Source organism: Erinaceus europaeus, chromosome 9 (genome assembly GCF_950295315.1).
Source record: "Erinaceus europaeus chromosome 9, mEriEur2.1, whole genome shotgun sequence".
NCBI classification, from domain to species: domain Eukaryota; kingdom Metazoa; phylum Chordata; class Mammalia; order Eulipotyphla; family Erinaceidae; genus Erinaceus; species Erinaceus europaeus.
The window spans coordinates 60,032,564-60,104,081 of record NC_080170.1 but is presented as its reverse complement, the minus strand read 5'-3'; the positions used below and the strand labels follow the sequence as shown (position 1 = coordinate 60,104,081).

The 71,518-nt window shown below is 46.5% G+C and overlaps 1 protein-coding gene and 1 long non-coding RNA gene across 4 annotated transcripts in view; one reads left to right on the top strand and one right to left on the bottom strand.

Moving 5' to 3' along the window:
* Positions 1-28,171: 28,171 nt before the first annotated feature.
* LOC132540413 (uncharacterized) lies at positions 28,172-65,139 on the bottom strand. Of its 2 annotated transcripts, XR_009551602.1 has the most exons (5): positions 64,593-65,139; positions 64,249-64,357; positions 62,685-62,788; positions 47,610-47,735; positions 28,172-28,752 (listed from the first exon to the last, which is right to left on the bottom strand). It is a non-coding gene; the product is annotated as an uncharacterized LOC132540413 (long non-coding RNA). The 2 variants fall into 2 exon arrangements; XR_009551601.1 differs by lacking the exon at positions 64,593-65,139 and having other exon boundaries at positions 64,249-64,565.
* Positions 65,140-70,473: 5,334 nt separating this feature from the next.
* HAND1 (heart and neural crest derivatives expressed 1) overlaps positions 70,474-71,518 on the top strand; it is a 3,145-nt gene continuing 2,100 nt past the window's right edge. Inside the window, exon 1 of one of the 2 annotated variants that reach the window (XM_060198030.1) lies at positions 70,474-71,344. In XM_060198030.1, the coding sequence (XP_060054013.1) occupies positions 70,802-71,344 (543 nt within the window). In that variant the 5' untranslated portion in view covers positions 70,474-70,801. The remainder of the gene's footprint in view (positions 71,345-71,518) is intronic. The other variant, XM_060198029.1, reaches the window with a different exon arrangement.

The following is a 71,518-nucleotide window of genomic DNA, read 5'->3' as shown; positions in this document are numbered from 1 at the left end:
AAGAAAAACATAACAGGGAGTCAGGCAGTAGCACAGCGGGTTAAGCGCACGTGGCACAAGGTGCAAGGACTGGCATAAGGATCCCAGTTAGAGCCCTAGGCAACCCACCTGCAGGGAAGTCACTTCACAAGTGGTGAAGCAGGTCTGCAGGTGTCTATCTTTTTCTCCATCTCTCTGTCTTCCCCTCCTCTCTTCATTTCTCTCTGTCCTATTCGACATCATCAACAACAATAATAACTACAAGGGCAACAAAAGGAAATAAATAAATAAATGTAAAAAAAAAAAAAAAGAAAAACATAACAAACAGTAGCATAAGAAAGAAAGGGAATAGGAATGGAATTATACTGTTGTAAGGTTTTACCTTGTATGTGAAGGTGTGTAATACTAAGTTGAATAAATACTTTGATAAGTAAAAGATATATGTTATAATCCCTAAAGCAGCCACATTAAAAAAATTACTCAGGAGTCTCACTAAGAAGTCATTAGCACAGGGCCAGGTTGTGGCACACCTGGTTGAGCACACATGTTACAATTTATAAGGACCTGGATTCAAGCCCCTGGTCCCCACTTGCAGGGGGAAAGCTTGGCAAGTGGTGAAGCAGTGTTGCAGTTGTCTCTTTCTCTCTCCCTCTCTATATCCCCTTTCCTTCTCAATTTCTGGCCATCTTTAGCCACTAAATAAAGATAATAAAAAAAATTAATACACAATTAGAAAAATAAATAAAAGGGCTATTAAAGTTGGTTAGAGTTCATCAGAAATGTAAGCACTTGTGGGTCGGTCGGTAGCACAGCAGGTTAAGTGCCCGTGGTGCAAAGTACAAGGACAGGGATGAGGATCCTGGTTCGAGCCCCCGGCTACCCACCTACAGGGGAGTCGCTTCACAGGTGGTGGAGCAGGTCTGCAGGTGTCTGTCTTTTTCTCCCCCCTCTGTCTTCCTCAACTCTCTCCATTTCTCTCTGTCCTATCCAACAATGAACGACATCAACAATAACAATAATAACCACAGCAAGGCTACAACAACAAGGGCAACAAAAGGAGGAAAAACGGCCTCTAGGAGCAATAACCCTGGAGGCAAAATAAAATATAAGAAATATAAGCACTTATTTATGAAAATATATTGAAGAATGAAAATCAAGCCACAGAATGGGAAAAATATCCACCATGTACATGTTTATGGACATACATCCAGAATATATAAATATAAGTATGTTTTCATATATGCAACTCAACGATAAAAAAGACAACCCATTTTTTTTCTTATTGCCACCAGGGTTATTGCTGGGGCTTAGTGCCTGTACTGCAGTAATTTTTTCCCTTATTTTAACTTTAATTTTTTTTAAATTTTAGGACAGAGAGAAATTGAGAGGGGAGGAGATGGCAGAGAGGAAAAGAGAGACCTGCAGTACCTGCTTCACTGTTTATGAAGCTTCCCCCATGCTGATGGGGAGTGGGGGCTTGAACCCTGGTCTTTGAGCATGGTAATGTGTGTGCTAATCCAAGTGCACATCACCCAGCCCCAAGACAACCCAATTTTAAAAAATATTTATTTATTCCCTTTTGTTGCCTTTGTTGTAGTTATTGTTGCTATTATTGATATCATCATTGTTGGATAGGACAGAGAGAAATGGAGATAGGAGGAGAAGACAGAGAGAGGGAGAGAAAGACAGACACCTGCAGACCTGCTTCACCACCTGTGAAACGATTCCCCTGCAGGTGGGTAGCTGGGGGCTTGAACCGGGATCCTTACACTGGTCCTTGTGCTTTGCACCACATGCTCTTAACCCGATGCACTACCGCCTGACTCCCAACAACCCAATTTTATAAAGGGTAAAAGAGGGACCAAGAACTAGCTCATCCAATGAACTAATGTGATAAAATGCACACTTTCTTACCCTCAGATCTGGGTTCACTATGCAGCCACCATACGGGAGCTCCTGGCATAAGGAAGGCTTCTCTCTCTCCCTCTGTCTCTCACCTCCTATCTGGAAGAAAGAAAGAAATAAGTGGTACAACCCAGTGAAGTCTTAGTTCCAAACATAAATAAACATATAAAATAAAAATAAAAAATTGTTAAAAAGTAAGTCTTCACTTGCAAGGGGAAGCTCCATGAGTGGTGGAACAGTGTCAGTCAGAGTTCAGGGCACCAGTATGTCGGGCTAGCTTCACAGTGGGAGACAGATGACTAGGGACTCATGGCTGAGCGGAGAAGCAGTATTTCTTTATTCACGAGCAAACAGTTCAAAAAACTAATCTAATCTAATCACAACCCAGTTCTGTGCTGCCTCTCTCTCCTCTGGTGGAAGAGGCCGGAACCAAGGAAGTATGTATGATAGGGGGCGGGGAGAAGCAAGAAGCGCAAAAAGGCAAGGACTAAACCAAAATCTCCCGGAGGCAGGTGGAGTGAGACCAAACCAGTGTAACAGAATGACCATGTAAACAGACCACAATGTCAAGCAATGTAACAGAAGGGATCCCAGAAGCAGAACTAGAAGCATACCAACAGAACAGTGCTACAGGTGTTTCTCTTCTCTGTTTCTTAGCCTCTATCAAAAAACAGAAAATAAAGAAAGGGGAGAGTGACCACCAAATGGTAGATTTGTGCAAGTACTGAGTGGTAATCCCACAGAAAAAATAAACAAACAAGTAAATAAATAAATAAGTAAGTAAATAAGTAAAAAAAAAAAAAGGACAGAAGGGTCCATAATGTTGTTATGATGGAGATGACTAGTGACAGTGGTGAGAGAGATTAGTTAGAGGTCTAGGCCCATCATGTCTGTGTGGGAACCCCAGGGCTTCCTGACGAGGGCTCCAGGTGATGGGGTGGTCTGGTAGTGACCAAGAAGTCATCATTAAAGTATGCCAGTCTCTTGCTCCTATTCAGCTTTTGTAGTGCTTACTTCGTCTGACAAGGTTAGCTCTAGAGTGGTTGAGGGACATGTAATAGAAGGTAGGTGAGAAGGTTATCTAGGTCTAAGTAGAAACTATTTCATTAGGTACTTTATGGTGTCTTCTTAGGTCTTTATGCTTGCTTGCTACATTTACTGACTCACTGCAAACTACTGTGCACTTTTGCTTTAAGGTATATGTTTCCCCCAACTCCTGGATATATGTATTTATGTCCCATCTCATGGAACCTGACCTATACCTAGGTTTTGAGGTTTGTTAAGAAGTGTACCACCCGAAATTAATTTAAGGAGTCCTATGAGCTAGGAAAGGTCTCACCAGAGTGATGAAGCTAGTGGATTCACATTCCATGCCTGACATCTCTGGATGCAGTCCTAAGTGAAATTATGCCTAGCTGGTACTGGTTGCATTGACTAGGATGGGATCAGCAGGTGCTGATAACTTGGTTAAAGAACAGGAAAGCCATCAGGGGAGGGAATGGGATATAAAGTTCTACTGGCAGAAATTGTGTGGAATTGTAACCCTTTTATCCTATGTATAATCTTGTCAGTGTTTCCATTTTATAAATAAAAACAAAAGGACAAAAGATTTTAACAGGTTCTACAAAAATGGTATAGAAAAACCCAAAAGGAAAAAAGCACATAAAAAGGTGTTTGACATCATTTAACATAATAGAAATGTAAATTAAAGTCAATTTGAGACACTACATATGAGAATGACTGATATTAAAAATGCAGAAAACATCAACTGTGGCTGAGAATATGGAGCAATGAAACTGTCCTTATATTCTGGGTGGTGTAAAATAGTAAACCACTCTGGAAAACATTTTGGTGGTGGTGTTAGAAGATAACATATGACATATGCATGACACAGTAAGAAAATAACATGTACACAAACACATGTATGTACAGAGAGACACAAGACTTGCACATGAATACTTAGACCAGCTTTACTTATAACAGTTTAAACTAGAACTAGCCCACTATCCATAATTAAGTGAGTAGGGACAATTTCTCACAATGGGATACTATTTGCCAGTATAAAGAGTGAATTAGCAGCCAGAGAGATGGTACAGTGGATAGGAAGTGACCTCTCAAACTTAAGGTCCTGAATTTAATCCTAAACATTGCCATGTACCAGAGTGATACTCTGTTTCTTTTCTTTTTTCTTTTTTCTTTTTTTTAAAGATTTTATTTATTTATGAGAAAGATAGGAGTAGAGAGAAAGAACCAGACATCACTCTGGCACATGTGCTGCCGGGGATCAAACTTGGGACCTCATGCTTGAGAGTCCAAAGCTTTACCACTGTGCCACCTCCTGAACCACTCTTTTTTTTTTTTTCTTTTTTAAAATTATCTTTATTTATTGGATAGAGACAATCAGAAATCGAGAGGGTAGGGGGAGATAGAGAGGAAGAAAGAAAAAGAGACTCCTGCAGCAGCCCTGCTTCACCATTCGCAAAGCTTTCCCCCTACAGGTGGGGACCAGGAGCTCGAACATGGGTCCTTGCACATTGTAACATGTGCACTCAAGCAGGTGGGCCACCACCTGGCCCCCTGATGCTCTGTTTCTCTTTCACTTTCTTTCTCTCTCCCTCTCATTAACAAATAAGTAAATAAAGTTTTAAAAGAACGAATTATGAGGGGTCGGGTGGTAGCGCAGTGGGTTAGCGCACGTGGCGCAAAGCGCAAGGACCCGCGTAAGGGTCCTGGTTCGAGTCCCCAGCTCCCCACTTAGGGGAGTCGCTTCACAAGCAGTGAAGCAGATCTGCAGGTGTCTATCTTTCTCTCCCTCACTCTGTCTTCCCCTTCTCTCTCCATTTCTCTCTGTCCTACCCAACAACGACATCAGTAACAACAATAATAACTACAACAATAAAAAACAAGGTCAACAAAAGGGAAAATAAATAGTAATAAAAAATTCAAAAAAGAATGAATTATGAATACATACAATGACATAAATAAATCTGGAAAATACACTAAGTGAAAGAAGCCAGTCAAAAATCTATGTGTGATCCCATTCATCTGACATTCTAAAATAGGAGAAAATAACTCATGATAACAAAAAATGAAAAAAAAATCCTTTTTTGGGGGGGGTTTGGTTGGAAAGCAGAAAGGGGGAACTTTTTGGATGATGAAAATTTTTGATATCTTTCCTGAAAGGCTAAGATTCCAACCCTGCCAGTCTCAGGCTACTGGTTACTGCTCACTAGAATTCCTCTACTTACATGCCAGGAGGGAAAGTCCAGGCCCAGGGCTGCTGATTCAGTAACATGAAAGCACCAATAAAATCAGAGCAAGTGCCTGCAGCCCCCAACCTGCCATCATTTACCCCCTGCCAGACTCGGGTGGGGCAGGACAGGGAAGGGGCCAGGTGGGCGCCCATGTGGTTTTCATAGAAGGGCCATTCCAGCACAGCCTGAAATATTAAGGTGGTGCTGCTGGTGCCATTAAATTTAAGGATCTGTCATTTTATGATGAATTTTCACTTTTTAAAGGGTTTCCAGTAAGTTGTAAGCATTTGCTCCAGAATGAAATCCACCCCTAGCCCCCATTTAACACCTGGGAGGAGCAAGACCAGAAAGAGGAGGAAGCCGGAGGGTGGGGGTAGGGGAAAGCTGCTCAAACTCTAGCCAGGGCTGATGAGGGAGGCAACTGCTTCCCCCCAGGAAACTGGCCTGCTCTTTATGCCCCAACATCCCCCCCCTTTCCCAGGGCAGCCAACATAAAGGGCACTGCATGTGGTAGGGCTCTTTAAATACATGCCTATCTGTAGAAAGTGATGAGAAAAACCTTTACAGGATTTTTTTTTGAGGTATTTAAACTTTACTTTTTACTTTTTATTTTATTGGGTTTTGTTTGTTTCTTTACCAGAACACTGCTGAACTCTGACTTCTGGTGGTTCCAGGTTTGAACTTAGAACTTATGGTGCCTCAGGCATAAAAGTCTTTTTGTATAATCACTATGCTACCTCCCCAGTTAAATTAAATTTTTAATTAAAAAACTAATAGTTTTAATTATCTTTATTTATTTATTGCTAGAGATAGACAGAAATTGAGAAGAGGGAGATAAAGAAGGAGAGATACAGACACCTGCAGCCCTGCTTCACCACTTGCCAAGCTTTCCTCCTGCAGGTGGGGACCAGGGGCTCGAACCTGGGTCCTTGTGCACTGTAACATGTGTGCTCAACCAGTTGTGCCATCACCTGGCCCCCTCATTTTTTTTTAAATCTAGATATACTAAATAGTGAATCTGAGGCAGAGCTCTTTTCCATCTAAACTTTATGGGCATCTTCAATGATAGGAATCCAATTACAAAGAAGGCTAAAAGCAAAAATAAACTAAGGATACCACATCAAATTAAAAAGCTTCTGCACAAAAGAAACCACTACCCAAACAAAGAGACTCATTACAGATTGGGAGAAGATCTTTATATGCCATCATCAGACAAGAGGCTAATAACCAAAATACATAAAAAGCTCACCTAACTTAGCAACAAGAAAACAAATGACCCCATCCAAAAATGGGGAGATGATATAAACAGAATATTCACCACAGAAGAGATCAAAAAAAGCCAACAGATATACGAAAAAATGCTCCAAGTCATTGTCAGAGAAATACAAATAAAGACAACAATCAGATACCACTTCACTCCTGTGAGAATGTCATACATTAGAAAAAATAGCAGCAACAAATGCTGGAAAGGTTGTGGGACAAAGGAACCCTCCTGCACTGCTGGTGGTAATGTAAATTGGAACTCTGAGAAGGCTAGAAGTGGACCTACTCTATAACCTTGCAATTCCCCTGGGAAGGGGTATATCTCAGGAACCAATCACACTCATTCAAAAACATCTCTGTATACCTATGTTCATAGCAGCACAACTTGTCATAGCCAAAACTTGGAAGCAACCCAGGTGTCCAACAACAAATGTGTGGCTGAGAAAGTACTACTCAGCTATTAAAAATGGTGATTTCACCCCATCTTGGATGGAGCTTGAAGGAATCATGTTAAGTGAGATAAACCAGAAATAGAAAGATGAATATGGGATGGTCTCACTCACAGATAGAAGTTGAAAAATACTACCATGATGCTAGCCTGTCTTTCCTAGGCAGATGACCTCACCAATGTGTCCTGGAACCTCACCTCCTCAGAGACCTACTCCACTAGGGAAAGGTAGAGACAGGATGGGGGTATGGATCGACCTGTCAATGCCCATGTCCAGTGGAGAAGCAATTACAGAAGTCAGACCTCCAACTTTCTGTGCCCCTTAGAGATCTTTGGTCCATACTCTCAGAAGGATAAAGAATAGGGAACCTTCCAATGGAGGAGATAGGATATGGCATGCTGGTGGTGGGAATTATATGAACTGTACCCCTCTTATCCCATAATCTTGTTGATCATTATTAAATCACCAGTAATACATTTTAAGAAGAATAAATTGAAAAATAAGAAATCACAAAGCAAAACTTGGACTGAGTTTCGTGTGTTGCACCAAAATAAAGAACTCTGAGGTGGGAGAGAGGGGTCAGGTCCTGGAACATGATGTCAGAGGACCTAGAGGGGGTTGAATTGTTATGTGGAAAACTGAGAAATGTTATACATGTACAAACCACTGTATTTTATTTTTGTTACTGTATTTTATCATTGACTGTAAACCATTAATCCTCCCAATTTAAAAAAAATAGTGAATCCAAGTGGCTTTAGTAATGCAGAAATAGAGGGAAAAAAAGTTGTTGCTAAACAAAAGCAGACAATACAGAACAATCTCCTAGTAGTGGCCACAGAGCTTGTCTGTGCTGGGAGCTCCCCAATGACCCCCAGAGGGCGTGGGAGCATTGCTAGGTGAGAATAAAACTCAGGATTGATATCTAGGATTCTGCAGGTATAAAGCACCATGGATTCCCATCAGTGGGGCATTTGGAGTTCCCTCCCCAGGCCACACCCAGCTGTAGAGCTCTTTTTCAGCCAGCAGCTTGCTTCTCAAATAGGTCCCACTATCCAAAAAAGATCTGCCTGCTCTCCAAATTCTTTCAGAGAAAGGGAAGAAATAAAAATAGTAGGGAGTTGGTGGCAGCACTGTGGGTCAAGCGCACATGGCGCCAAGTACAAGGACCAGTGTAAGGATCCCAGGTGAAACAGGTATGTAGGTGTCTATCTTTCTCTCCCCCTCTGTCTTTCCCTCCTCTCTCCATTTCTCTCTGTCCTATCCAACAATGATGACATCAATAACAACAATAATAATAACTACAACAACAATAAAACAAAAAGGGCAACAAAAGGGAAAAAATAGAACATAATAATAAATAAAAATAGTAGAGGTGGTCTGGGAGATGGAGCAGCGGATAAGGCATTGGACTCTCAAGCATGAGATCCTGAGTTCAGTCCCCCCGGAGTACATGTATGAGAGTAATGTCTTGTTCTCTAACATTTCTCATAAATAATTAAATAAACTCTTTAAAAAGAGAGAGAGAAAGAAAATAGTAGAAGAATCTCTGAATATGGGGACCAGAAGTTCACCCCAAGTGTAATGGGAATGTTATTCTGGAATATGAAAACACAGAAGAAATACACGGAACCAAAGTTTTAATAATATGCAAATTCTTATCATAAGCAATTGGGTGCTGCCTGTTTGAGGTTCGGTGGCACATTTTCTTTTTTTTTAAATGTTTTTTTATTACTTATTTTCCCTTTTGTTGCCCTTGTTGTTTTATTGTTATTGTAGTTATTGTTGTTGTTGATGTCGTCGTTGTCTCAACTTTGTCTCAGCAGTATGTATGGGGGAAAATCATTACTGAAGTAATAATCAGGGCTGGGGAGATAGTATAATGTTTCTACAGAAAATTTTCATGCCTGAAGCTCCAAAGCCCCAGGTTCAGTCCCCCATACCATCATAAGCCAGAGCTGAGCAGTGCTCTGGTAAAAAATAATGTTTCCTTCTCAATGGTCTATGACTGAGGAGGCTATGAACATCATGTTCATTGGTTTCTGTGGAATCCATATGATTACATAATATGGGACTTGCTATTTCTATAATTCATGTTCCTATTTTTAAATGGTCTCTGTAACCATCTGGGAGAAACTGAATTGACAGTGGGTAACACGGAAGTTAGTATCAAAGAGGTGTATTGGAAGGGAGGAATTTCTTTTTTCAACTCTAGGGAGAAACCCAGGGCCTCACACAAGTACCATATTACTAAGCTGCCTCCCTATCACAATTTTCACACATACTTTTAATTATTTATCATACACACACACACACACATATATATATACATATATATATATTGCCTCCAGGGTTATTGCTGGGGCTCAGTGCCTGCACTATGAATCCACTGCTCCTGGAGGCCATTCCCCCCCCTTTGTTGCCCTTGTTGTTGTAGCCTTGCTGCGGTTATTATTGTTGTTATTGTTGTTGTTCGTTGTTGTATAGGACAGAGAGAAATGGAGAGAGGAGGGGAAGACAGAGGGGGGGAGAGAAAGATAGACACCTGCAGACCTGCTTCACCGCCTGTGAAGCAACTCCCCTGCTGGTGGGGAGCTGGGCGCTCGAACTGGGATCCTTACGCCGGTCCTTGCACTTTGTGCCACATGCGCTTAACCCTCTGTGCTACTGCCTGACCTCCATTTATTTATTTATTTATTTATTTATTTTTGAAAGAGAGGGAAAGAGAACATGCAGTGCTAGATATCAAACTCAGGATCTCATGTCTGAGAGTACAAGGCTTTATCTGTTATGCCACCTCCTGGTCCACACATCAGTTATTCTTAGAAATAAGAAAGCAGGGAGATAGAGATCACAAAGCAACAGTCCCCCATCCAAAGGGTTGAGTCCAGGGTTTCATGCATGATAAAGTGTGCACTTTACCTGCTGAACCATTTCCCAAGCTTGGGAAGGCTAATTTTTATTTTATTTTAAAATTGTGTTTATATACACAATAGAAATCTATTTCTCATTGTTCCAGAGGTTGGAAGTTCAAGATTAAGGTCCTTGGAGAGTTAGTGTATGGTGAGAACCCACTTTCAAATTCATGGTTCTTCTCACCATGTCCTCATATGGTGGAAGCAGCTTCACTGCTCCAGACTGACTTTTTCAGAGAGAGATTGAGATAAAGAGGGAAAGACATTCCAGCACTGAAGCTTCCTCCAATGTGGTTAGGGCTGGACTTGAATCTGGGTCATGTGCATGGCAGGTGTATTTTGCTAGCCTGGGAAGCTTGCTTTAATCAGTTCCGCTAATAAATTATTTAATGTTTCAATACATCTTTGCTTCCCTCCCTGAATTTGTAACCCTTGTGAGTGTGCATAATAAATATACAAATAAGGGGACTGGGTGGCAGTGCAGTAGGTTAAGCACACATGGCGCAAAGCGCAAGGACCAGCATAAGGATCCCAGTTTGAGCCCCCAGCACCCCACCTGTAGGGGGCTTGCTTCACAGGCAGTGAAGCAGGTCTGCAGGTGTCTTTCTCTCCTCCTCTCTGTCTCCCCTCCTCTCTCGATTTCTCTCTGTCCTAACCACCACCAACAACAGCTATAACAACAATAACAAACACAACAAGGACAACAAAATGGGAAAAATAACCTCTAGGAGTAGTGGATTCGTAGTGCTGGCACCAAGCCCAACCGATAACCCTGGAGGAAAAAAAATTCAAATTAAAGATTTCCTGTTAAAGATTTAAACTGAAGCATCCTTTCAAGCAATGAGTACTTTCTTGTTCAAGTATAAGCTTCCACATGCATGTGCACGCGCACGAGTGCGAGCACACACACACACACACACACACACACACACACACACACACACCACATCTAGAATGGCTGGAACATGCTAGCCCAGTGTCGGTGGTAGGGGACACCAGGGTCTCTCCAGTCACAGAACTCTTGTTCTGAGGCCACAACTCCATCTGTTACCAGTGGAGATAAATCACTTTGCTGTGTCCCTTGGAGTCTGACATGGGTTCAAACACCTTCCTGATGGGGTGGCCACCAGGTTCATAGCTAAAGACTCAGGGTGCTAGCAGACTGACTTACCTGCCCCTTGCTCTCCACATCTGCTTCTGTCTGGAGTGTGTCTGTGAGACTATGCTGGAGAGCACAAATGGATGACAAGAGGCAACATGTACCCAGCACGTCAATGGTCCAGAAAGAGACTTGGCTGAGTCAAGGCCACAGCCCAGACAGATCGTATCCTTTGATCTGCCTGGGTCCTAGTCCACTGTGACAGGACGGTGGCACAGGGACATGGAAGTCTTGGGCTCCACCTCTTCCACTGTAGGTGTGAGTGCACCTTCTTGGGGAACCTGAAGCCTCATCTGGAAGGGAGGCTGACCAGGCTCAGGGGTGGTGGGCGCTAGGGCACACAGGTAAGCCAGTCCTACCTAAAAGGCATAGGCACCCCTTGGGGGAGGGAGCCAGTGCCATGACACACACAGCTCCCCCCATCACCCCTGTAACTGTCAGTGACTGCCCTCCACCCCCACCCCCATACTCGGCAATGCAGCAGGCAAGGACTCAGCTGATTTAAGAGCACACTCAGGATGCAGAATGTAAACCATTTCTCACTAGGAATTTGTAAACAGCCCATAAAGCAAAGGCTGTTGCTGCTCACGTGGTCCCACTGCCCAGAAAACTGAAGCATTGATCTGGGCTCCCAGCAGGCCCCTAAACCCAGATGATGGAGGGGCTGTGGGAGCCCTAATCTCCCACTGACATTTGGGGTGGTGTGTTTGGAGCCTGAGGCTGAGTTATCTACAGGAACCTTTGCAATATGTGCTTCAGGGACTATAGTTCAGATACTTGGCAGTGGGGTCTCAGGAGCCCCTCCAGAAGATAAAGGGATGGGGGTCCTCTGACACGTGGTACCTGGCAGGAAGGGAATCAAAGGAGGTGCAGGACTCCAGCGCCCAGGTTGCCCCAGGACCATCTTCTTTCTGGGTTCCCACCCTGACCAGGACTGCCTCTCAGTTTAAATCACTACTTTATTTTTCCCTCCAGTCTTTGCTTCATTCCAAACTATAGCCATAAAATCACGTTTGGTATCTTTAAGGTTTGTTTGTGTTGTTTTTTCTTTTCTTTTCTGTCTGGCATAATAGTTCTGCAAAGACTTTCATACCTGAGGCACCTAATGTTTCAGGTTCAATCCCTAGCACCACCAGAACCCAGAGCTGAGCAGTGCTCTTGATAAAAATAATTACTCTTAAAGAAACATTTTTTAAATTTTTTATTTATAAAGAGAAAACTGACAAAAACCATAGGATAAGAGGGGTACAACTTTTTAAAAATATTTTTAATATTACTTATTTCTTTTTGTTGCCCTTGTTGTTTTATTGTTTTAGTTATTATTGTTGTTGTTATTGATGTTGTTGTTGTTAGATAGGACAAAGAGAAATGAAGAGAGGAGGGGAAGACAGAGAGGCAGAGAGAAAGATAGACACCTGCAGACCTGCTTTACCACCTGTCTTTGCGCTTTGTGCCACCTGTGCTTAACCCACTGTGCTACTGCCCGACTCCCGAGGGGTACAACTTTTTAATCATTTTCTTTCTTACCATCAGGGCTATTGCTGGGACTCAGTGCCTACACAGCGTCACTGACACTTTTTTCTTTTACAGAGGGTGAGGGGAGAGAGAGAGAGAGAGAGAGAGAGAGAGAGAGAGAGAGAACCTTTAACACTGCTCCAGCATTTGCGAAGGTCTTCCTCTGTAGGTAGGAACATGAGGTTTGAATCCTGAGTCCTTGCACATGGTGATGTGTGTACTCCAATGAGTGAGCCACAACATGGCTCCTATTTAAATTTTTAAAGATTTGTTTATTTATTTAACAACAGAGATCACATCACTCCAGCACATGTAGTACTGGGGATCAAACTCATGACTTCATGCATGTGGGTCCTGTGCTCTACCAATTTCATCCTCTTATTTCAGATATACAGAAACAAAACGATAGGAAGAGACACCACAAGACTGAAGCTTCCCTCAGCGCTGTGGTATTCCTATATGGTACAGGGGTTTGGGCCCTGGCTGCATGCATGGCAAGGCAGGTATCTTATTGGGTGAACTGTCTTTCACCTTCTCACCCGTGGGCTTCTCAAGACTCTCTGGGCCTTCTTTGCTGACCACGCACACAATGCCTGAGTGCGATGGGCAGGAGTGGTGCTGGCAGCCAGACCAGGTTGTTGAGACAGGCTGGCTGTGGGGGGGCTCTGGGGTTTCAAGGGTAAAGTCCACACCTGGGCCCCATCCCAGAATGGCTGGGTAATGTGTGCACTCTACTGGTATGCCACTGCCTGGCCCCATTCTTTCTTTACTTTTATGTCTAGGCCTTCTTTGCCATCTTTCCTTCACTCCAACACCCCACACTCCATGTCAATAACCTAGTACGCAGTCTTCCCATCAGGAGTCAGGTGTGCCAGTGAAGGGTTACAGAGTTTCTTTCTAAAGTTATGAAAATGTCCTAAGTTGACTATGGTTCAAATATTCAACCCCATGGGCACTTGAAACTAGCACACAAATAAATGGGACTATGTAAGTTGAAAAGCTTCTACACATTGAAAGAAAATTCCACAAGGACAAAAGGCAACCCAATGGGTCTGGTGAGAGCATAATAGTTATGCAAAAGGACATTAATGCCCGAGGCTCCAATGGTCACAGGTACAGTCCCCAGCACCACCATAGCCAGAACTGAGCAATGGTTTGGAAAAGACAGACAGAAAAACAAATAACCCCAGCAAGTGGGAGAAAACATTTATTTGCACATCATACATCTGACAAGCGATTAATAACAATAAAGAAGTCATCTGGAAAAAATTGTCAGTTAGATTAAAAAAGAAAGAAAGAAAGAAAGAAAGAAAGCAAGCAAGCAAGCAAGCATCTGGCTCAATAGCAACAACAAAGTAGCCTAATTAAAATAGGTAGATTTGAACAATCTTCCAAAGAAGAGATATACATGGTCCATAGACATATGAAGAAAAAAAAAAAAGCTCCACTTCATTAGAGAAATGCATATTAAAACCACACTGACTTTCCATCTTACACCTGTGAGAATGGCCCACATCAACAATTTAGGAGATGTCAAATGTTGACAAAAATGTGGAGAAAAAGAAACCCTGAAGAAATGTAAATTGGCGCAGGCCCTACAGAAAACAGTATGGAGAATCACTAAAAAAAAAAAAGGGCTGGGGAAACAGCATAATGGTTCAGCAAAAGACTTTGATGCTTGGAGCACCAAAGGTCCCAGGTGGGAAGAGAGTGGGAAGAGGGGGAAGAGAGGGAAGAGGGGGAAGAGGGGAGAGAGGGGGAAAAGGGGAAAGAGGGGAAGGGGGGAGAGGATGATTCACATTCAGAGACTTAACCTCTCCACCACAGCCTTCAGCCATGCCAGGGGAAGGTTTCTAGTAATCTTAGCTTCTATCCATAATCATGAAAACCTGAACATTTTAACATTATTTATTTTCAATTGTTAAATTGGTCTTGTATCTCTCAGCCAGATATTACATGGCCATAGTACCACCATGAGCCAGATCTGAACAGTGGTCTGGTCTGTCTGTCTTTCTCTCTGTATTTCTTTCAAAAATAAAGTAAATAAAATGTTAAAATAAATAAATAAATCCTTAAAAAAATAAAAATAAAATAGTGGGTCAGGCGGTAGCGCAGTGGGTTAAGTGCACATGGTACCAAGTGCAAGGACCAGCATAAGGATTCTGGTTCGAACCCCGGCTCCCCACCTGCAAGGGCGTTGCTTCACAAGTGGTGAAGCAGGTCTGCAGGTGTCTTTCTCTCCCCTTCTTTGTCTTCCCCTCCTCTCTCCATTTCTCTCTGTCCGATCCAACAAAAACGACATCAATAATAGTAATTACAACAATAAAACAACATGGGCAACAAAAAGGAATAAATAAATTTTTTTTTAAAAAAAAAAAAAAGGCCTCCAAGAGTAGTGGATTCGTAGTGCAGGCACCAAGTCCCATAACCCTGGAGGCAAAAAGAAAGAAAAAGAAAGAAAGAAAGAAAGAAAGGAAGGAAGGAAGAGAGAGAGAAAGAAAGAAAGAAAGGAAAAAATAAAAATAGGGAGTTGAGCGGTAGTGTAGCAGGTTAAGTGCACGTGGCACAAAGTGCAAGGACCGGCATAAGGATCCCGCAGGGGCTACACGAGGGGGGCGACTGCTGCACTTCCGGTCTCTGCAGAGCCAGGCCTGGAACCCGTGTCCTTGAGTCCCCATGGCTGCTTCCAAAGCGGCAGCAGGTAGGTGCTGTTATCCAGGCAGTGGGGTGGCTTCCGCCACCACAACTGGGACTTGACTGGGGCCTTTGGGCCGGCGGGGAGGGGCCCCCCCGGGCGCCTCGCGGAAGGTAGTGCCCCTCTTTGTCTCTCTGTCTCTGTTCCTCTCGTTCCTCCAGCTCTTGGCTCCCACAGTGCGTCCTAGAGCCGGGCTTTTACCTGGACGGTGCCTCTGTGCCCGGGCACGTCCTCCCGGGGGCCCCAAAGGCCGCAGCATTGCCCAGGTGGTGAGCAAACTCTGCTGTGGGAAGCCTGGGCGCCACATCCCGGGGTCACATGGCGCAAAGCGCAAGAACCCGCGGAAGCATCCCGGTTCGAGCCCCTGGTTCCCAACTTGCAAGGGACTCAAGCCAGGGTTGTACCCATTACAAAGCAAGCACATCATCTGGGTGAGCTATCTTGCCAGACCTCTAAGGCTCTGTGAGAACCATTGATATGATGGTTATGGGAAGTGGGGTGAGGAAGGCACAGAACTTTGGTGATGGGTGAAGTGTGGAACTCTACCCCTGTATATTTTATAATCTTATAAACCATTTTAAATTACTAATAAAAATAGAAAGCAATGTAAAATTGATTGTGGTAATACTCCCATAATGGGTAAATTATATGGTGCATAATTTAATATATAATTATATAATATATAATTGCATCATCATTTTCTTTCTTTCCTCTCTCCTTGTCTCTCTTGCGTGCGCACCCCCCATGCATCCTCTAGTATGCATGCTTTTACTTTTCCTGGATAAAAGCTCAAAATTTCCTGAAAAAATATATATATTGCATCATTAAAACTGCTATGGGGAGTTTGGTGGTAGCGCAGCGGGTTAAGTGCAGGTGGCGCAAAGCACAAGGACCAGCAGAAGGATCCCGGTTCGAGCCCCCGGCTTCCCACCTACAGAGGAGTTGCTTCACAGGTAGTGAAGCAAGTCTGCAGGTGTCTCTCTTTCTCTCCCCCTCTCTCCATTTCTCCCTGTTCTATCCAACAACAACAACATCAATAACAACAATAATGACTACAACAATAAAACAACAAGGGCAACAAAAGAGAATAAATAAATAAATAAATAAACTGCTATGAAAGGGGGCTGGCCATTGGCAAGCCCAGTTAAGCACACATAGTAGGAAGCACAAAGACCCAGGTAAGGATCCAGGTTTGTGCGTGTGCACGCACACACACACACACACACACCTGCAGGGGGTCCACTTCACAAGTGTGAAGCAGGTCTGCAGGTGTCTATCTTTCTTTTTTTTTTTTAGTATTTATTTATATTTCTTTTTCCATTTTTGTTGCCCTTATTGTTTTCTCTTGTTGCAGTTATTATTGTTGTTGATGTCATCATTGTTAGATAGGACAGAGAGAAATGGAGAGAGGAGGGGAAGACAGAGGGGGAAAGAAAGATAGACACCTGCAGACCTGCTTCATCGCCTGTGAAGTGACTCCCCTGCAGGTGGGGAGCCAGCAGCTTGAACCAGGATCCTTATGCCAGTCATTGCACTTTGTGCCTCCTGTGCTTTAACCTGCTGCGCTACCGCCGACTCCCCTCTATCTTTCTTTCTACCTCCCTATCTTCCATTCCCCTCTCAATTTTTCTCTGTCCTATCCAATAAAATGGAAAAAATGATGGCCAGGAGTAGTGGACTTGTAGAGCCCACATGGAGCCCCAGTGATAAACCTGGAGACAAAAACAAAAAAGATAAAACTGCTATGAAACAAAAGAAAAGGCATTAGGTAGACTTAGCTCAAGGGCAATACTTTACCACACAACAGACAGTATACAAGAATTACTTGCAGTGTTTTGTTTTATTATTTTGTTTGTTTATTTTACCAGAGCACTGCTCAGCTCTGGTTTATGTTGGTGTAGGAAGTGAACCTGAGATCTTGGGTGCCTCAAACATGAAAGTCTTTTTGCATAAACATCATGCTATCTCCCAGCCTATTTAATATTATTTTCATTCTTTTAAATTTGCTTTCCCCCCCCCCCAGCACAGATCAACTATAGCTTATGTTGATGTTGGGGATTGAATTTAGGAATTTAGTTCCTGGGGCATGAAAGTCTGTTGTATAAACTGCTGTGCTATCTCCTCCAAGCCCCTGCACTATTTTCATTTAAATTTAAATTTGGAGGGGGGGTGCAGGAGATCAAACCCAGGGCAAAGCAGGTGCTTTACTTCTAATCTACATCCTTATTACTATTCAAAGACTTATTTTTGTTAACATGAGAGACGGGGTGGGGGTGGGGGGGTGGTGGAGGGGTACATCCCTCTGACATATGTGATTCAGGGGTCAAATTGATGACTTGATTGATGCTCCCAAGTCCAACACTCCAGCCACTGTGCCACTTCCCAAGTCTTGAGCCTTATTCTTTCTTTCGTTATTTCTTTCTTTCATAGAGATAAATTGAGAGGAGAGGAAGAGGCAGAGAGGAAAAGAGATAGACCTGCTTCATCACTCATGAAGCTTTCCCCCTGTAGGTGGGGACCAGGGCTTGAACCTGGGTCCCTGGACACTGTGTGTGCACTTAACCAGGTGTGCCACTTCCTGCCACCTTTCAAGCCCTATTGGTTTTTTTTAAAATATTTATTTTATTTATTTTTCCTTTTTTGTTGTTTTATTGTTGTAATTATTATTGTTATTGATGTCATCATTGTTGGATAGGACAGAGAGAAATGGAGAGAGGAGGGGAAGACAGAGGGGGAAAGAAAGATAGACACCTGCAGACCTGCTTCACCGCTTGTGAAGTGATTTCCCTGTAGGTGGGAAGCTGGGGGCTCGAAACGGGATTCTTATACCAGTCCCTGCGCTTTGCGCCCATGCGCTACGACCCGATTGCTACTTTATTGATTTTTAAATTAAAATTTTTTTATCCACCTGCAATAAAGCAGTTTCAGGTTTAAGATGGGAGATCATTTGCACTGATTCCAGGGAGCAAGCTTCTGGGCCTGTACCATTTGTGAAATAAACTCTTCTGCCTTTGGCTTAGTTGTATCCAAGTCAGCAAGATGGGCCAGCAACAGGCTCACTGGAACCCCCCAATAAAATCCTGTTGGGGTTCTCCCTCTTGCTGGGCCTTCCCAGACAGGCATGGTCTGACTTGGGAAAAAAAAAACAAAAAACCTCAAAGTATGGCCACAGTGTTTCCAGTAGCTTAAGAATATAGGGCTCATTGAAGTTCGCTCACTGAATTGGTCAGCTCCAGGATACCTAGCTAACTGCAGGAATGATGCAGACTCTTTTTACATAAAATAAAATTTTAGGAGCTGGGAAGGACCCAGGTTCAAGCCTCGAGTGCCCACCTATAAAGGGGGTAGCTTCACAGGGGGTAAAACAGCTGTCTTTCTCTCTTCCCTTCTGTCCCAATTTCTACCTCTATTATAATTAAAATATAAAATTATAAATGAAAACAAACTAATAAAAAAGAAGAGCATTGGTGAAATGGTTCACATGGCTAGTACATTGCCTTGTATGCGACCCAGGTGCAGAAAGTAAGGAAATTTCCCTTTTTCTGCTGAGAGGAGGGACCTCACATCTATATCCTAGGGTCTAACTCTGGATTTCCTGTCCTGTGGATCTTTTTGTCTCTGCCACCCTTGAGACCTCCGTGGTCTGACTTGAGTGCTTCATTGAATGTTCTGGTTTCTGTAAAGGAAGTTCCCCCTCCCTAGTCTTTTCTCTCACACTTGACTTGTAGCCAGTGAGCTTATCACATGGATATCACTCTCTGCTTAAAAGCCTTTAATGGATTCCTAAAGGCCTTGCAATTAGGGTCCAACCCACCCCCACCCCCCGCTGTCCCCAAGCTGCGAGCTGCCAGCAGCATGGGCAAGGACCTCCACCTGAACCTGCTCCCCTCTTGCCCCAGGCCCTTTGCACTGGTCGTTTCCTCTGCCAGCAAAGTCCTGCTGCCCTCCTGGGAAGTTCACTCCCATTCTTCATGAACCTGGGTGTAAGAACCTGTGGTCCAGGAGGTGGCACAGTGGATAAAGCACTGGGCTCTCTAGCATGAGGTCCCAAGTTCAATTCCTGATAGCACATGTACCAGAGTGATACCTGGTTCTTTCTCTCTCCCTCTGCCTATCATTCTTCATGAATAAATAAAATATTTTTAGTGGCCCGGGAGGTGGCGCAGTGGTAAAGCTTTGGGTTCTCAGGCATGAGGTCACAAGTTCAATCCCCGGCAGCACATATGCCAGAGTGATGTCTGGTTCTTTCTCTCTCCTCCTATCTTTCTCATAAATAAGTAGGGGGTCGGACGGTGGCGCAGTGGGTTAAGCACATGTGGCGCAATGCGCAGGGACCGGCGTAAGGATCCCGGTTCGAGCCCCCGGCTCCCCACCTGCAGGGGAGCCGCTTCACAGGCGGTGAAGCAGGTTCTGCAGGTGTCTGTCTTTCTCTCCCCCTCTCTGTCTTCCCCTCCCCTCTCCATTTCTCTCTGTCCTATCCAACAACGAATTGCGTCAACAAGGGCAATAATAATAACCACAACGAAGCTACAACAAGGGCAACAAAAGGGGGGGAAAAATGGCCTCCAGGAGCGGTGGATTCATGGTGCAGGCACCGAGCCCAGCCATAACCCTGGAGGAGGAAGAAAATAAAATAAAATAAATTAAAATAAAATCTTTAAAAAAATAAAATATTTTTTAAAAAAGACAAGATATAAAAAAATATTCCTGTCCATCCTCTGCTGCCCTCTCACCAGAGCGGAACCCCTTTCCCTGTTTCCGACCCTGTGCTGTGTTGCAGTCATGTCACAGTTCTTTCCTTCTTTCTTTCCTTTTCTTTTTTCTTTCTTTCCTTCTTCCTTCCTTCCTTCCTTCCTTCCTTGTCACAGTTCTTTCCTTTTTTCTGTTCTTTATTCCTTTTTTAAAATTTATTTATTACTTATTTATTTATTTATTTATTCCCTTTTGTTGCCCTTGTTATCTTTCTTTTCTTCCCTCTCTCCCTTCTTCCCTTCCTTCTCCAGGGTTATTGCTGGGGGTCGGTGCCTGCACTGCGCTCCCGACGGCTATTTTTTTCCCCTTTTATTGCCCCTGTTGTTTATTGTTATTGTTGTTGGATAGGACGGGAAGATAGGAGGAGAGAAAGATCCCTGCAGATCTGATTCATTTTTGAAGCGACCCCCCTTGCAGGTTGGGAGCCAGGGGCTCTAACCGGGATCCTTCCGCCATGTGAGCTTAACCCGCTGCCCGGCTGCGCTACCGCCCAGGTCCGTCACATTTCTTTCTCTAGGTGTCCAGCCATCTGGGACCGTGTCCTCAGCACAAGTCCCCAAGAAGCCCACAGGCCAAGCAGGGAAAGCGCCCCCGTCAGGGCTGTGGGGGACTGGCATGGAGACTGGGAGGTCGGGACCGGCCAGGTCTCCGCGTACAGGTGTCCCCCCCCCCTTTCCCGGCTCCCCGTGACCCCGGGATGTGGCGCCCAGGCTTCCCACAGCAGAGTTTGCTCACCACCTGGGCAATGCTGCGGCCTTTGGGGCCCCCGGGAGGACGTGCCCGGGCACAGAGGCACCGTCCAGGTAAAAGCCCGGCTCTAGGACGCACTGTGGGAGCCAAGAGCTGGAGGAACGAGAGGAACAGAGACAGAGAGACAAAGAGGGGCACTACCTTCCGCGAGGCGCCCGGGGGGGTCCCTCCCCGCCGGCCCAAAGGCCCCAGTCAAGTCCCAGTTGTGGTGGCGGAAGCCACCCCACTGCCTGGATAACAGCACCTACCTGCTGCCGCTTTGGAAGCAGCCATGGGGACTCAAGGACACGGGTTCCAGGCCTGGCTCTGCAGAGACCGGAAGTGCAGCAGTCGCCCCCCCTTGTGCATCCCCCGCGGCCCCTGCACTGGTAGGGACTGTGCAGAGCAGACCTTGGCCTGTGCCCGTAGTCCAGCGCTCAGCCCCACCATGCCTCAATTTCCCTGCTTGTGAAGCGGACAAACTATAGACAGAAAGCTGCCACAACTCCCCAGATCTTCATTTCCCCTGCATTATCTTTTACCCAAAATAAATAAATAAATAAATTTAGTTAGTTATTTAGTTTATTATTATTAATATTTATTTATTTATTCCCTTTTGCCGCCCTTGTTATTTTTATTGTTGTAGTTATTATTGTTGTTGTTATTGGTGTCGTCGTTGTTGTACAGGACAGAGAGAAATGGAGAGAGGAGGGGAAGACAGAGAGGGGGAGAGAAAGATAGACACCTGCAGACCTGCTTCACCGCCTGTGAAGCGACTCCCCTGCAGGTGGGGAACCGGGGGGCTCGAACCGGGTTCCTTATGCAGGTCCTTAGGCTTTGTGCCACGTGTGTTTAACCCACTGCGCTACCGCCCGACTCCCTATTATTATTATTTTTAACCGTAGCACTGCTCATCTCTGGCTTATGGTGGTGTGGGGGACTGAACCTGGGACTTTGGAGCCTCAGGCATAGAGTCTCTTTGCATAACCATTATGTAGTCTAACCACCAACCACCACCACCACCACCACCCCGCCCATTAGTTATTTTAGATAGAGAAATTGAGAGGGGGAATGGAAATAGGGAGGGCGGAGAAACACCTACAGCACTGCTTCACCACTTCCCCCAACCCCACCGCAGGCTTCAACCCAGTTCCATACATGTGCCCTGTATTGTGTACACCCCACCTTAAATTTTTTTTGGGGGGGGAGTCTGGCCATAACGGAACGGGTTACGCACACGTGGCACAAAGCGCAAGGACCTGTGGACCCGGTTCAATCCCCCGGCTACCCACCTGCAGGGGAGTCGATTCACAGGTGGTGAAGCAGGTCTGTAGGTGTCTGTCTTTTTCTCCCCCTCTGTGTCTTCCCATCCTCTCTCCATTTATCTCTGTCCTATCCAACAATAACGGCAGCAGTAAAAACAACAATAATAACCACAACAACAATAATGACAAGGGCAACAAAAGGGAAAATAAATAAATAATATTTTTTAAAAATTGTTTTAATTACTTATTTTGCCTCCAGGGTTATCGCTGGGGCTCCAGTGCCTGCACCACAAATCCACTGCTCCTGGAGGCTATTTTTCCCCCTTTTGTTGCCCTTGTTGTTTTATCATTGTTGTTGTGATTGTTGTCATTGCTGTCATTGTTGGATAAGACACAGAGAGAAATAGAGAGGAAGGAAAGACAGAGGAGGGAGAGAAAGATAGACACCTGCAGACCTGCTTCACCGCCTGTGAAGTGACTCCCCTGCAGGTGGGGAGCCCGGGGCTCCAACCGGGATCTTTAAGCTGGTCCTTGTGCTTTGAGCCATGTAGCTTTACCTGCTACCGCCCGATGACCCCAATTCTTTTTCTTAGTTTATTATTTATTAGAGAAACTGAGATGGAAGGTGGAGACAGAGAGGGAGAGACACTTGCAGCACTGCTTCACTGCTTATGAAGTCTACCCCCCCCCACACACACAGAGATGAAGACAAGGGGCTTGAGCCCAAGCCCTTGCAAACTGTAATATGTAAACTCAACCAGGTGCACAACCACCAGACCCCTCACCCCCACCTTTTTATGTTAGGAAAGAACCATCTGGGATGGGGAGACAGCATAATAGCTATGCAAAAGACTTCCGTATCTGGGGTTCCAAAGTCCAGGTTCAGTCCCCAGCACCACCATAAACCAGAGCTGAGCAGTGCTTGAGTAGCTCTCTGTGTGTATCTTTCTGTCATTAAAGACAAATAAAATATTTTTTTTAAAAAAGGAAAGAACCATCTTAAGGGCTGGGAAGATAAAAAATAATGGTTATACAAGTGGCTTTCAAACCTGAGGCTCTGAAGTCCCAGGTTCAATTCCCAGCACCACCATAAGCCAAAGCTGAACAGTGCTCTGGTAATGAGAGAAAGAGGGAGAGAGAGAGAGAGAAGAAAACAGTCTTAGTAAATCATTTAAGTGACACAAGATTATATCTTTTTTTTTTTTTAATGGAGCACTGCTCAGCTCTGGCTTATGGTGATGCGGGGGATTGAACCTGGAACTTTTGAGCCTCAGGCATGAGAGTCCCTTTGCATAACCATTATGTTATTTTTTTTTACCATTATGTTATCTATCCCTGCCCAGATTGTATCTTTTTAAAAATATATTTCATTTGTTTTACTTTAATGAGGAAATTATAGAGAGAAAAATACAATCAGAGCACTGCTCAGCTCTGGTGGTACTGGGGATTGAACATAGGATTTAGGAACCTCAAGCATAAGTCTTTGCAAAATCATTATGCTGTCTCCCCCACCCCTACCTAAAGTTTTTATGTAAAGAAATTTCTCAAGATGTACTTAGCTTTCTTTTTCAAAGTTTTTTTTTTTTTTTTTTTAAGAAGCCTCTAAAAATGAGGAGAAATTTGTCAAAATAGCTCACTTGGATAATGCACCTGCTTTGCCATGCACATGACTGGGGCTCAAGCCTGGCCCACACTGTAGGAGGGAATTTGGTGTCTTTCCTTCTCTGTGTGCCAATCTCTGTCTCTTTCTTCCTGGAGAAAGAAAGAAAGAAAGAAAGAAAGAAAGAAAGAAAGAAAGAAAGAAAGAAAGAGGAAGGAAGAAAGAAAGAAAGAAAGAAGAAAAGAAGGAAAAGAGAAAGAAAGAGAGAGAAAGGAAGGGAGGAAGAAAGAGAGAAAGGAAGGGAGGAAGAAAGAAAGAAAGAAAGAAAGAAAGAAAGAAAGAAAGAAAGAAAGAAAAGTTGTTCAGAGTGGTGAAGCCACAGTTATGGCAAAAAGTACAGGAATGAATATTAAAAATCAGCAAAGTCTGTGTGATTTCAGTCATACCAGTGCCACCACTGCTGCTGAGAGTTCCCTTCCAGACTCTCTTGGTCATTATCCCTTCACCCCAGCTCCAGCACTGGGGTTCTTGCTTTGGGACATCCCAGCCTGAGAGCCCATGAGGCTCCCCCTTGTTCAGTTCATCTGCATACACTTAAGGGTCCCCTTCCCAGGAGGCTCCTTCCACGTGGCAGGTTGTAGGGGTGGGAAGGAATGGGAAGGGGTGGGAAGGGGTGGGGGGCTAGCTGCCTGTAGTCCTACTCTTTGCCCAGTGAAATTTGGGGGGGCAGAGGGAGGAGAGGGCTCTCTGGAGGCCAGGAAGCAAAGCCTGATGGGGACTAAGCCACACCCAGTCCTGGAATTACAGAGCATTCCTACTCTTCTTTTATTCTTCTCAGTGATATAGGCCCTGCATGGGGGGAGTTGGGGCCAGGACCTTAGAATGTGTTAGCAGCAGGGCCAGGCCTCAGGGTCCCACAGCCTCTGAAGCTTCCCACCCCAGCCAAAGAGGCTAGAAAACAAGTTATTCAAACTAATACAGGAAAAAAAAAAAAAAGCTAGAGATTTCACAGGCTGTTTTCACATCATAGACTTACACACTTAGTCTTCCAAAAGTTTGTGGATCCTGCCCCCCCCCCCGCCCTGGTTATCATTCCAATTTCCACAGGGGGGTAAGCGAGGTTCATAAAGGCTCATTCACAGAACTGTGGTCATACAGCAGGTGAGCTGGTTTTGCAGCACTGGGCAGCTAACCCTGAGCAGGGGAGGGGGTGGGGAGTGCAGAGGACTGCAACCTGTGAGCAAGCTGTCTTCCCAGCTTTGGGGCTGGGAGCTGTTTTCTCCTGCTCCTTCACTCTAGTTCCTGCATGTTTTGGAAGCCAAGACTATGACTACACTGTCTTGTTCTCAGTCAGGGAGACCTGACCCAGGAAACAGCAGAGCTATGTACATGCTGGGCTTACACTACTGCCTTGTTTGTTTTTTCCCCAGAACACTTCTCAGCTCTACCTTATAGTGGTGCTGGAAATTAAACCTGGAACCTCTGAGTCTCAAGCACGAAAGTCTATTGTATAACCCCAGCCCCCCTGTTTAATTTAATCTTCACAACAGCCCTGCAAGTTGAAACTGATATTCTTCCCCACCTTCTACTGCTTTGGGACCCAGCTGCATCTGATCTGAAGCCTGTGACCTAAGCACTAGACTCTCCTGCCCTGTGTCCCTGTACTCCAGCAGACCAGGCACAAATACTGCCAGCTTACAGAGGAAGCTGACCTGGAAATACACAGCTAGTAAATGGGGGTGGGGGTGGGGAGAGGGGTACTGCAGGGCCATTGGATTCTTCTTGCCAGTGCCCTTTTCATGTCCCTTCCAAAATATCCCAGAAGAGACCCCGGCTCTCTAGCTGTCTGCAGTCAGTCACACTCTATAGGCAGGGCTTTTCTAAAGCTATCTCTCAGTTTTCTACTAGCCTAGGAAAGTCAAATTTCTCACAGACGGGTGACCAGAAGTCCCAGGAGGGAAAAAGTCACACCCCAGACCTTGAACTAGCCTCCTGGCTGCAAGCTGAGGGGTAATAGGGGTGGGGTGGGTGGAGGAGCAGGCTCCAGACAAAGGGGAGAGGTCACTACCTTATCAGGCTAATTGCCACCCTGGAGTCAAGCCTGCCTGCTGCTCTGCTGGGCTCAGAATGGTCTGGAGACAGGAGCTGTTATTGTCCAGATGGGAGGCTGGGTAGCAACATGGAAGAAGGATGAGCCTCCCCTCCTGCTCCCCCTGGAATCAGCCAGCTTCCTCTAAGACCTGCTGGGTGAGGACTGAAGCACTAGCTATTTTGTATGCAGTTGGCCAAGTGACAGAAGCAGCATGGGGACATCCACTTCCTACCAGCTGAAGTCCCTACAGAAGGGTGGGCTTCCCTGTCACCCAGGAGCTGGCTAGCTGACTAGCACAGGGATCAAAGCTGAGCATCGGGCAGGGGAAATGGCAATGCCCACTGCCCTCCCAAGGCAAAAAGCCCTCAGGTGTAGGAGTTGGTAGGACATTACCTAAAGCAGGGCAGAGGAGGAGGAGGACTTGGGCAGCCCAGAACTGACAACCTGGCTTCAATAAGGGTGAGGTCCTGGCCCTGTGTGACACCTGTGCTGAGCCCACCACAGAGCTGAGAGCCAGAGTTCACTCTGGCTTCTGATTTCAGTAACACCAGGGTCCCCCAGCCAGGAGAAGAGAGAGGCATTCAGGAAACAAAGTTCAAGGAGGTATGGCCCTTAGACTATTCCCTGCATTTTTGCACTCCCAGGTCTCTCTGGCTAGCCTCATCCTAGACAGGTCCTGTCCCTGTGATGGGGATGAGGTGACTGCTCCCACCTGGAGGAGGCTGACCCCCACGGTTTTGATATCAAGAGGGGAGTCTCTGGGAGGTGACCAGGTGATGAGGTGAGAGCCCTTAGGGCTGGAATCAATGGTCTGAGGCCTCTCAGGTGACCACACAGAAAAGTGACCTCCTGCTGCTGGAAAGGAGACCTTCACCTTATTCAACTTCTGGCATCAGGGACTGTGAGTGACAGGAACTGAAGGGACAAAGACAGTACCTCATGTAATCCCCAACCAGGTGCTCAGAGCCAGGGGTAAAGGACTGACTGAGGTGCCAGGAAGCAGGAAGCAGGTTTAAGAGCCTAAGACAGAGCAGGAAGGGAAAGAGCCCACTCTCATCAGACCACCTTAGGAGCTGAGAGAGGTGTGTGGTGGCTCTGAAAGCTGCCCAGGCAGAGACACCCCAAGTCTCACCCTATGGGCTTTATTTGTTTCACCTGAATGAATGAAACTGCAAGGAGGCCTAGTTATCTGCCCTTGGTCACACAGCACCAGTGGGACAGAATCAGGATACAAACTCCAGCCTATCCGAATCTCTAGCTGGCCTCTGTAGCTGGAGAGGTGTGTGACCTAAGAATAGTCACATGCTGGGTGGGGTAGACAGCATAATGGTTATGCAAAGAGACTTTCATGCCTGAGGCTCCAAAGTCCCAGATTCAATCCCCACCCCCCACCTAAAACCAGAGCAGAATAGTGCTGTGGTTAAAAAAAAAAAAAAAAAAAAGTCATACCTCCTTCCCCAATCTCAGTTTTTCTGCTACCCAAGACCACGTGACATCATTGAAGCAGGTGTTCTTGGGCTCTGCTGGGGAATTACTAAAGTAGGTGGTGCAGAGAGCCTATGTTCACCACAGGCTCCTTCAGGAACTCCAAGATGCTCCCCCCACCCCAGGATGCTCCTCTGAGTCAGGAGGCCACCTGCTGCAATCAGAGAAGTGTGTGGAAGTGAAGCTGCCTCTTCTCCTGAGGAGAGTGGTTCCTTGGGATCAGGGGAATAGGCAGGTCATTTGCCCTGGGGACACATTTTATATATGGCTGGGGGATAGGGGAGATCTAGAGCAGATCTGGGTCCTGGATCCCCCTCTCCTGGGTCAGCATGTAAGAGGAGGACACTGCTCTGCCCAGGGTGGAGTAAGAAGCAGCCCTTAACCCCACCTTCCAGGCCCCTTTTCTGGGGTTAAGAATTCTGAGTGTTGCCACCCCACACCCCCAGCAGATGCCTGGGTTCTATGAGCTCACTCTCATCTGCCTATAAAAACCTACCTCCACTCTGAGGTGAACCAGAGGGAGGGTAAGAACTAGAATGGGGGGGGAGGGAGACTGTAAGAGGAGTGGGAGGTGAGACAGCCAGAGGTAGCTCTTGTTTTCTAAACTGTCCTGACAGCCTACCAGGGACAAAACCAATGGGCCCTGGTGTCAAGAGCTCTGAGTCTGAAGATGCAGGAGTTTAACCCTTAGCAGTCAGGGGGCTCTGGGAAACATGGGTTGGGGTTGAGTGAGTGAAAGAATGAGTGATGCTGGCCCCTCTCTAGGGCACCATGCCTGGATAGGTCTATCCCTCCCTGCCTCCTCTCCCCAGAGGGTTGTGCGCCACCTAGAGGAATCTGGGGGCCTAGCACCTCACCCCTTGGAGAAAGTGATCTGGAGAAGTAACCCCATTTCTGAGTACCCTGCTGGTCTCCAGCCCCTTACCTGACACCAGCTCCTTGGTCTGCCTGAGCTTCCACACACACTCAGTGAAAGGGCTTAAGTAAACAACAGGCACTTTCCCTTCTGGAATTTCTTACTCAAGGGCATTCTGAAGAGAACTCTCCTGTCCTTCCTCACCTCTAGTCTCCTTCCCATCAAAAAAAATACTGGGGCCAGGTGGTGGCACACCTGGTGGAGTGCACATGTTACAGTGCACAAGGAGCCAGGTTTGAGCCCCTGGCCCCCACCTACAGGGGGAAAACTTTGCGAGTGGTGAAGCAGGACTGAAAATGTCTCTCTCTCCTTATCATCCCTTTCCCTCTCAATTTCTGGCTGTCTTTATCAAATAAATAAAAATAATAAAAATAAATTAAAAAATAAAAAGTAAAGAAAAAGGGGTGGGTGGGGGTGATTGGGATAGGACACAGTCTTTTGGTGGTGGGAATGGTGTTTATGTAAAAAAAAAAAAGAAGAAGAAAAAAGAAAATAAAAGAGAAAAATATCAGTAAGTGAGTAGGCAGAGATGTGGTTCAACTAGTACCAGGCACACCCCTCTAATGTGTGAGACCCCAGGTTGGAACTCCAGTATTGCAGGTGACTAAGACATGCTCTGTTCTCTGTTATCTCTTACACAAAACATACAGACAAACAAGCAAATACATCCTTTAAAAATAAATCAAATCCCTCCTTGGCCATGTGCTTGACACAGGTTTGAACTCAATCTTCATTGCATTGAAGGAAGCTCAGTACAGCAATCTCTTTTTTTCTTTCTCTCTCTAAAAAAAAAAAAAAGTCAAATAAAGTTGTCATAGGGAGAAATGCAGATTGCAATAGTAGTGAACAAAGAATGTGTCTTTGTGATGCTTCTCATTTACTGAACTCTGACTGCCCCCCCATCACACAACACCCCCTCACTCCTCATACATTCTCTGAAACAGACAACATTACACATCCCCTTTCAAGATGAATAAAATAATATTTAGGGTTAAAAGCAAATTAACCAAGTTGGTTGAATGTGCTACTTCATTGTTCCTCACCAGAGCTGAAATATTCCCCCTTTCTCCTCCCCAGTACCCCAGATTCCCTGACACTTCCCCAGAGGATGGAAGTGCCCAAAGTTTGGCAAAATAGCTCAGTTACATAGTGTGCTGCTTTGCCATATGCATGACCCAGGTTTAAGCCCAGGCCTCACTGCACTAAAGGAACCTTCAGAGCTGTGGTTTCTTTCAGTCTTTAAACAAACAAACAAACAAACAAAAGTTCCCAAATCTGGGTGTCAGGTAGGGAATGATCCCATGGGACTATCTTCCAGGAGTTTCATCTGGGACCAGAGAGGTGGCACAGCTGGTACAGTGCTGGACTCGCCTGCATGAGGCCCCAAATTCAAGGCCCTGGTGCACACACGCCAGAGTGATGCACAACCCTCTCCACACACACACCCTTAACAAATAAATGACTTTCAAAAACAAAGGAATCTGATCTGTACTCAACTGTTGTGAGATTTACATTTTTCAAAGCCTTCTCCCTCACCATGCTGGGAGATGAGAGAACAGAGTGGAAGCAGATGGACCCTTATCTGTCCCTCTGTCTTCTGGTCACCCCAGGTCTTATCTCACTTTCCAGAGAGCTCCTTGATGCCAGGGAGAAGCCTGTCCAGGCCCAGGCTGTCCCTGAAACTTGGCCAAAGGGTTCTGGACCTGGGCTATATCCCTGGGGACCACTGAGTCCTCCATGTCCTGCTCCAGAGCTGTGTGGCCCCAGCCTGGGCAGAATGTTTGACAGCAGAGCACACATGTTCTCCAAACAGACCCTGATTCATGTTTCCAGGAGAAGCAGGTGGGCAGACCTGTGCTGATACATCCATCAGTAGGGAGATGGGCTCTGTAAACAAAGCCCAGGCTGTCTCCATGTCCAGGCTCATTCCCCTCTGTTGCCCCCCCCCCCCAACTACCACCAAGAGCCTGGGCCCCCAGCTGTGTTCCTTGGAGCCTCAGAGATGCACTGCCCCTATTTCCCAGGTGAGAGAGTGGATGTGTGGAGCACCCCAGAAATTTAGTCAGCACAGACAGTCACTAAAGGAAGCCTGAATCTCACACTGGCTCCCTGGCTGGGTTCAGTGTGCTTTCTAAGCTTTCAGATTCACTCCCTGAGTCAGGAGACAGCTCATCTGGCAGAGCACATACTTTACTATGCACAAGGTCCCAGGTTCAAGCCCCTATCACCACTTGGCAACCATATACCACAGGTGCCGCAGTGTTTCTCCTCTGTCTAAAAAAAAAAAAAGAATTTAAAACAGAGGAGGTAGCACAGAGAGTAAGGCATTGAGTTCTTAGGCCTATGTGGTCCCAAGTTTGGTTCCCAGCATCATATGTGCCAGCACTCTTTCACTTCCCTCTCATTAGTAAATAAATATATTGGGGCTAAGCAGACAGCATAATGGCTATGTAAAACAATTTTCAGTGGTCTGGGAGGTGGCACAGTGACTATCAAGCATGAGGTCCTGAGTTCAATCCCCAGCAGCACATGCACCAGAGTGATGTCTAGTTCTCTCTCTCTCTCTCTTCCTATTCTCCTCATTAATAAGTAAATAAAATATTTAAAACAACAATAACAGTTTTCATGCCTGAGGCTCCTTGGTCCCAGGTTCAATGCCCCCAAGCCACTATAAGCCAAAGCTGAGCAGTGCTAGGATAAGTATTAATAATACTGCTAATATTAATATTAATATTGATGATAATAATATAAACAAACCTTTAAAAAATTTCAGCAAGAGCAGTTGAATAGCACTGAAATAAGTAAGTTATAAAGGAAGAGTGGATACTCAGGTTCAGTCCCTCAATCCACACAGTCCAGGCTTATTTTCCATTTCTCATGCAGGAAACCAAGGCACAGAAAGTTAGTGATTGCCAGTTTAATTTTTGTTTTGTTTTTTCTTTCTCTCTCTCTCTTTCTTTAAATGAATAAAGGCAGAGTTCTGCCATTTATGAAATTCTATTTGGTTTTGTTTTTCTTCTTATGAAGTGAAGGGGTCAGACCCAGGGCCTTGTGCATGCTACTGCTGAACCACCACCACCACTACCACCACCACCACCACCACTGATAGAGTGGTGCTAATAGCAGAGGGGACAAGGGGGTGTAAGCTGAGTGAGGTGAACAGGAGCCCACAAATGCTTCTCTGCCTTTGCTGTAGCTTCAGGGAAGGCTCCTTCCCCACCACAACACACTTCTGCTTGAGAATTGCAGAAACCAAGCCCAGGGAAGGGGGCTCCACTCTGTCCCCCCAGTGATCACCAAGGCAAGAGAGTGCCTGGGGCCTGGGGTCAGTGGACCCTCATTCTTGGAGGCCCAGAGAGAAGCTTGGCTGGCTCAGCTCTCCAGTGATGTTGCTATCTTGCTGCCACCTCCCCTCACTGAGCCTCAGTTTCCCCTCCTGCCTCCCAGGAGTTCCTAGCCTAGTACCAGGCTTCTCTATAAGAGACAGGAAGGGTGTGTTGGGATGGGGGTGGGGGTGGAGGGAGTCTCCTGGCCTGGATTCCTGGTCTATGAGTGGAATGTACAGGCTGCCCGAGGAGTGGGGGTGTGTGTGGTGTTTGGAAGCCCCAGGGGTGGGGTTGGCTGGAGACTCCATTGTGAGACCCCCCACCTTGGGCTCCAGCCCAAATTGCCAGACGCAGGCCTGGAAGGAGAGCCCCCTCCAGGCGGAGTGACCAGGAGCCAGGCGGCTGGCCATTTGTCCGCAGATGGGTGTGCAGATAAGGGGAGTCTGGAGATAAGGAGGGGCCTGCTGCAGCCAACAGGGCCTGGGGGTAGGGGGTGGAAGGTTTGCAGGCAGAGAGTCCCCAGGCCCAGGCTTGGCTTTTCCCACCCACCTAAATAGGGCAAGGACCCTCTATGCATCTGGACCTGCCCCCACCAATAACAACAAGCAGGACAAAGCAAACAAAGAACCCCAAGCTGTATAGCTTCATCAGAAGTGCTGTTCCAGCAGGCAGAAGCCTGAGTGAGCACAGATCTGGTCCAAGCTGCTGGACAGAAGTGCACACTCATAGGACCCAGCTCTGCACACACATGCCAAAAATACTAGGGACCCACATCTGCAGAGGCCCGTGGTGCTGCTCTTCAGGGAGGCACAGTGGCATCATGCACTGTATGGGTGGTTTGAGGGGGACCCAGAACACCCCAGTCTCTGTGGTCAGATATTAGCAGGAAGACTGCCTGCTCCCAAATGTTCCCAAAGCCCCTGGAAATCAACCCACTCCCCCATGGAAAGACACAGATAAAAGGAAGTGATAAAGGGGACTGCCACTCTCTAAGCCATGCCCTGGAAATGTGATGATGAGCAAGGCTGACTCATCAGGAAGAAACCCCGGAAGAGGAAGAGTCAGTTCTAAGATTGAAGGCAGCATAAGACTTGTGAGTCTGACAAATTAAATGCTATACCCATCAAGAGTCCAACCACATTTTTTAGGAGAATAGAACAAATGCTACAAATGTTTATCTGGAACCAGAAAAGACCTAGAATTGCCAAAACAATCTTGAGAAAAAAGAACAGAACTGGAGGCATCACACTCCCAGATCTTAAATTATATTATAGGGCCACTGTCATCAAAACTGCTTGGTACTGGAACATGAATAGACTCACTGACCAGTGGAATAGAATTGAGAGCCCAGAAGTAAGCCCCCACACCTATGGACATCTAATCTTTGACAAACATGTCCAGACTATTAAATGGAGAAAGCAGAGTCTCTTCAACAAATGGTGTTGGAAAAAATGGGTTGAAACATGTTGAAGAATGAAACTGAACTACTATATTTCACCAAATACAAAAGTAAATTACAAATGGATCAAGGACTGGAATGTTAGCCCAGAAACTATCAGATACTTAGAGGAAAATATTGGCAGAACTCTTTTCCGCATGAATTTTAAAGACATCTTCAATGAAACTAATACAATTACAAAGAAGACTAAGGCAAGCATAAACCTATGGGACTACATCAAATTAAAAATCTTCTGCACAGCAAAAGAAACCACTACCCAAACCAAGAGACCCCTCAGAGTAGGAGATCTTTACATGCCATACATCAGACAAGAGGCTAACAACCAAACTCAACAACAAAACAACAAATAACTACATCCAAAAATGGGGGGAGGACATGGACAGAATATTCACCACAGAAGAGATCCAAAAGGCCAAGAAACACATGAAAAAAATGCTCCAAGTCTTTGATTTTCAGAGAAATGTAAATAAAGACAACAATGAGATGCCATTTCACTCCTGTGCGAATGTCATACATCAGAAAAGGTAACAGTAGCAAATGCTAGAGAGGTGTGGGGTCAAAGGAACCCTCCTGCACTGCTGGTGGGAATGTAAATTAGTCCAACCCTGTGGAAAGCAGTCTGGAGAACTTGAGAAGGCTAGAAATGGATCTACCCTATTAGTCTGCAGTTCCTCTCATATGGATATATACTAAGGAACCCAACATACCTGCTGGGCTAGCGTGGGGGTGCCTCTTCCCTGGGCACATGCTCTCTGGGTTGGAGAGAACTCGACCAGACTCAGCCTGGGCTGCTACTCAGCGACGCAGGAGATAGATGACACAGGAACTCGTGGCAGCATGGTAATGTAAAAGGATCTACTGATCAGAGAGCCAATGCTTTTATAGGATAAAACCGGAAGTGGTAAGTCAGAAACAGAAATGGCTAGGAAAGGGGGTGGAGAAAGGCAAAAGCACACTGGGAAGGTAGAAGCTTCCTTAGCAGCAGTTGCGAGAATTTTAACCAGTGGGATCAATGTTACCCTGCAGGCAGGGCAGGTTTTGAGGTAGAAAGAAGATAGATCAATTGGATGGGTGGGGATCTTTCAGCAAAAACAATGATTATGTAAATAGGTCATAGTATCAGCAATGCAGGATGGAGTGGGGGTGGGGGGGCCTGGCATAATGCCCGACATCTCCCCCTTTCTTTAATGGCCATAGTATCAGGAATGCGGGGTGCTTTGTGAGGCAGGGAGTCTGATAGGATGAGGCACACCTTTGGGGTTACTACTGTCCCTCCTTGCTCAACCTCTTGGTAGAGAGAGAGACTAACAGGATAGACACACCCCTCAGGTTCAAGCCCTGCTAAGCTCAACCACATCTTCACAATTTCCTGACATCTCCCTCTTTCTATTATCTAATGGCCATAGTTAAATGGGTCAATGTCTGTAAAAGACTCCATTCTGTCAGAGGAATAGTAGTGTAGGGGTGAACAGAAACCTTTTGGGCAGAAACCTGAATGCAGGCATATTTAAAAGAACTGGAATAAGACTAGGAGCGATAAGTAAGAGTATCAAGGGACAGCATGAGACTGAAGAGAGGCCTGTTAGGTGGAGAGGAGCTGGCTGATGGGTGGAAGGGGGTGTTGCCTGATAGGCGGAGAAGTGGGGGCCTGATAGGCCGAGGGGCAAGAGAGGTGATCTGGCATTGCAGAATCCTGAGACAGCTGGCTGCATCCAGCATTTTTATATAAAGTCAATTAAGTTTCAGAGTACACTGAGCAAAATGTCATACAAAAAATTCAGTCATTCAAATCACTCTCTTACAAAATACAACTGGAAGCAGAGGGGGTAGACAGCAAGCTTAAGATATTCAGAGAGAACAAGGGGAGATTACAAAATCAGAGCGACACTCTGGGGTTCCTTTTGGATGCTGGGCTGAGGGCTATCCTGCTTCCAGCAAAAGCGGTAGGCATGTACCCTTTTTATGAAACTTAGACCAACAATCATTCCTCCAATGAAAACCTTTCTGGCATCTAGGACAAGGCATTCAAGACTTCCGGGATTCCGGCTGGGGGCAGGAGTCACATCTAGCTATGGCACACTCACTTTGCCAATGGCCATGACTGCCGCACCCAAAGCAGCCCCCTTTCTTTTTATCTAAAGCAGCAGCAAAGGAAGGCTTGTGCCATGGCTAAAGCTTGGTTGGCTTTAGAAGATAACTCTTGAGTTGCCACTATCCAGGTGTCTGGCTGTGTTGTATGTTTTACATTGGGTTCTAGTTCTCCCCCGCCAAGAGAATTGGATCAGTCCTGTTAATTTCGCGGGCCTGCTTGGCCCCGCCCCAAGGAACCCCACGAGAGTTCCAAAGTTGCAGAGTTCGAGAGTTCCAGAGTTGAAGAGTGAGAGAGAGAGGGTTCCTGAGTTCCAGAGTAAGTGAGAGTCCTTGCGCCACCGCAAAGAGACAGCAGAGTTCTGTTTGGTGATTAGTTTGTCTTAGTTTATGAATCGTTGTTCCTGAATAAAGAAATACAGCTTCCCTGCCCAGCCGTATGTCCGTATGTCTCTGGTCGTTTCTGTTACCTGCCCGTGAAGCCAACCCGGCCAGCTAGAACCTACGAATTTTAACAACAAATGGCGCCCAATGTGGGGCTGACCTGCGCATCTCTCAGATAAGTAAAGACAATTTGGCTACCTATGCACTATGGCCTTCTCTTCTGCTTGTGAAGAGATCTCCAAAGGCCTCTGCTCTTTCTTCACGAGACTGTTTTGCTGTTTCTGAAACATTTATCTCTGGACCACTCTGTGGTTTCCACTTGCTCGGGCGAACTCAGAACAGTCAGCGGGAATAGCCAGCAGGCGGGAGGCGAGGCGCGGAGCTGCTGTTTCCACCTGGTTAAACAGCCAGCCAGCCGGCTGCGCCCAGACAACCCCACGCACCGCGCCCGCAGCCCCGCAGCCCGCAAGAGGCCGACGCCAGCACACAAGAGCCCCAAGAGCCCAACGCCAGCACGCTAGAGCCCAATGCCACCACACAAGAGCCCAATGCCAGCACACAGGAGCCCGATGCCAACACGCAAGAGCCCGATGCCAGCATGCATGAGCCCAATGCCAGCACACAGGCCAGCCCACAGGAGCCGGCTCTCCACTGCGTGGCGCAGGGCACTGGATGCATGATCCCTCCATGCTGCTTGGCCACTGCAAGCAGGGCAGCAGACATGGCAGGGCCATGGGGCAGGGCCGCGACGGCCTATCATGGCCGCCACCCCTGGGCACCTAGGCCCACGCCTTCTATAATGCTTGCCCGCCTGCTCTCTTGCTATAAATTCTGGAATGATCCTGGACCTCCTGGACCCCCGGGCTCCCTGCCGAAACTGGGCACACAAGATCTCCAGCTGCTGGTCCAGTCTGAAGACAGACAAGCTGGAGTACGCAGAGATTTGTGCAGAGATCGCAACCTGCAATTCCTAGAAGTGAAGCTGCGCGGGAAGCCACCTCCAGATGGTGAAACCCCCCCCCCCAACAACTAAGACAGTACAGATTTAAATTCGTGTTTAAAATGACATGTCTTTGTAACAAAGGTTTCTCTCCTTGTGCATTAATGACCATGTTTATGTGTATGTTTAAAGTTTGGTAAACAGTAGCTTTAAGGCTAAATTCTTACTAGTCAAAGTTAAATAAAAAAGGTTTTCAACGTAATTCTCATAAAGATAAAATTAACTTACATTTAAAGTCTGAGGTAAAAATTAGTTAACAATCAATATATTTTAACTAAGTTAGGCTAAACAAAAGGTTAAATAGACTTGTTGATATGTAAAACTCTCCATTACCTTCTCTATTAGAAATGATAGATCGCACAATGGCTATGCTAATTATTCTCATGCCTGAGGTTTCCTTTCCTGACTCCATCTTGAATGGGTGTAACAAAAGGTTAAAAAGACGTTGTTGCTATGTAAAAGTCTCAAATTCCTTCTCTATTAGAAATATGCCAATAACAAGTTTTGTTTCATAGTAAGTAAGTTGCAGCCAGCTGCCTTTGGGACTCTAGGCCGTTTCCCACCCCATGCACCCCATGCAAATGTCCGTCGAGACAGGTACGCCCCCCAGAGGCAAGAAATGTTTTTTTTAAGCTGATAAAGTTTAGCCCACAGAGGCAGATATGGCCCCCTCAGGCCTTCCCTTAGCAGCACACTTGCTTGCATGTTTCTCCATGTTTGTGCCAGTTTCTTTTTATAAAAATGCCTGTACGATATAGGTTTCTGTTCACCCCACACCCTTGATACTGTAGCCATTTAGTTAAAAGAAAAGGGGGAATTGTTGTATGCTTTACATTGGGTTCTAGTTCTCCCCCACCAAGAGAATTGGATCAGTCCTGTTAATTTCGCGGGCCTGCTTGGCCCCACCCCAAGGAACCCCGCGAGAGTTCCAAAGTTGCAGAGTTCGAGAGTTCCAGAGTTGAAGAGTGAGAGAGAGAGGGTTCCTGAGTTCCAGAGTAAGTGAGAGTCCTTGTGCCGCCGCAAAGAGACAGCAGAGTTCTGTTTGGTGATTAGTTTGTCTTAGTTTATGGATCGTTGTTCCTGAATAAAGAAATACAGCTTCCCTGCCCAGCCGTATGTCCGTATGTCTCTGGTCGTCTCTGTTACCTGCCCATGAAGCCAACCCGGCCAGCTAGAACCTACAAATTTTAACAACAGGCTGCTTGTTTTTAAGACTGAGGCATGCCTGATGAAAGTCAGGAATCATGCCATCCCAGACAATAGAACACAGGAGGAGAAAACAGGCATCAGGATAAGAGATCTTTCTCTCCAAACCTGATTGGACTGTGGTAATGAATTTAGCTAGGGATTCATCAGGTTCTTGGTGAAGAGAGGAATGGGAACTGCGGCCACTCCAATGAGGGGTGTTAACTGCTTCCACGCTTATAATGCACAGAGGTGTACCTGATCAAAATAGCCGGTGGAAACCTGGCCTCTGCCTGTTGAATTCCGGTTCCCAAATGACCTGTTCCAAACAGAGCCTCAAAATCCCACTCGGGCTGATTCTGGCTATTTTCCAGGATTGCTGTAAACATTCATCTCTAAAAAATGATTCCCATTGAAGGAAGAATGGGCCTGGGAGTGTAGCACGAACTATGTCCCTCCAGTCTTGGGAGGTATAAAGGTTTTGGAGAAGGCCTTGTAAGCTAGATCTGGTCCATGGAGCATTGAGTCCATCCTCTTTAACAACCTGGCAAAGTTCCTTAAGATCTGTGGAGGAATACGGGTACCACGCCTGAGGTCTCTGTCTATTGGGGGTAACGTTTACTGGGAATGTGTGGACTTGCTCCAGAGGAAAAGCTCCATCGTCCATCGTTCTGTGTCTGATAGTGGAATAGTGGCAGGGAGAGGAGTCATGGAAGAGGAAGCTGCAGAAGCAGCGGTGCAGCTGGAGATGTGTCTGCCAAAACAGAGGCTGCTGGTTGAAATGCAGAGGGCTTAGGGTGAGTCAGGATCAGGGCAGGCTTTGCTTTCTCTAGAAAGCATGTATGGTGCTTGGCAAGCAGAGTGACCATCTCCTTTAAATCTTGGATTGCAGCCTCAAGGTCCCTTAGACTAGGTCTGTTTCCCAAGTTAGCATCGGCACTCTCTACAGGAAACACAGGACGAGCTGAGGGAGTTTTAGGGGGAGCTTCCTGAGTCCTTTTAGGAGGGGTCCCTGCATATCTCTTGAGAGCCACGATTGTGGTCAAGAGGAACCAAGGTGTGGCCCAGAGCAAAATGTCCCAGAGACAGAGAAACTATCTAGCGAAAAAAAGAATAGAGAATTTGGGAATCCTCTTGATAAGGAGGAAGGTTGCCCTGACAGAGGGGTCTCAGGAAAATAAGAAGAGGGAGAAAAAGAACCTCAGTGCCTTCGTTAGACATGAGACTACGGAGAGCCAACCAGTTGTATACTTATCTGAGCATGTCCGTACATCTGCTGTGTGTGAAGCCGAGGGGGGTCGGCCCCACGTTGGTGTGCCAGATGCCGGCTAGCATGGGGGTGCCTCTTCCCTGGGCACATGCGCTACTCAGCGATGTGGGAGATAGATGACTCAGGAACTCATGGCAGCATGGTAATGTAAAAGGATCTATTGATCAGAGAGCCAATGCTTTTATAGGATAAAACCATAAGTGGCAAGTCAGAAACGGAAATGGCTAGGAAAGGGGGTGGAGAAAGGCAAAAGCACACTGGGAAGGTAGAAACTTCCTTAGCAACTGTTGCGAAGGTTATAACCAGTGGGATTAATGTTACCCTGCAGGAAGAGAGGGTCTTGAGGTAGAAAGAAGATAGATCAATGGGATGGGTGGGGATCTTTCAGGCAAAACAATGATTATGTAAATAGGTCATAGTATCAGCAATGCAGGATGGAGTCGGGGTCAGGGGGCTGGCTTAATGCCAGACAATACCCATCCAAAAAGATCTGTTAGCAGAACAATTTGTAATAGAATTGTTAGCAGAACAATTTTTTAAAATATTTATTTTATTTATTTATTCCCTTTTGTTGCCCATGTTGTTTTATTGTTGTAGTTATTATTGTTGTTGTCATTGTTGGATAGGACAGAGAGAAATGGAGAGAGGGGGGGAAGACAGAGAGGGGGAGAGAAAGACAGACACCTGCAGACCTGCTTCACCGCCTGTGAAGCGACTCCCCTGCAGGTGGGGAGCCGGGGTTCGAACCGGGATCCTTATGCTGGTCCTTGTGCTTTGTGCTTAGCAGAACAATTTTTAATAGCCAAAACCTGGAAGCAAACCAGGTATCCACCAACAGATGCGTGGCTGAGCATATACACAATGGAATACTACTCAGCTATTAAAAATGGTGACTTCACCAGTTTTAGCCAATCTTGAATGGATCTTGAAAAATTCATGTTGGGAGTCGGGTGGTAGTGCAGCGGGTTAAGCACACATGGCGCATAGCACAAGGACCAGCATCCAGCATAAGGATCCCGGTTTGAGCCCCCGGCTCCCCACCTGCAGGGGAGTCGCTTCACAGTGAAGCATATCTGCAGGTGTCTTTCTCTTCCCCTCTCTGTCTTCCCCTACTATCTTCATTTCTCTCTGTCCTATGCAACAACAATGACATCAAAAACAACAATAATAATAACCACAACAATGATAAAACAACAAGGGCAACAAAAGAGAAAAAAATAGCCTCCAGGAGCAGTGGATTCGGGGTGCAGGCACTGAGCCCCAGCAACAACCCTGGAGGCAAAAAAAAAAAAGAAGAAATCAAGAGGGAAGGGGGACATAGAGGGGAAGACAGACAAGACACCTGCAGCCCTGCTTCACCACTGGTAAAGTTGTCCCCCTGCAGGTAGAGTCTGGGGGCTCAAACCTGGCTCCTTGTGCACTGTAACATGTGCACTCAACCAAGTGTGCCACCACCTAGCCCCCTCTCTTCCCTCTCTATTCCCCTCTTCTCTTCATAATCTCTCTCTGTCCTATCAAATAAAATGGTGGTGGGGCGGGGGAAATGGTTACCAGGAGAAGTAGGTTTGTAGTGTCAGCACTGAGCACAAGCAATATCCCTGGCTGAATAAAAAAATAATAATAAATTAATAAAATAAATATGAAAAAGAAAGTCAGAACCTTTGAGCCTGTGCAGTTAGTCCTTTATTCTACAGAAAGGAAGGTGGCAGAGAGGAGGTTCTGAGGACCCCCTCCCCACCCCCACCATATGAAAAAGTAGAGGCTATCTTCTGTCAAGATAAAATTCATTGGACTTTTGCAATGGAGGCTCCTTGCCTGATGATTCTGGAAACATAAGAACAGCTCCCCTGGGTCCCTCTATGTAGAGGCAGATACACATATACACTGGAGTTGAGAACTGAAGAGCAAAAATAGGGAATGGTGCATCCACACCTTGTGTGATGGCGGGGTGCTGGGGAGCCCCAGAAGCAATGGAAACTAGAAAATGAGCCCTAGTTAATAATAATAATTTTTTTAAAAAGTGGGCCAGGGAGGTGGCTCAGTAGCAAAGCACACATGTAAGACCCTGGATTCAACCACACTGAACCTCATTTTTAAAATAACTTGATGGGGATAGTGGCACACCTGGTTGAGCACACACATTATAGTATAGAAGGACCAGACCAGGGTTTAAGACTCCAGTTCCCACCTGCAGGTTGGAAGCTTCACTAGCCATGAAACAGTGTATCTCTCTCTCCTCCTCTATACTTCCCCCCAATTTATCTCAGTAGCTATCATAAATTAATTAATTAAATTAAAAATGGCTTGCCTTAAAAAATACATATGTATTTTATTGAGGAAGAGAAAGAAAACCAGAGTATTACTCTGGCATATATAAAATAGAGGATCAAACCCAGGACCTCATACTTGAGAGCCCAAAACTTTATTCACAGTGCCATCTTCAAGTAGCTTGGCTTGCCTTTTAAAATTAAAAATAAAAGAAAGGAGGCTGAGGAGACAGCTTAATGATTATGCAAAAAGACTTTCATGCCTAAGGCTCTGAGGTTCCAGGTCCAATCTTTAGTATCATGATAAACCAGAGCTGAGCAGTGCTCTAGAGAAAAAAAAAAGTTGAAAACATCTTATTGGGAGGTTAATGACTTACAGAACAGCTGTTTTGGGGATAGATAGAAACTATGCAAAAAGATTTAAAAAATATTTATTTATTTATTCCCTTTTGTTGCCCTTGTTATTTTATTGTTGTAGTTATTATTGTTGTTGTCATTGTTGAGTAGGACAGAGGGAAATGGAGAGAGAAGGGGAAGACAGAGAGGGAGAGAGAAAGATAGACACCTGCAGACCTGCTTCACCGATTGTGAAGCGATGCTCCTGCAAGTGAGGAGCTGGGAGCTCAAACCGGGATCCTTATGCCCATCCTTTCGAAAAGATTTTCATGCCTGAGGCTCCAAGGTCCCAGGTTCAATTCCCAGCACCACCATAAGCTGTAACTGAACAGTACTCTGGTAAAAACAAAATAACAAATTATACCTTGTAATTTTACAATCTTATAAATCACTATTTTAAAAAATCTTGGAAAAAATAAATAAACCTCAGAAGGGAGTGAAAGTGCCTTTTAGTGGAGAGAAGTGGAGGTGGAGAAAGAGGAAAACTATATATATAGCTTTAAAAAACATATAATAGGGATCTGGGCGGTAGCACAGTGGGATAAGTGCACATGGTGCAAAGGCAAGGACAGGCAAAAGGATCCCTGTTCGAGCACCCAGCTCCCCATCTGCAGGGGATTCGCCTCACAAGTGGTGAAGAAGGTCTGCAGGTATCTATCTTTCTCTCCCCCTCTCTATTTTCTCCTCCTTTCTCCAGGAGCAGTGGATTCATGGTGCAGGTACCAAGCCCCAGCAATAACCCTGGAGGCAATATCTATATCTATCTCTATCTCTATCTCTATCTCTATCTCTATCTCTATCTCTATCTCTATCTCTATCTCTATCTCTATCTATATATCTATATATTATCAAATGGGGCCAGGAAGTGACATACCCAGTAGACTGCACACATCTCCATGCACGAGGATCCAGATTAAAGGCCTTGGTGCCCTTGGAAAGCTTCATGATTCATGAAGCAGTACTACAGGTGTCTCTCTTCCCCATCTCTATCTCCTATCCCCCTCTCGATTTCTCTCTGCCTCTATCTAATAAAATAAATAAGAACCTATAAATAATGATAATAGCAACTATGGCAGCCATACAGACATGAACATTGCTGTAGCTGGCTCTCTGGGAGGCCCGGCATCTGGGGGTGGGAGGTTGGAGGGGTGGGAGAGAGACACACAGTCATAACCACACATGAAAGCAGGCTGTTTTACAGGAGACCTGTGCTATGTTGCCAGGGGGTCCCATTTGCACTGGACATACCAGCCCCAGGGGCATTCTTCCTCTCTGCTGCAGTGAGTCTGGGAGTCTGGAGGCCCAAGGACAGAGTTAGGAGGCACTGGGACTGTGACATCATGTCCTCAATGGGTGTTTATGGACCACAGACATGGAGGGACAGTGGGAGGTCACAAAAGTGAAACTGTCATCTAGGTCTCCTAACACCTCTTTTTCCAGCTCCCAGCTCATTCAGACACATACCCCCAGAGGTATCCCCTGGGTACCTCTGTTTATTCTTTTTTAACCATATCTGTTCCACTGTGGGCTGAAGGGTGTTGAGGATCAGGAGTCTTGTCCAGCCCCTGTGCCCCATCAGGTGCTCACTACACATCTTAGTCAACCCACAGATAGATGAACAAAGCATCCCCACCTACCTGCTTGGCCAGGTGCAGTTTAGGTGCAACCTCTTCCATGAAGCCCTTTTTCAAGACTAGAAGACATGCAACTCTCCTCATTTGGTTCCCCAGGGGCACTTGGGCACCACATTCCTGAGAACTAGGTCCACCATGTTCTGTCTCCCCTTTCATCTCCCCAGCAACATCAGGGAAGCAACTCAGTCTTAAAGACTGTGTATTATGATAACATTCTGGGTGCTTGGGAGAAAGGTTTTGAGGGCACTCATGCAAGTGCTGTTTCCAAGGGGTTCTGAGTCACCATCAGAGGGGCTTGCAGGCAGTGTATGCCTCCCACCCTGTGTCACAGCTGGCATGGCACAGCCAGGAGTACTCACTGTCTGGTGGCCTGGCTAGATTGCTGATAGCACTGCAGGTTATCATGACAGCAGATTTGGGCACTAGGCAGCACCACTGTGCACACCACACCTATGAGATAACATGACTCAAGAGAGGGGCAGCAGCCTCCCATGGGTCACAGAGCACATCAGTGCCAGAGCAGAGGTTTTGCACACCTCTCAGTGATGGAGCATCACCCATGAGGAGGCCCAGTCTCCATCACAGCCAAGTTTCTGACACTCAAATCAAGGAGCTTATGCCCCATCAGGTCACTTGTTTATTCATTTGTTTACTCTGCATTCTGCATTTGTCACTGGGCAGGAGGGACATATGAGAGAATAGGTGCAAATGGAGAAAAATGAGGCTGACAGCAGTTATCTCTGAGCAGGCCTCAAATCAGCAGATGGGAAGGAATGATGGGGGGCCAGTAGAAGGGGTGGCTGTCTGACACAGGTCAGCTGGGAAGACTTCTCTAGGGTGGTGACATTTTAGTTGGAACAACAATGAACTAGGAGCAAAAGCCAGCTGAGGCTGGGGAAAGCAGTGCAGGCAGAAGAACAGCAGGGTCTGAGTACAAAGCAGAGCTGGGATGGGCGAGGCATGTGTGACTTGAGGTGTGAGAGGTGGGAAGGGGCCCAGAGGGATGAAGTGGACATACCAGAACAGCCTGACCTTGATCACCAAGTGCCTCATAGAACCAGCTAGTCAGCTGTTCCTCCCTAAGACTGGCCACTAAGTACCTCCCCAAAACTGTCTTCTGATTGAGTGTGTGTGTGTGTGTGTGTGTGTGTGTGTGTGTGTGTGTGTGTGTGTGTGTGTGGTATTTTTTTCCCCCAACAGAATACTCCTCAGCTGTTAGAAAATAAGAAGTTGCATCCAGGAGGCAACACAATGAGTAAAGCAGCTTTGGGCTCTTAAGTGAGAGGTTCTGAATTTGATCCCAAGGAGTGCATGTGCCAGAGTGATGTTCTGGTTCTCTCTCTCTTCTTTTCTCATTGATAAAGAGATATTTCTTTACAAATAAAACACGGGGGGGGGGCTGGGCAGTAACTCACCCAGTTAAGCACACGAACCCATTGGTTCGTCCCCTGCAGGGGGGACACTTCATGTGCTTCATGAGTGGCAAATCAGGTCTGCAGGTGTCTATTTCTCCCCCTCCCATTTATTTATTTGTTTATTTATTTATTTGCAGGTGTCTATCTTTCCTTCTTCTACTTATTTATTTATTTATTTATTTTTACCAGAACACTGCCCAGCTCTAGCTTATGGTGGTATAGGAGATTGAACCTGGGACTTTGGAGCCTCAGATATGAGTCTCTTTGCATAATCATTATGCTATCTACCTCTGCCCCTTTCTTTCACTCCACCTTTTCAATTTCTCTCTGTCCTATCTAAAAATAAACAAGCAAACAAAACAGGAAAAAAAAAAAAGGCCACCAGGAGTGGTGGATTCTTGATGCTGCCACTGAACCCTATAGATAACTCTGATGGCAATAAAAATTATGGTCCAGGAGGTGGCGCAGTGGATAAAGCACTGGATTCTCAACCATGAGGTCCCAAGTTCAGTCCCCGGCAGCACATGTACCAGAGGGATGTCTGGTTCTTTCTCTCCTCCTATCGCTCTCATTAATTAATAAATAAATAATTTTTTAAAAAGGTAAATAATTAAATTAAATTAAACACAAACGTGTACCTTTCAAAAAGCATGTATTTTCTAGCTTACTTGGATAGTGCGTTGCTTTGCCATGTGCATCAACCCAGGTTTGAACTTTTCCCCCACTGCACTGAAGGAAGCTTTGGTGCTGTGAACTTTTTCACTGTCTGCCTCTCTGTCTCTATCTAAGTGAATAAATAAAGGAGCCAGATGTTGCTGCAATTGGTAGAGCATACATGCTCAAGGACCTGGGTTTAAATCCCTACTCCCTATTTGCAGGTGAGGAAGCTTCATTAGCAGTAAGGCAGGGCTGCAGATATCTCTTTTTCTCTCCCTCTCTATATCCCTCTCAATTTCTCTCTGTCCTATAAAAAAATAAAGAACTACAATGTGTAAGGACCCAGGTTCAAGTCCCTGGTCCCTACCTGCAGGGGGAAGCTTCTTGAGTGGTGAATCAAGGCTACAGGTATCTCTCTGTTGCTTTTCCTCTCTATCTCCCCCTCCTCTCTCAATTTCTCTGTCTCTATCCAATAATAAATAATTAAAATATTTTTTTAAAAGAAGAAGAAGAGGGGGTATTGGGAGGTATCACAGCAGGTTAAGCGCATGTGGTGCAAAGGCCAAGAACCGGCATTAAGGATCCCAGTTCAAGCACCCAGCTCCCCACCTGCAGGGGAGTCACTTCACAAACAGTGAAGCAGGTCTGCGGGTGTCTCCCTTTCTCTCCCCCTCTCTGTCTTCCCCTCCTCTCTCCATTTCTCTCTGTCCTATCCAACAACGATGACACCAATAACAACAACAATAATAACTACAACAATAAAACAACAAGGGCAACAAAAGGGAAAAGAAAGAAAGAAAGAAAGAAAGGAAAGAAAGAAAGAAAGAAAGAAAGAAAGAAAGAAAGAAAGAAAGAAAGAAAAAAGGAAGGAAGTGAAGAAAGGAAGGCTCACCAGGAGCAGTGGATTCTACGTGTAGATACTGAGTCCCAGCAATAACCTTGGAGGCTATAAAAAGGAGGAGGAGGCCCAAACAGAGGAAGAGGAAAAAAGAAGAAAGGAAAAGAAAAGAAAAAATAAATTAAATTGGGCAGAGGGTAGATAGCATAATGGTTATGCAAACAGTCTCTCGTGCCTGTGGCTTCAAAATCCCAGGTCCAATCCCCTGCACCACCATAAGCCAGAGCTGAACATGCTATGGTAAAAAATAAATAAACAGGGAGTCAGGCGGTGTAGCACAGCGGGTTAAGCGCATGTGGCGCAAAACACAAGGACCTGGTAAGGATCCCGGTTTGAGCCCTCAGCTCCCCAACTGCAGTGGAGTCACTTTACAGGCGGTGAAGCAGGTCTGCAGGTGTCTATCTCTCTCTCTCCCTCTCTGTCTTCCCCTCCTCTCTCCATTTCTCTCTGTCCAATCTAGCAACAACGACATCAATAACAACAACAGTAATAACTACAACAATAATAATAAAAAGGGCAACAAAATAAATAAATAAACAAACAAACAGGGGTCTGGGTGGTAGCACAGTGGAGTAAAGGCACATGACATGAAGCATAAGGACTGACTCCAGGATCCTGGTTCAAGCCCCTGGCTCCCCACCTGCAGGGCAGTTGCTTTGCAAGTAGTGAAGCAGGTCTGCACCTCCTCTCTCAACTTCTCTCTGTTCTACCCAACAATAACAGCAATAACAACAAGGGCAACAAAATGAAAAAAAAAAAAAAGGCCTCCAAGAGCAGTGTTTCATAGTGCAGGCACTGAGCCCCAATAACAACCATAGAGGCAAATTAATTAATTAATTAATTAATTAAAAAGGAAGACATGTTTTGATCTCATGGCAGGAACCAGAAGACAGAGAAAATGTCACCATGATTTGGAAAGCATCTCAGTAAGATCCTCATGTGCTGCCATTGTGATTCTAAAGCCACCACCTTCAGAAGGCAATCTATGGCAGAGTGAGAGAGAAAACATAACTGGGGTGCCAAGGCTGAAAGACAAAAGAGCACTGGGATGAGTGGAATGAGGGACCAGAACATCATGGACTGGGACTGGGAACCACATATAATGGTTATGCAAAAAACTTTCATGCATGAAGCTCTAAGTTCCCAGGTTCAATTCTCAGCACTACCATAAGCCAGAGCCAAGCAGTGATCTGGTGTTTCTGTGTCTTTCCCTCTGCATTTCTCTCATTAATATAAAATAAATTGAATATTTAAAAAGAAAAAGAAAACAGTGTACTGCAGATTCCTTGAGGGCTGCAAGAGCAGCAACCAGCTTACTTTATGGGTTTCAACCACTAGTGGCATAATATTTTGGCCTAAACAATAAAAATGCATATATATTTTTAAAATGTATTTTATGAGAGATCATGTCATATACAGAGGCAGGAACCAAACCCAGAGCCTCATATCCACAAGGAATGTGCTCTACCCTCTGAGCCCCTTTCCAGACTCTGCCTTTTGTGACAAAGTAAGTGGAACCCCAGGTGATTATGCTAAGCCAAATGAGTCAGGAGGTGAAAGACAAAGTAATTGTGTAACAAATGGGTAATGTTTGTGAGGGAAGCCAAGACCAGGGTTTGAATCTGAGTGCCTCACCTTCTCTGGTCCTTAGTTTCCCTACCTGCAAAAGTAAAGCACTGGAGCTTGCTCCCTTGGGTTCCTCTTCAGGGGCCTGGTCCTAAGTGGGCTTTTGGGAGACAGGCAATAGGAGGTTTTGAAGGAAGTGCAAAGTCAGTCATCTCAGAACCTGAACACCCGGAAGAGAATTAAGTCTCTTTTACCTGCAGGCCTTTTCCTAGAAAACCATCCATGGGGTGGCCAGTCCCTTCCAGCTAGCAGATACTCTGCCTACCTGTTGAGTCACTCAGGCATGCCCTCCACCTCTCTGTTCCTTGGTTTCCCAGCTCTGACCCTCCTGAGGTTCAGGGAGGCTGTCTCTGTGGGCTGAAGAGCTAGCCAGGTGCCAGAGTGACTAGACCCTGCTTGCCCAGGCCTCTGCAGACACAATGCCCACCAGGTCTGTGGAGCCCTGGGGAGTCCAGTCAGGGGAGGTGGCTGTGGGGATCTTTCCTTGGGCCCAGGGGCCACAGTCCTGGGTCAAGTTGCAGGTCTGGTTAATGCCTCCTCCATGCATTAGGCCTGTCCACTGCTGACAGGAATTTTTGTTTAATTGGAGGTATAAGAAAACAGTAACATCTGTCAGCAGGAGGAAAACTGCAGGAGCCCAGCAGGGAGGGTGCCCAGGGACCTGGGAGGGGTGGGGGTGACTTCTAGTTCCGCTGCATAGCCTGGCCCCCACTCCCATGCTTTCCCCCAGGGGCTGCTGGATTCTACCCACTGACTCCAGGGATAGCCTAAGGAGCATCCAGCTGTGTGGGAACTTCCCAGGTGCCCTAGAATTCATAGTCTCCAGTCCCATCTAGCTGCACTCACCCAGAGTCTCTGGGAATGGCCTGTGATGCTGTCATGGCATCCTGATCATTTGTCTGACAACTCTCCTGACAGTACAGCCTGGGCAGTCCTTAGAGGAGACCTGAACTCCATCCCAGTCTTTCTTTTGTTTCAAGACATATGTGATTGTCTTTCCTGACTCTACAACAGAAATCAATAAAAAGAAAAAACTACTCTGGTGGTCTGGGAGATGGTGCACTAGATAAAGTGATGGAACCTTGAGTTTGATCCCTAGCATTGCATGTGCTGGAGTGATGCTCTAGTTCTCTCTCATAAACAAACAAACGGCTGGGTGGTGGCACATGGAGCAGAGTGCACACATTACAATGCTCAAGGACCAGGGTTCAAGCTCCCAGTCCTCACCTACAGGAGGGAAGTTTCTGAGTGGTGAAACAATGCTGCAGGTATTTCTCTTTCTCTCTTTCTTCCCCCCTCCCCTCTCAGTTTCTATCTCTTTTCTACCCAATAAATAAATAAAATATTACAAAAGGAAGGAAGAGAGAAAGAAGGGAAGGAGGGAAGAAAGAAGAAGGCCTGAGAGGTGGCAGCGTAGATAAAGTACTGGGTTTTCAAGCACAAGGTCCCTAGTTGGATCCCCAGCATCACATATGTCAGAGTGATGCTAAGGCTTCCCCTCTCATATTAATGAATAAATACATCTTGGGGGCTGGGTGGTGGTGCATATGTTGAGAGCATATGTTATCATGTACAAGGACCTGAGTTCAAGTCCCTAGTCCTGATCTGTGGGAGTGAAACTATGTGAGTGGTGAAACAGTGCTGCAAGGTGTCTCCCTCTCTATCTCTCCTTTCTCTCTCACTCTCTTTCTGTCCCTATCCAATAAATGAATAAATAAATAAAATATAATGTATCAGGAGTAGGGCTTTAACACAGTGAGTTAAATGCACATGGCACAAAGTGCAAGGACCAGCTTAAGGATCCTGGTTCTAGTCCCTGGCTCCCCACCTGCAGGGGAGTCGCTTCACAAGCAGTGAAGCAGGTCTGCAGGTGTCTGTCTTTCTCTCCTCCTCTCTGTTTTCCCCTCCTCTCTCCATTTCTCTCTGTCCTATCCAACAATGACATCATCAATAACAACAACAAAATAACCACAACAATAAAACAACAAGGGCAACAAAAGGGAATAGATAAATAAATATTTAAAAAATCTTTTAAAAAAAAAATATATATATAATATCTCAGTTTTTAACTAAAATTAAAAATAAAAGAAGAGAGAAATAAAAGCTACTCTGAGGGGCTATGAGATGGCTCACCCAAAAGGGAACATGTAAGGACCTGGGTTTGAGTCCTTGGACCACATGGGAACACCATTCTTGGTGGAGGGTGAGGGAGGAACTCCATGAAAGATGGAGTAGTGCTGTGGTCTTCTTCAAATCCCTATCCCTATCCCTATCCCTATCCCTATCCCTATCCCTATCCCTATCCCTATCCCTATCCCTATCCCTATCCCTATCTCTATCTCTATCTCTGTCTCTATTTTTCTGAAGTTGAAGGCAGTGGGGGAGCTCTCTAGGGAGAAGAAAATCAAACAATGGAATCAAAGAAACAAATACCCTGAGACATCAGGGCTCCAGTTTTGAGAATTAAACTGGGCCATTCCACTTACCCCTCTCAAAATACACACACACACACACACACACACACACACACACACACACACACACACACACACACACACTTGCACAGACACACCTGCCCTCTATCCTTACCTCACATAGGTGGTGACAAGGGTCCCCCATGAATCCCAACATCTTACACAGTGGAGGGTGGGGTCTTAGCCCCCAATGGCTCACTCTGAATCTGGGAAGTCACCTGGAGCCAAAAATGGAAGCAGCATCAGACACCCTCTGCCTTCATACCTCCAGCCAGGGCCTCTAACTCAGAGTTGCCAAACAAGGCCACATCCGACCATGGATGTGTTTGCTTTGGCCCAGTCAGCATTAAGCACGTGTTTTAAGTTAAAACATCTTGAAAACAGGGAGATTTCTCATCACAACCAAGGTTCCCTGCTCTCCTTGGAAACTCCAGTAATTGGCAGTTCTGACCCAGATTCTCAAATGGCCACAACCACCCGGGACTGGATGCTGCTGCCCCCTGCAGACAGGGCACTGTCCTGAGGCCTGGCACAGCCCATCTGCCTTGGCCTAGACCTCTGTTGGTCCCTCCTGAATCCATATAGGTGAGGACACAAGCCCAGGATCACCTCCACCATCATCCTCCTGTGTGACAGGAAGTGACAATGCAACAATATTTAGGAATAGCTATTGTGTGTTAGCTGCATGCTGGGTCCCTGGATGAAAACTTTTTTTAGGACCTCCTTTCCTGCTCCCACAGACCTACCTAGGCAATCCTGACTCTTCATTTGATGAAGAAACTGAGATCCAGAGAGTTTAGGGGACTTGCCATGTTAACACCACAATAGTTGGCAAATCCTGGGTTCTATTCCTGAGCCTGCACCCCAGGCTCTAGAGGCACCAGTGCTTTGCATGTGTGGCTAAACTAGAGTGCTTTAGAGGGACTATTGCCCGTATCAGCTTTCATCTCCACATAGAGACAACTCGAATATTGGAGTGGCTAAAAGCAAGGTTTTGTGGTTACAGAGACTGGAGCTCAAAACTGGACTCCCAGAAATACTATTGGACAGCCATGCAACCTAAAACAAACAACTTAGCCTCTCTGGGCCTTAACTTCCTCCTCTGTGACTAGGAAGGCAGTAACAACTGCCACACAGGGAGATGGGAAGACTGAGTTGTGCACTTTAATGCTACATCTGCAATTAGTCATGGTAGGCATCAGAAAGAGAGCTTGAGAGGCCAGGGAAGTGGTATAGCAGGTAAAATGTTGGACTCTCAAGCATGAGGTCCCACGTTCAATTTCTGGCATCATATGTGCCAGAATGATGCTCTGGTTCTCTCATAAATAAATAACTTTATTACACCAAAGTAAAGGACTCTGGGGCTTTCAGGTCCAGGTGCATGATGGTGGAGGAGGACCTAGGCTAGTTTGCAGAAAACTGAAAAACTTTACACATGCATCAACAACTGTATTTACTGTAAACCATTAACTCCTCCCCAATAAAAATAGCAATTTGGGAATTGGCACCATAGAAAAAAACATTGGACTATCAAGCATGAGGTCTCAAGTTCTATCCACATATGCCAGAGTGATGTTCTGGTTCTCTCTCTACTCTTTTTCTCTCATAAATATTTTTTCAGTTCTTCCTTCTTTTTTAATATTTTATTTATTATTTGATAGAGATAGCTAGAAATCAAGGAAGATATGAGGAAGAGAGAGAGATATACCTACATCACTATTTCACCACTCAAAAAGCTTTTCCCCTGCAAGTGAGGATCAGGTCCTTGAACCTTGGTCCTTATGCATTGTAACATGTGCACTCAATCAAGTGTGCCATCATCTGGCCCAATAAATATTTTTTTAAGATTTTCTTTATTTATTCATGAGAAAGATAAGAAGAGAGAAAGAACCAGACATCACCCTGGTACATGTGCTGCTGGGGATTGAACTTAGGAGCTCATGCTTGAGAGTCCAGTGCTTTATCTACTGCACCACTCCTAGACCTCATAAATAATTTTTTCCACCAGGATTTTTGCTGGGACTCAGTGACTGCAGGATGAAGCTACTGCTCCCAGTGGCTTTCTCTCTCTCTCTCTCTCTCTCTCTCCCCCCTTCTCTTTCTTTTTTATTTGATAGGACAGAGAAATTGAGAGGGGGAACCAGATGGTGATGTACCTGGTTTAGTGCACATATGACAATGAGCAAAGACCTGTGTTCAAGCCCCCAGTCCCCACCTGCAGGGGGAGTTTTGCAAGTGGTGAAGCTGGGCTGCAGGTGTCTCTCTACCTCTCCCTTTCTACCACCCCTTCCCTCTATATTTCTGGCTGTCTCTATCCAGTAAATAAAATAAAGATAATTTTAAAAAATTAAAAGAGAGAAACTGAGAGGGTAGGTGGAGTGAGAGAGGGAAAAAGACAGAGAGACAGCTGCAGCACTGCTTCACCATTCACAAAACTTTTCCTTAACTCTTTAAAAAACTATTTTTTAATTCCTTTATTTTTTAAATGAGGTAGAGAGGAGAGAGAGAAACTCTACTCAGTTCTCACTTTTGTTGATACTGGGGATTGAACCTGGCACCTCAATAGTGTCAGGCATGAAAGTCCTTGCAAGTGGGACCAGGTCCTTGCACATTGTAACATGTGCACTTAAACAGGTGCACCATCACCTGACCTCTGCTTATTTATTTATTTTTAAGAATTTTATTTATTAATTCAAGATAAGGAAAGAGGGGGAAGGGTTGATAACATAATGGTGTACAAAAGGACTCTTTAAAGAGTTAAGTAAAGAGAGAACCAGAGCATCACTCTGGTACATGGGATGCCAGAGGTTGAACTTGGGACTTCATGCTTCCAAGCTCTGCACCCTACTCACTGTGCCACCGCTTTCTAGGTCCAAAAATGTATTTTTTTTTTTATTAACACAAGAGAAAGCATACATCATACTGGTACATGCAATGCCAGGGATAAATTTGGGACCTCATGCTTGAGAGTTCAATGTTGTAGCCACTGAGCCACCTCCTGGGCTGCTATATTTTTGAGTTATACAACCACATAAAAGGAAGAGAGAAATTAGTTTTGCAAACTTTAAGCCATCCAAATTACATCCAAGTTGTACCCACCCCACTTTAGATGGAGGCAAACCACCCAGGGAAAGTTAGGGACTTGGCCCTGGTCACCCATTGAAGGAAGGCAAGTGGTTCCCAGCCTCTGGAAACAAGGCACAGAAGCAGAGGCAGTGGGACCTCCCTCTTGCTTTGGTCCCAGAGGCCCCGCCACCTCCACCCTCTTACCTTCCCACCTTTATCAAGCCTCACACGTTGGGGGCACTTTGCTGCTGGAGTTGACAGACCAAACAAAACAGAGGCGGCCAGAGATAAACAGAGGCCTTTCTGGCCACACCTAGGCCTGTTGGCCTGTCGGGCCTGGAAGGGAAGGCGGTTTGTTTCCCCAACACATTCCAGAGTCATGTCGCCCAGGCTGCGTGGCAAGATCCTGGGCCTCCCAGGTCTCTCTGGGTGGGACAAAAAGGGAAAGAAACCCTGACCTTGTGGGGCTCAGTGCTGCTGTGTGACCTTGGGGGAGTCTCTCCTCTCTGGCCCTTGTGTCTGCATCTGGCACCTGGCACATGGCAGGTAGATGACTTTTGAAACACCCTTCCTTGGCCTGATTCATTCCTTCCCCTTCTCCCTCCTTGCCCGCCCCTCCTCATTTCATTTTATTGCCACCAGGGTTATTACTGGGCTTACAAATGCATAGCTCCCAGTAGCCATTTATTTATTTATTTGTTTGTTTTAAATAGAGAAATGTAGATGGAGGATAAATAGAGCAGGAGAGGTAGAGACACCTATAGATAGCACTGCTTCACCACTTGAGAAGCTTTCCCTCACAGGTGGGGACTGGGGGCTTGAACCTGGATCCTTGCACATGGTAATATGTTTGCTCTACTGGGTGCACCACCCCTGATTTCACTTGTTGCCCCTATGGGAAATTGGATGTGGAGCCACACACTTGGAAATATCAGCCTGGAAATCCAGGGCTGCCTCCAGTCACCATGGGGACATACTGTGTGCTTGAATGGAAAGTTTCACACAAGTAGCACCTAGCCTTACTTCATGAGACAGACTCTGGTTTATTTTCCTCAGTTTGTTTAATATTTATCTATTTATTTAGTAGAACCAAGGCCTTGCCCCAGGCCACTTTTTCATTCAGTCAGAAAACATACAAACAAAATGAAAGTTAAAAAAAAAGAAAGAAAGAAAGTCAAATTAGGTCATATGGTGGGCCCAAATTCAATGTGACTAATGTCCTTATAGTTAAGAAGAAAGGAATAAGAAACAAACAACATACAGACTGAGAACTGTGTGTAGAGAAAGGCAGAAGATGGCTGTCTATAAGCTAAGGAGAAAGACCACAGAATTAAACCAAACCTACCAACAGCTTAATCTTATACTTTTGCTCTCTAGAACTATGAGAAAATTAATGTTTTTATTTATTTATTTATAATTTTTCCCTTTTTGTTGCCCTTGTTTATCGTCATCATTGTTGTTATTATTGTTGTTGTTATTGCTATCATTGTTGTTGGATAGGACAGATAGAAATGGAGAGAGGAAGGGAAGACAGAGAGGGGGAGAGAAAGACAGACACCTGCAGACCTGCTTCACTGCCTGTGAAGCAAACACCCTGTAGGTGGGGAGCCTGTGGCTTGAACTGGGATCCTGATGCTGGTCCCTGCGCTTTCCACCATGTGCGCTTAACCTCCTGTGCCACCGCTCGGCTCCCGAAAATAAATGTTTTTATGGAGGCACACAGGTATGTGTGCACACATACAGAGAAAGACTAGAGAGAGGAAGAGAGAGAGAGAGAGAGGCACACCGGAGAGAGAGAGAGAAAGAGAGAGAGAGAGAGGCACACCAGAGAGAGAGAGAGAGAGAGAGGGAGACCACAGTACTAGACCTTCCTCCCATGTGGTGTTAAGGCTCAAACATGGGATTTAAAGATGACAAGAGATTCGGAGTCAGGTGGTAGTGCAGCAGGTTAAGCTTACGTGGCACAAAGCGCAAGGACCAGCACAAGGATCTCGGTTCGAACCCCTGGCTCCCCAACTGCAGGGGAGTCGCTTCACAGGCGGTGAAGCAGGTCTGCAGGGGTCTATCTTCTCTCCCCTCTTGTCTTCCCCTCCTCTCTCCATTTCTCTCTGTCTTATCTATCAATAACAACATCAATAACAACTACAATAATAACTACACCAATAAAAAAGGGCAACAAAAGGGAATAAGTAAATATAAAAAAATTTTAAAAAAGAAAAGACTATAAAAAAATGACAAGACATTCTTTCTACCTAGTGTGCTTAAGCCCTCCTCTACCATCATGCACTATGTCCTTATTGTCCTCTCTCTTTTTTTTTTTTTTAATTTATTTATTTTACCAGAGCACTGCTCAGCTCTGGTTTATGGTAGTGCAGGTGATTGAACCTGGGACTTTGGAGCCTCAGGCATGGGAGTCTTTTTGCATAACCATTATGCTATCTACCCCTGCTCCCTAATGTCCTCTTAATTCATTCCTACTCATATAATTTTTTTTTTTTTTAGATCTGGTAAAAAAGCTCAAATAGTTTTTTTTTTTTTCTTCATTGCTTTGTCTTGTGTGTGACCCAGACCTCCACTAGAGAAAGCTTCAGAACTCTGGTATACTTCCCCTTCTTTCTGTCTCTCTCTCTCTCTTCACTTCACAGTGAAGTGCCAGTGACCACAAAAAAAAAAAAAAAAAAAAAAAAAGGAATTAGTGGCTAGAGAAATGGCACAGCTGATAGAGCTCTCAGTTTACAAACATGGGCCTCCTTACTCAATTCCCAGCAAATAATGTACTGGGATGAGTGATACTGTAGTTTCACTTTCTGTCATGTGAAATTGTTAACTCCTCACCTCAAGTACGAAGTCTTTTGTATAACCACTATGTTATCTTCCCAGCCCTCTGTTCTTATTTATTTATTTATTTTTAAATGTGGTGGTGTGGTGTTTTGTTTTAAAAAAAAAAAAAAGATATGGTGTGGTGGATAAAGTGTTGGACTCTGAAGCATGCATCATCATTATTGCATGTGCCAATGTGATGCTCTGGTTCTCTCATAAATAAATAAACAAACAAACAAATAATTTAAGCATAAAGTACTGAGTCTGAACCCTTCCTGATATAGCATGACATAGCATCTCTGTATCTTTCTTAAAAAAAAAAAAAAAAAAAGAGGGAGGGGTGTGTCCAGGCAGTGGCACATTCAGTTGAATGTAAATAGTATAGTGCACAAGGATCTGGGTTCAAGCTCCCAGCCCTCACTTGCAAGAAGAAAACAAGTGGTGAAGCAGTGCTGCAGGTGTCTCTCTCCCTCTCTATCTTCTTCCCTCTTGATTTCTCTGTCTCTATCCAATAAATAAATAAGATATTTTTAATAAATAAAATATTTTTCTTTTTAAAATATTTATTTTCCTTTTTGTTGCCCTTGTCGTTTTATTGTTGAAGTTATTATTATTGTTGTTATTGATGTTGTTGTTGGATAGGACAGAGAGAAATGGAGAGAGGAGGGGAAGACAGAAAGGGGGAGAGAAAGATAGACACCTGCAAACCTGCTTCACCATCTGTGAAGCAACTTCCCTGCAGGTGAGGAGCCGGGGGTTAGAACCAGGATCCTTAAGCTGATCCTTTCGCTTTGCGCCACGTGCACTTAACCCGCTGAGACACTGCCTGGCACCCTAAGGCACTTTTCTTATTTGATGTCTCTTCTTAGAGAAATTATATTTTATTCTGTTGTTATTTATATTATGTGATGATGGGAAATAAGCCTAGGGCCAGGGCCTCACTCTGTATAATACCGCCACTGAATGACTTCTCTGTTTTTTAAAAATTATCTTTATTTGGGGAGTTGGGCGATAGCGCAGTGGGTTTAGCGCACGTGGTGCAAAGTGCAAGGACCAGTTAGGATCCCTGTTCAAGCCCCTGGCTCCCCATCTGCAGGGGAGTCGCTTCACAAGCAGTGAAGCAGATCTGCAGGCATCTCTGTTTCTCTTCCTCTCTATCTCCCCCTTTGTCTCTCTGTCTTTGTCCAATAACAAATTTAAAAATCTAAAAAAAGACATAAAAAATTATCTTTATTTATTTATTGGATAGAGACAGCCAGAAATCAAGAGGGAGGGGGGTGATAGGAAGAGAGACAGAGAGACACCTACAGCACTGCTTCACCACTCACAAAACTTTCCCCCTGCGGGTGGGAACTGGAGGCTCGAACCTGGGTCCTTGCACATTGTGACATGTGTACTCAACCAGGTGTACCAACACTTGTCCCCCCCCCCTTTTTTTTTTCCACCAGAGCATTGCCTAGCTCTGGTTTATGGTGATGCAGGGGACTAAACCTGAGACCTTGGAGCCTCTGGCATGAGAGTCTCTTAGCATAATCATTATGCTATCTCCCCCGCCTTCTTTTTTTTTTTTTTCATTTGAAAAAAAAGGAGACACAGAGAGAGGAAGGACACCACTGCACTGTTCCACCATCCATACAATCCTCCTTGGTGCTGTCTATGGTGCTCCTGTGTGGTGTTGGGGTTGGAACCCCAGGCCTCATGCCAGATAAGGCAGATGCTATACTAAGTGACCATTCTTCTGGGCCCCAGAAATATTTGAGACTGTATATTTAGTTTGGAGTATGCCTTTATTTGCATTTAATATTATTATTCTATTGGGGGGGTTAATGGTTTACAGTAGACATAGTTGTTGGTACTTGGTAAAATTTCTCAGTTGGGGCCAGGTGGTAGTGCACCTGGTTGAGTGCACATGTTAGAATGCGCAGGGCTGGGTGTCGGGCAGTAGCAAAGCACAAGGATCAGCTTAAGGATCTGGTTCCAGCCCCTGGCTCCCCACCTGCAGGGGAGTCTCTTCACAGGTGGTGAAGCAGGTCTGCAGGTGTCTGTCTTTCTCTCCCCCTCTCAGTCTTCCCCCCCTCTTTCCATTTCTCTCTGTCCTATCCAACAACAATAACATCAATAATAACTACAACAATAAAACAAGGACAACAAAAGGGAATTAAAAAAAAAAAGAATGCGCAGGACACAGGTTCCAGTCCCCTGGTCCCCCACCTGCAGGGGGAAAGCTTCGTGAGTGGTGAAGTAGTGTTGCAGGTGTCTCTCTCCCTCTCTGTCACCCCCTTCCCTCTTGAGTTCTGGCTGACTCTATCCAATAAATGAATAAAGATAATAAAAATATTTTTGGGGAGTTGGGCAGTAGCACAGCGGGCTAAGCGCAGGTGGTGCAAAGTGCAAGGACCTGTGTAAGGATACCGGTTGGAGCCCCTGGCTCTCCACCTGCATGGAAGTAGATTCACAAGCGGTGAAGCAGGTCTGCAGGTATCTATCTTTCTCTCCCCTTTTCTGACTTCCCCTCCTTTCTCCATGTCTCCCTGTCCTATCCAACAAGGATAACAACAATAATAACAATAAGGGCAACAAAACAGAATAAATAAATAAATAAATAAATGTTTTAAAATATATTTTTAAAAAATTAAATAAAATTTCTCAGTTTTCTACAAAATACTTTCACCCCCAGCCTAGATCCTCCTTCATCATCATGCACCCTTATTTTAAATTTTAAGGTTAATTTATTACTTTAAATAGAGATGTAGAGGCAGAAAGAGAAAGAGGAGACCACAGCACCAAAGTTTCTTTCAGCGCAGTGGGGCCTGGGCTCAAACCTGGGTTGCACACATGGCAAAGTAGTTCACTATCCAAGTGAGCTATTTAGCCAGCTTTATTCATTAATTTACACCAGAGCACTGCTCAACTCTGGATTAAAGTATTTTGAACCAAGAATCACTGTTGCCTTAGGCATGAAAATCTGTTGTGTTACCGATGGCACTATCTCCCCAGTCCCAAATTTAGTTTTTAATTATAGCAATCAGGGAAGTGGCTCAGTAGGCAGAGCAATTGTGAGACCTCAGGTTAATCCCTGGCACTGCCTATGATAGAGTGATCCTTCAGTCTCTCTCCCTCTCCCCCTCTTCATAACATAAGTAAACAAATCTTTTTTGTTGCTGTTGCCCTTTTTTTTTTTTGTTATAGTTACTATTGTTGTCGTTGTTAGATAGGACAGAGAGAAATGGAGGGGAAGATAGAGAGGGGGAGAGAAAGAGAGACACCTGCAGACCTGCTTCACCACCTGTGAAACAACTCCCCTACAGGTGGGGAGCTGGGGCTCAAACCAGGATCCTTATGCCAGTTTTTGCACTTCACACCATGTGTGCTTAACCCGCTACACTACCGCCCAACTCCTGTAAACAAATCTTTAAAAAGGAAGAAATACATTGAAAAAAAATATTGTGACAAATGCCAAGTGGTCTGTTGCGTTGAATCCTGTGGGAGGTGTGTGTGGGGTATATAAGTAAAAAAAGAAAATTGATGTATCTGAATAAAGTCTGCATAAAGTTTAGTAGTAAAATACCAAAGTTAATCTTTTAGGTCTGGTGAGATAACTCACTGGTACAAGACCTGCATTGTCATGTATTCAATCTAAGTTTAAGCCCTGGCATCACATGAGAGTATCAAAGCATTAGGAGAGCTACAACTACTATGATATCTCCCTTCTCACTCTCTCTCTCTGTGTGTGTGTGTGTGTGTGTGTGTAATTTGTTGTGGTGTATTGCACCAAAGTAAAATTCTGGGGTGGGGGTGAGGAGTTCACGTCCTGGAATATGATGGCAGAGGAAGATCTAGAGGAGGTTGAATTGTTATGTGGAAAACTGAGAAATGTTACACCTGTACAAACTACTATATTTTACTGTTGACTGTAAACACACAGTCTTAGAAACAGGTAATTTTTTTTCACATTCATATACTCAATTCTCTGTAACCAACCACACTGACAGCCTAAGTTTCCTCTGATGAATATATGCTTTCAATGTCCACACATATCATTTTCATATTCTGCATACAGTGAAACCATTCTTTAATTGTCCTTCACCTCCTTACTTGCTTTACTAAGTGTAATCTTCTCCAATTCCATCCACTTTATCCCAAAGGACACAAAATCATCTTTTTAAAATTTCTGAATAATACTTCGTTGAGTATATGTCCTGTAATTTTTTTTATCCAGTCATCTGGATAGGTGCTCATTCTCTCAGAGGAAAAGATTATTTTGAAAACCACAGCTTTCCTGGCACCCACCAAGTGACAGATGCAGAATGGTCCATGTCAAGAAAATTAGCATCTACCCACTCACTCTCTCACCAAACACAGACAGAGAACTTGCTTGTGTAGATTCTATGCTAGGTGCAAACACACATCATCAATAGGGCAGCTAACTCTCCATTATGGGTCTCTAACCTCATTAACACAAGTCACCTGTGTAGATACATCTATTAGCTGCTGTTGGTATTAGTGATGATGAACTTGAATCCTGTAGCAGAAGATTGTTCTGTAGAAAGAGTCTGGGGTCCCAAGTTTGATCTCAGGTACCGTTCTGGCTACTCATTCTCATAAATATGAACCAATCAAATATTTGAAGTGAGGGAATGAAACATAGTTGCCTTATTCTGCTGGTAGGTTTACGTTATGTTGTTTATTTATTTTTAACGAGAGCACAGCTCAGTTCTGGCTTATGTTAGCACTGGAGATTGAACCTGGGGACTTTGGTGCCTCAGGCATGAAAGGCGTTTATGTTCTTCAGTGAGAATTTTTTATTGCTGTTCAAATAGTCTTCAAGAAATAAAAATATGGGATGTGGAGATTTGGTTATGGGAATTATGCAGAATTGTACCCCTCTTATTCTATGGTTTTGTTAATGTCTCCTTTCTTAAATTAAAAAAAAAAAGAAATAAAAATACGTTTAGCCTTCTGCTCCACCCTGAGACCCACATGACTGTAGTGATTGAGCAAGGATTATGGTTGGGAAGATGATGCAGGAGCTGAGTGTGGCTCCTGTGTATGAAGCCCTAGCCCTGCACTTGCCAGAGCAATGCTCTGCCCTCCTCCTTGGGGAATAAATCCATACACCTCCTAAAATTATTAAAAACAAAAGCAGTAACTTTGGTGTCTGGGAGATGTAATCTGACCCCTCCTTCTTCAAGCTCTCATCTGAATGTCCTTGGGCATTAAGTCCACATCTGTATAATGGGGTGTTGCTTCAAGGATAAAATGAGAAATATGTGAAGTGCTCAGTGAAAGCTTGGTGCAGCTGCTGTTTGTGTACTAGGTGGAAGGGGCTTCTGTCTCATTTCAAGAGAGAGAGTAGTACATTTGGTGGGCTGTGACACACCATTCTCCAGTTTTTCTAGAGTCTTCACAATTCTACTGGGCCTGGCTGGGACACAAGGTGGGGCTGGCTGCTCAGTCCTGAATTGCTGGCTAAGCTGCCTAAGGCAAAGACAGCTCTGAGCTAATATCAGAGACAGCAGAAAGCTGTCAGATCAAGTGACAAAGCACAGAGAAGAAAACATACACATGTTCAAATGTCAGGAGCCCCACTTACAAATCTATCTGAGTTCATGCAATTACATTTTGCCCCCTGAGAGTAGGGAATGAAATGCAAAATGTTTGAGGTGGGAGTGACTTTAGAGGTCAGTTTGTGTCCCATGGCTTCAGATAACTAGTTGTTTCTTTCAGTGGATCTTTTTGGGCAGACCTGGCATATGCTTAGGGCTGAGGGCAGGAGATAAGAGCCTTGCTTCCCTTGGGAGTCTGCAGGATTTGTGGAGAAAACTAGTCAGTAGCTTGTTAGGTCAGAGAAAGTATTACCTCCAAATTTCCCCATATATTCATCTTTTAAAATATATATTTATTGGATAGAAACAGTGAGAAATTGAGAGGAAAGGGGAAGATAGGGAGACAGAGAGATAACTGCAGTACTGCTCTTCTTCTCAGAAGCTTCCCTGCTGAGGTGATGAGTGGGCTTGAACCTGTGCCCTTTCACACTATAACATGTACACTCAACCAGGTGTCTACCACCTGGTCCTTTCCCATATTTTCTAAATTTTCCACAGTTGACATGAATTATACTTAACTGTGTGTATATATAGTGAGCTTGTGGCAATCACATAACTAATAAGGAAAATAATTTCTCAGTGAATTGGTTACTCTTGAGTCTCTACCTTAATCATGTAAGCTGTATCCTCAAAACAGGGTTTCTGGGCCAGTGACATAGCTCCCTTGAATAGTATACTGCTTTGCCATGTATGAATAAAGTTCAAGACCAGCCCACACTGCACTTTTTCATTCTCTCTCCTGCCTCTCTCTAAAAATCAAAACAAACAAATAGAAAAAAACAAAAAATGTTATTTGTATACTAGAATCTACTAGAGAGCTTTACTGAAAATACAAACTCAGTGCTTACTCTTCTCATGGAAAACATTCCAGTCAAGGGAGACAGCATAATGGCTATGCAAGAAGATATTCATGCCCTAGGTACTGAGGTCCTGGGTTGAGTTCCTAGCACCACCACAAACCAGAGCTGAACAGTGCTCTGGTAATACAATACGATACAATTCATCAAGAGTCTCTGGATGGTCACTAAACTTCAAGACAAATACTTATTACTAGGATGCTCCCACTGTGGCAAAAACCGTGGTGCTTTTTAAAACTTAGCTCCATAAAACGCAAATGGATGGAGTAGCTTAATGACGACAAACATATTTACCTTTGATTGGAACAAACTCTACTCTTCTCTGGTTCTCCAGTGCCACAGCTAATTACATCACAGCATGTTTTCAGCAGGTGCTGTAAATCAGGGAGCCTGTGAGAGAGGGGAGTGCAAGTGGCACATTTCCTAAGAAAAAGCAGCCTGCAGCTCTGTGCAGCTTCCTCTTTCCCAGCAGTTGCTCAAGTGCCTCATCTTAACCCTACAAATCGCAGCCCTGTCTCAGTTCAGCCAGGCATCCCTCCACAGCCCAACCTGGCAGCCCTCAGCCTTCCCTACCTCACTTTCTCCCAGATTATCATCATTTGTCAGATCTGAAGTTAAACAAGGAATATTTCAGATGAGTGACTGGGGGGAAATGGCTGGCTGTTGAGGAGCAGGCTCTTAATATAAATGGGCATAGGATGCGAAAATCCATCTGCTGGCACCCTGGACTCCACAAAGATCCCTCTCCACAAGCAAAATGAACTGGGAGGTCTTCTCATTTGCGTTCCCCTCTCAGGCTTTATGGCAAATGCCCCTGGAAAACCCTGCCTTGGCGGGTGCCTGGTTACCAGGGACACTCAGACTCATTCAATTAGGATACCCAGTTTGAGACATAATGGGTTTTGGCGAGCTTGCTACACGGATGGGTTTCCATACACAGGCACAGAAAGATTTGATTTCCTTTGTGGGGTTTATGGCGGAGATGAAGGGGAGAGAATTGAATTAATTTCTGCTCTGGTTTCTAGGCGGTTTTGTCTGTCCTCTCTTCTCCTGCCACCTTTGTTGTTCTTATTTTTATAGACTTCTGGGAGACTTGGCTTGCATGGATGGAAATGAACCAGCCTCCAAGTGGTTGGTTTGAGTTTGGTGACCAGGTTGGACACATCCACTTTGTGCCTTGCTCTGGAGTATGGGGGGGCGGGGAGGGAATGAATCAGAACAGTCTGGTGCTCCTTCCTGTATGTGGGGGTGAGGAGGTGAGAGTCCAAGGGGCACACCAGGAAGTGGGGTACATGCAGGCTTTCTGGAAGGCACCTGCTCTGATAATCCCACAGGGAAAGACCAAAATGCATCTCTTTCTTTAGTCTAGTCACTGTGTGTGTGTGTGTGTGTGTGTGTGTGTGTGTGTGTGTGTATGTGTGTGTGTGTGTGTGTGTGTGTGTATGTGTGTGTGTGTGTGTTTGCTTTCCCCATCATTTACTAATCTCATTCCTCCCTTCCTGAACAGCTTTCTTCGACATCGTGTGGAAACTGTAGGACAATGACAATGAAAAGAATCAAAAGTCTGGGCTGCCAAGTTTCCAGTCTCCCTACTCTGCCGCCTTCGGAAGCCAGGCCTCCTCACCCTGACTTTCCAGGGAGGACCCCCTTGTTAAATTAAAGAGACAAAGGCGACCCCAGGAGATTTAGAAATTCAATGGAAAAAAGCAAAACACTCAGAGCACTTAGCTCCTCTCCCACAAGAAGGGAAGAGGCTGCCAATTCTGCTCAACGTCAGAGCTAAGCGTTTCTCCAGTGTCTACATTAAATAGCTTTTGTTTTGTTTCTCCCCTTTTAAAGTGTGTGCTTACAATTGAGCCTTAGGAGAAAAGGATGTGACTTGGTCCTGTGAAAATCCCAAAACGGAAAGCCCGACCGTTCCTCAAGGCGGGCTTAGTTTCCGAGCAACCGCATTTTCACCTGGAGGATGGTGACGGGGGCAGCTGTGTCCCCAACCTGGCCCGGAGCCCAGGGCTCCTGCGGACGCCTGGTCCCACCAGCGCACCTTCCTTAGAGGCGCCCGGTGTCCGAGAGACTGGACTCCCTTAGCCGCATCTATCCTCCGTCCTCCCGCCGCCCTTAACTCCCTTCCCCTACCCCCACCCTGCCCCTGATTGCCCCTGATTGCCCCTGATTGCCCCTGATTGCCTCTGACCCGCCGGGACCCGGTGGCTTCTCGGCTCCGCAGTGGCCCCGCTCCAGGGGTTGTGGGATCCAGACCCTGGCGCCCCGTGATGCCCGCGCTCAGCTCCGCCGCGCAGCCCCGGTGGGAGCTAGCCCTGCTCCAGGGAGGCGCTGCAGGAGAAGCAGCGGGAGTCGGTGCTCAGCTCCGAGGCCGCTGGCGGGCGGCGGCTGGGCAGTCGGTGGCCCCGCACCTCCCTTCCCAGCTGCGGTGCATGAGGCCGAGTCTTCCGCTGAGGTCGGGGGGAGAGGTAGGGTCCCGAGCTGGAAGGGCAGTCGGCGGCTGGACCTGCCTTCCCGAGGGGGCAGCGGCAGCGCTGGGACTGCAGCAGCACCCGGTCAGACCCGGCTGCCTGGAGACCTTGGCGACCTCTCCTTTCCCCGCACGGCACTCCGAACCCGCCAGAGCGCACTCACCCCCAGAAACTGCTGCGCGCCCAGAGCCTGACACGTTTAAACTGACTCCCCCCAAAGAGCCCAGTAAACCGGCACCGCACAGGGTTCATTAGCCCGAATGAAGCCCACCTGCCGGCCTGCACGCGGCGGACTGCCCTGGGCTGGGGGTGCGGAGCCTGCGGGGCCTGCGGGGCGCTGAGGGGCGCCGAGGGACGACTCGCCCAGGAGCACCCTACTCCCGCCTGGGTAAAGTTGCTGGGACCTAGCCGGGAGGGGTTGGGGGTACCCGGTTCTTTGTGATTTACTGCGGCCGCGCCCCAAGAGATCCATAAATCTGGGGGCAGTTCACCAAAACTGTGAATTACGATTTTTCAAATAAATAGTTTCCAATCCGCCCCAGGGTTCTGTTTAAGTTGAAGGCAGTCCGAAGCAGATCTCTCTTTCTCTTTTTTTCTCTCTCTCCCGCGGAAGAAACACAGGGGAGGAAGCAGAACCAGGACGAAGCTCAGACGACATAAAAACTTGTGTAAACACCTTGTCACTTTTGGGCTTAGGAAGAGCACGGAAAGATATTTAATGCTCGCTAGATCTTCGGGTCCCAGACCGAAGGGAAGACACGGAAAATTTAATCATCTTTTTCCATAAGCATGATTTATTTGCTGCACAGACAGTGGGCCATAGCAGGTTTACCTTAAATAGATTTTTTTTTTTTGAGGCTGGTACAATAGGAAAAGTGGACAGTTACCCCGCAACCCCAGTTTTCTTTAGAATGGAGTTTTTGAATGGAAAAAACCCCAGTTTTTCTTTAGAATGGGAGGGAACCCAAAGCGGGTTATCTGTGCACTGAGACTCTTTCATTTTCATCAGTGTTCTTGGGCCATGTGCCTTAAGCCCTGGACGTCATGCACTTTGTCACTTGTGAGCTATTAAAGCTCACAGGAACCAGCTCACAAGCTCACGGTCACAGAATCCTGTCACAGTGAAAGGACACTAGAGATTCCCAAGTCAAAAGGTGGAAAAAACAGGGTAGGGGAAATAATACAGTGCTTGTGCAAAAAAGACTTTAAAAAATTGTATTGGGAAATAATGTTTTACATTAGACAGTAAATACAATAGTTTGTACATGCATAACATTTCTCAGTTTTCCATATAATAATACAACCCCCACTAGGTCCTCTGTCATCCTCAAAAAGACTTTTATGCCCAAAGCTCTAAGCTTTCAAGTTCAGTCTCCAGCACCACCATAAGCTAAGCAGTGCTTTGAGTAAAAATAAACAAATAAATAAATTGCATTTTAATAATAACATCAAAACAAGCCAATACCCTCCCTGGAGGCCTGTGCTCCAGCCCCTCCTCCACTCCCAGGCTGTGCGCCCTCAGGGAGGCCCTTCACTCTCTCTGAATCTGTTCTCCGTCTAGATGCAGAAGTTGATCCTAGACCTCTCTGAGACCCACTTTCAGAGGCAAGGGGCTTCTGGGTGAAACCGACTCACTTTCTATCTCTCCCCCGCCAGACGAGCCCCTTGGGAAGTCTCCCACTCTCTTCAGCGGGGAACCGCTCAGGGTGCGCGCTCGCACTGCGGTGTTCTGGGCCGGCTGGCTGATTTATGGTGCGTCCCTGCTCGCCTCGTTTCTCCAAGACAGCGAGAATATTTTACACCGCGCTAACATAAACAGGCGGGCGGCCGGGCCCTTTTTATGGAGTTCCTGTAATTACCCGGGCCCTGACAGCACCCTGATTTACGACCCTATTTAGATAAGGGGTCCGGTGCGGGGCTGACCAGTGGCGTCAAGGTCGCCAGGCTCGGTGGGCGCCACGGGGCCGTGGGTCCAGAGTCCACTCACTGCGGAGCGCCCCCACCCACACGAGCAAGGACCCAGACCGGGGTGAGACTGGCGCCTCAGCAATGCAATCCCTACACCTGCAGCCACCACTGTATCTGTGGGGTCAGCATGCATGTGAGGGCTGGAAGGCCACACCAGACAGCACTGCAGGGGTGACCCGCCTGGGGCACTTCCCTGTTTCGGGCCAAGGAGTGGGGCAAGAAGGGCCCAATACTTTTCTCCCCAGTGAGGAGAATTTCTGCCAAGAGCACCTTTGCTACATGGCTATTTCCAGAGCCTTTAGAGTAGTCCATCCAGGGGAAAGAACAGGGGAACTCACCAGGAGGCAAGGTAAGGGAGCTTAAAGACATTTCGATCTGATTCCCACCTCCCAGACCCCAGACCCCCATGCTCCAGTTTGGGGGCCAGTGAGAGGCCAGCTCCATGCTCATGCCATTCCTCCCTCCTTGGCACAGCAAATGCACCTGAGCAGCTGTAGTCAAGAGTGTGCTTCGGGGGTCAGGTGTGGAGCCTGGGTCACATTTGGTCTCTGTCCTGCTATCTCCTGCTAAAACTGCCATTCTGGAGCCCAGCAGGTCTCCTAGGGCCTGTCCTCTGAGCCCTGCAGCTTCTCAGACACTTTAAATCCTTGAGGTAGGGGGCATGGACTGGGGAGGAACCAGCACTTTCCTTTGCCCTGGTAGCAGAGAATGTCACACTTGTGGGGGTGCTGCCTGACTATCTGGGGTCCCCGGAGGGATAACAGAGTACTGTGACTCATCACCCAGTACTGATGTGTATCTTGTAACATAGTAGGCAACTGGATGTTTGGGGGGGGCAGACTCCCTCAGGTGGTTAGTATAGCTCCACAGAAAGGGCTGGTACTCTGGGATTCTGAGTAACTGCATGCACCCAGTTGTGAACTCTGACAACCTGCTCCTCACTCCTGTAGTTTTCAAAGGTCCCTGCTTGGGAGAGACGGTCTCTGTGCAGTTGCCTGGGGCCCTGAACTCTTTGGCTGCAATATGTGCCAAGGGTGGGGATGCCATTTCTGAGCACCAGTGTTGAGAGTGGGGGAGGCTGAGTCCTGCCACGGAGAACACAAGAGAGAGTTGATGGGCTCTTCAGAAGATTGTGTTGTCAGCACAGTGGTGGGACAGGAAGACCATCCAAATAAGCCCATGCTGGTGTGGTGTGGTGAAGAATATATGTGGCTCTGTTCCCACCTGTGTGTGTGGGGGGGAGTGACCCAACTGCAGCGTGGTGTGCATGCTGTGCACCCTATGGATGACACAGAGAGAGAGAGAGAGAGAGAGAGAGAGGGGAATGGGAAACACTAGGAAGGTGAACACGGAGATGCTGTGTCCCTTGACTGCAGATGTGTCAGCCCTGAGATGACTTACACAGTTTGGTGTTTTAGTAATATGTTGACTTTAGGGGCAGCTAAATAGTTCAATTAGATAGTGAATTACTGTGCCATGAGACCAACCCAGGTTTGAGCCTGCCAACACCCCCCCCCCCCCCGCCGCCAGTGAAGTGCTTCGCTGCTGGTCGTTTGTTTCCTTGTCCTTGCCTCTGTCTCTTTTAAAATAAATTTTTTAAATATATTTTTAAGGTTTTATTTATTTATTAATGAGAAAGATAGGAGAAGAGAGAGAAAGAACCAGACATCACTCTGGTACATGTGCTGCCGGGATTGAACTCGGGACCTCATGCTTGAGAACCCAGTGCTTTATCCACTGTGCCACCTCCCGGACCACTTAAAATAATTTCTTATTGGGGGAATTAATGGTTTACAGTGGACAGTAAATACAGTTGTTGGTACATATGTAATATTTCTCAGTTTTCTGCATAACACTCTAACCTCTGCAAGTCTTCCTTCTTTCTCTATTTTAAAAAATGGAATCTATGGATATTAGTAAGTACTAGTGATTTGTGTGCATACATTTGTTCCCGTATGACCATGTTCTGTTCGTATGCATGTACATGTGTGACCACGTCCTGTGCATTTGTGCCTGTGGGGGTGTGCCCTTTGCTTTGATCATGGCCCGAAGTCACACGAACAGAGGCTGCAGGTGAGGATGGCCCAGACAGGACAACAAGCTGGGTGTGTGAAGGCCTGGGTCGGGAGGGAAGCCTCTTTCTAGCTCTGCCCAGCTGTAGAGCCACCCGGCCTCAGGCGAGGCGCGAGACCCCGCAGAGCGGCGGCAGCGCGGGGCGCCTGGCGCTCCCTCCCCAGGAGTCTCCGGCTCCGCCTGGCTCATCCCTGGCGCTGCTGGCGCCAGGCGCCCGGGAGAGCGTCGCGCTCCCAGCTGCCTGGCGGGAAACCAAGGCTTCCCTCCCCCGCACTCCCGGGGGCCATTGCTGCTGGAGCGCCCACCCTATGGGTCCTCAAGTCCTTTGCTCCCATTGCTGTGCGCAGGGACCGCAGAACTTTCTGGCTCTGTCTTCAGAGAGCTGGTCAGGCGCAGCGCGTGGGCTGCAGTTTGGGGAGCTGGGGGGGCGGGGCGTGGGCGGAAAGAGGCTGCACGGGCCTTCCGCAGAGCCCTCACCCAGCTCGCGCTGCCTGAGCACTCGGGCGACTCCACTGCTCCACCTGCGCGAAGGGGCCTGGAAAAGCCGGTGGATGTCGGGCCCAGCGGGCTTGAGCCAACTAGGGCGCCCTTGGGAGTCAAGAACGAACCCCAGTAGGACGAGCACCAGAGAGTCTAGTGAGCCCCTGAACGAAGACCCCACGGGGATGGGACAGGCGGGTCAATGGCCTGGGTTTCTGGCTGGTGCTGATCTGCCGGGTACCCCACCCCCACGGGCTGAGAGAGACTCGGGAGTTCTGGTCTGCTCTGTGTTTCCCACAGGGCGAACATTGGCGCGGTCCTCTATAGAGAATGGAACATTCTGGAGCTAGGAGCCAGTGGCCAGAAGATGCCCCCAGTGTAGTTCCCTCCTGCTGGTCTCCCTGCCCTCAATGGCTGGTAGGTTGCCACCTGCCCGCTGGCACCGGCGACTTGACCTGAGTGGCAGATGGGTCAGTTCCCCGGCCAGGAGCATCATAGGGGCTAGGGCCTTAGGGGCCTGGGTTGGGGGGCTCCTCTGCTTCTAGCAGCACCCCTGCGTTCAGAGAGAGAGAGAGAGAGGGCTCAGGACAAAAACAGCAGAGATCACAGTCTTGGATACTGGAGGGTGTAGAAACACAACTTCGTGAGCAGGGAGAGATAGGATAGTGGTTATGCAAAAAGACTCTCTATGCCTGAGGTTCTGAGATCCCAGATTTAATTCCCCAGCACTACCGCGTGCCAGAGCTGAACAGTGCTCTGGTAAAAAGAAAAGGGGGGAAATGAAGGAAAGGAAAAAAAAAAAAACGAAGGAAAGAAGAGAAGAGACGAGAAAAGAAAAACAATTTCTACTTTATGGGTCTTAGTTTCTCCATCAGCAAACCGAGGATAGACGTCTAGATGAAGGCCTTTCCCTGAGTCCACTCAGGGGGGACTAGAGAGAGGGGTGGTGGCAGTACCTGAGGGGGGTCGGCTGTGGGCCCTCTCCTAGACCCCACCCTCCCACCCCCACTGGGAATGGGGAAGGTGGGGGCTGGTCGCCTCCTTGTCCTTGAAGGCAGCCTGGAGTTCCCTGCGCTAGCTGGGCTAAAATTTGAGCCAGCCACCCCCCCCTTTCCTCCTCCTGCCCCCATGCCATTGGCTCCAGGGAGAGGTTGACATCAAAGCCGCTGCCTTATATAAGCCAGACCCCGCAAAGGAGGGCGCACAGGGTTAACGGGTCTCCGAGCCTCCGTGCTGCGTCTGCACAGACCCTGCGAACAGGCGAACCGGCGGCGGACTGAGCCCGGGGATCCCCAGCTCCGGCACCCACCGCAGCGCCGCCCGTAGCCCACTGAGGGCCCCGGCAGTTTTGGGGTCGCATGGGGCGGCGTTAGTCGGGCTGGCGGCGCCGGCCAGCGGCCGCTCCAATATGAACCTCGTGGGCAGCTACGCGCACCACCACCACCACCACCACCACCACCCGCACCCCGCGCACCCCATGCTCCACGAGCCCTTCCTCTTCGGCCCGGCCTCTCGCTGTCATCAGGAGCGGCCCTACTTCCAGAGCTGGTTGTTGAGCTCCGCCGACGCTGCCCCGGATTTCCCGGCCGGTGGACCCCAACCCCCCGCGGCCGCCGCCGCCTACGGCCCCGACGCCAGGCCTGGTCAGAGCCCCGCACGGCTGGAGGCGCTGGGCGGCCGCCTGGGCCGGCGCAAGAGCGCGGGCCCAAAGAAAGAGCGCCGCCGCACCGAGAGCATCAACAGCGCATTCGCCGAGCTGCGCGAGTGCATCCCCAACGTGCCCGCAGACACCAAGCTCTCCAAGATCAAGACCCTGCGCCTGGCCACCAGCTACATCGCCTATCTGATGGACGTGCTGGCCAAGGACGCGCAGGCCGGCGACCCCGAGGCCTTTAAGGCCGAGCTCAAAAAGGCGGATGGAGGCCGCGAAAGCAAGCGGAAAAGGGAGCTGGTGAGTCCAGGCCTGTGCATTCCAGCCCTAGGCTGGGGCGTGGGTAGTTGCCCGCCAGGCCGGAGTGGGGGGCCACGGGTGCGAGGAGAGGCTGGGCCCAGTGCTGAGACCGTAGTCATGAGACTGTGTGCAGAGGGACTTGGCTTCCTATTTGATTCATGTGTAATGTGGGAT